This window comes from Petromyzon marinus, chromosome 34 (genome assembly GCF_048934315.1).
Source record: "Petromyzon marinus isolate PM22_M1 ecotype Great Lakes invasive population chromosome 34, UKy_Petmar_22M1.pri1.0, whole genome shotgun sequence".
Classification (NCBI taxonomy): domain Eukaryota; kingdom Metazoa; phylum Chordata; class Hyperoartia; order Petromyzontiformes; family Petromyzontidae; genus Petromyzon; species Petromyzon marinus.
The window spans coordinates 9979029-10050595 of record NC_133700.1 but is presented as its reverse complement, the minus strand read 5'-3'; the positions used below and the strand labels follow the sequence as shown (position 1 = coordinate 10050595).

The 71567-nt window shown below is 42.4% G+C and overlaps 4 protein-coding genes across 7 annotated transcripts in view; 1 reads left to right on the top strand and 3 right to left on the bottom strand.

Annotated features, from left to right (window-relative positions):
* Nucleotides 1-4574, bottom strand: part of LOC116948691 (sentrin-specific protease 1-like) — a 15395-nt gene extending 10821 nt beyond the window's left edge. For both annotated transcript variants that reach the window (XM_032965637.2, XM_032965638.2), the window contains exons 1-3: nt 4318-4574; nt 2277-2335; nt 17-375 (exon numbers count right to left, since the gene is read on the bottom strand). In XM_032965637.2, the coding sequence (XP_032821528.2) occupies nt 17-375; nt 2277-2335; nt 4318-4370 (471 nt within the window). In that variant the 5' untranslated portion in view covers nt 4371-4574. The remainder of the gene's footprint in view (nt 1-16; nt 376-2276; nt 2336-4317) is intronic.
* A 6343-nt stretch (nt 4575-10917) lies between these two features.
* LOC116948689 (transmembrane protein 106B-like) lies at nt 10918-30482 on the bottom strand. 3 transcript variants are annotated; one of them, XM_032965634.2, is made up of 8 exons: nt 30338-30482; nt 23774-24109; nt 21453-21516; nt 18152-18311; nt 17085-17225; nt 14782-14831; nt 14610-14663; nt 10918-12799 (listed from the first exon to the last, which is right to left on the bottom strand). In XM_032965634.2, the coding sequence occupies exons 2-8, from the start codon at nt 24015-24017 to the stop codon at nt 12655-12657; spliced, it is 858 nt and encodes a 285-aa protein (XP_032821525.1). In that variant the 5' UTR covers nt 24018-24109; nt 30338-30482; the 3' UTR covers nt 10918-12654. The 3 variants fall into 3 exon arrangements, with proteins under 3 accessions (XP_032821525.1, XP_032821526.1, XP_032821527.1); XM_032965635.2 differs by having other exon boundaries at nt 30282-30448; XM_032965636.2 differs by lacking the exon at nt 30338-30482 and adding an exon at nt 26295-26443.
* Nucleotides 30483-33786: 3304 nt separating this feature from the next.
* Nucleotides 33787-45830, bottom strand: ODAD4 (outer dynein arm docking complex subunit 4). The gene is made up of 13 exons (XM_032965633.2): nt 45565-45830; nt 43696-43827; nt 42650-42803; nt 41874-41935; nt 41299-41458; nt 40842-41069; nt 39779-39879; nt 38320-38426; nt 37584-37670; nt 36975-37171; nt 36054-36154; nt 35281-35365; nt 33787-34580 (listed from the first exon to the last, which is right to left on the bottom strand). Exons 1-13 carry the CDS (start codon nt 45685-45687, stop codon nt 34222-34224), a joined length of 1896 nt encoding a protein of 631 aa, XP_032821524.2. The 5' UTR covers nt 45688-45830; the 3' UTR covers nt 33787-34221.
* A 2115-nt stretch (nt 45831-47945) lies between these two features.
* Nucleotides 47946-71030, top strand: CUL2 (cullin 2). The gene is made up of 21 exons (XM_032965632.2): nt 47946-48125; nt 51224-51373; nt 52136-52238; nt 52813-52907; nt 54630-54732; nt 56664-56746; nt 56878-56974; nt 57840-57950; nt 58499-58661; nt 59621-59745; nt 60895-61002; nt 61146-61205; nt 62041-62169; nt 63039-63125; nt 64442-64594; nt 65023-65100; nt 65218-65284; nt 66330-66532; nt 67382-67483; nt 68070-68189; nt 68751-71030. The coding sequence occupies exons 2-21, from the start codon at nt 51255-51257 to the stop codon at nt 68880-68882; spliced, it is 2238 nt and encodes a 745-aa protein (XP_032821523.1). The 5' UTR covers nt 47946-48125; nt 51224-51254; the 3' UTR covers nt 68883-71030.
* The last annotated feature ends 537 nt before the right edge of the window (nt 71031-71567 follow it).

Here is a 71567-nt window from a genome sequence, read left to right as displayed (position 1 = left end):
ACATCATTTCTTTTACCTTATGCAAAACAGTCTTGCAATCGCTGTTTAAGAAATCCCCTTTCTGCCGCCGTCCATCTGCGGCAAGGCCCCTTGACGTGGTGCCTCCACCCGTAGCAACCGATGCGAGTGCCGCCCCGTCCTCCCTCGTGCCGGACTGTGCCGCCACCGAACTGCTCCCCGCATCGCTCTCCACTCTCCCAGGGAACGACGACAACCCGACAGGGCGGCGCGCCATCAGCGCCGACGACTGCAGCCACAGGTAACTGCCGAAGGCTGGGAGACGTGCCGACATCCAGCTCACGGCACCTGACACAAGACGTTTGGCGCTATCCGTCACCGAGGTGCCGGTCAAGCGCACGCCCTCTAGGATTTTGTCTGTGGAGGTACAAAGATAAGATGCTGTTCAGTGCCCAAGTCATACTTACTTTATTTCACGATAACAAGGTTTTTGCGCACACAGGGTAATTTGGCCATGACTTAAGCCGTGAAAATGTAACTTTACACGTATGTACATTACATTATAAGCCGAGCACACCTAATATAAGCACAGTTCTCATAAAAGCAACATCAACACATCCTTACATTACACTGGTGGGGGAAGGCAATGTTAAGACTTCTGTTACAAGCAAACGTCGGATATTAGCACACATGGCCTTATTTCCCAGGGGTGTGCTTGTATCTAACGTCTGCTGTACTTCTTTGTCTATGATCAAACCAAACGGAATGCACCTGATCTCGTCGTATGCCCAGAGAAAAGAAGGGTTGGGCCCGCATAATGCTCGACAGCAGCATGTATGACCACCATGCAATTTTTATTTGTCAAAAACAATTTGTATTGTGCCCTAACATAAAAAGTCATGACAAGGGCTCTGGAGAAATAACAAAAAAAAGTTGCACGAGTTATTAGATCACTTTAATGAGAAACGAATGTCGTGTCACTCGTGGATTTTGAAAATGTTTGCTTTGAGTGCGTCTTTGAATGACAGCACCGACTCAGCAAACTCTACAGTGGCTGGTTAAGGGCAGTCTACCAAAATCTACTGTTGTTATGCACCTCTGTGGATCCACATACATGCTCCCCACCTTCACAAACACACATTTACGAGCATGAAGTATGGCCAAATAACTACCACGACCTGCACGGCATGCGGAGGGCCTCATCTAGCAGTGGCTTGATAAAAGGTGCTGAACATGTCTACACACATTACTTATGGAACACCCTGAAGCAGATAAAGTTACCCGTGAACGTGAACAATGTCGCACATGCGTATAAAGTTAGCACTGGTAACTGATCCCACTAATTTGCTATTCCAGATGGGCACTGCTTGTTTCAAACGTCTTATTTTGTAAGGATTAATAATAGCACATTAAAGATGTAATTTTGGATTTGTTATCCAAAGGGGGTGTTTATGAATAAACACTACAACAGTTAAATTTTGATTTAAAGCTTTCGTGACTGCAGTAATTCATATTCTTAGCTCTTTCGGTAAAGTCACGTTGAAGGGAAACAACAAAACATATATAAAACAATAAAAATTCTCACGACGTTTCGACCATAACACAAACGGTCATCATCAGGTGTGAAAAACCAACGGCAAGGAACATTTGAAAGAAGTGGCGGTTTGCATTAATTTATTTAAAAAACGTCAGCGCCACGCGCAGCGACTTGGCAGTTTATTTAGAAGGACGAGTCCATCTATGTTCTGAAAAGAGGAGGGGGGAGACGAAAAATGTATGCTGTCTGAAAGCCACCATAATCGTTAACAATCAATTAAGACCTGAAATGGTTTCTCAAATGCTTCCAATGATTGCTAAGCCAGAATCCATCTTCTCGGTTGAAATTGTCTCTGTGCTTGTATATGTGGATGGCCTCATGAACGAATCTCTCATGGTAGCCAGATGGCTTACAAAGAACCCCTGTTATAGGCTACAGGGTATTGCAGAAAATGCATATGCAATAAGTTCACAGCTTCGTCTGAGTGTACGTGCGGCTGTTACATTATACAACAAAAAAACCTCATTTAATAAACCTGTTATGAAACGTAAATTCACTCAACATATTTGAGCATGAAGCAAATATATTACAACTCAAATAAAAGAATCAGCATGACGTGCATAGCAGCAGAAATTCAACAATTGCGTCTGAAAATGTTACAACACTGAGTTTCCTCCGCTCACTCCGTAGGGTAACACCGTTGCAAAAAAACTTCAACCAAGTATCCCTGATCTTTCTTAAACCTCCAGGCATCCCATCTGCCCGTATGGAAAGACATTACCTTGTCTGAATATTTTTGCTTTGCCTTGTCGAGACTGCTCGTCCTCTTCACCGTCAATGCTGCAGACATTCATCAGAACAGCAAATTAAACAAATCGGACAGCTGTGAGCTGTAACCCGCACAAGTCTTCAGGTTTGACTGAAATAAAGGCTTTCACCAGATTAATGAACACTAAACTGCAAGAGATCTCAATGAGGCTTTAACACAGTTCTCCTTTTTAAACGGCCCGCATACGGTGCAAGGACTAAAAGACATCGGGAATCTTAATGCATCTCTCACATCGGGGATCGGCAACCATAATAAGAGCCATTTTTCATATATATATTTTTAAGAGCCTCAATGCACGTGAATACGAGACAGTCCTGAATAAACATCGTCACGGAGCCGCAAGTTAGTTCATTTATTTGGTATAGCCATGTGAGCCATTCGGCTCTTGAATCGGGTGCAACCGCAACAAACAAAAAACATGAACAAGAAAACATCTTAAAGCGATTATGTGACTGTGCAAACAGAAAATACAGGAAAAAAATATCAAAATATTCCTGAAATAGCACCGTACACCAACGCTGTGTGCAAAAATCCCAGTGGGATGCAAGTCAAATAACAACAACCACAAGACAACTAAGATTAAGGCCATCAGTCTAACTCCGTACTACAATAAACAAAAACATGGCCAAAACAAAAAAACGTTTTCGAAATCACCTAAATAAAAGCCATGAATGCAATGTAACAGTGATCATAGGGACTGTGACCGAATTTTTAACAATAAACTACATAAATAAATTATAACACCAAAATCTAGAGCCATATTTTAGGCCACTGAATAGCAGTGGCAGCTAGGGTTGTACAACTCCTCTAGAGCAGTTTTGAGTGAAGATCTCATAGGTAGTGATTCAAGTTGCAGTTTATTGGCAATAGCATTCCAGACCCTGGGGGCATCAATAGCAAAGGCCCTTCCTCCAGTTTTTGTACGGCAATAGGGAATGTGAAGCTGGTAAATGAGCGAAGACCTGAGGTCAAATTTGTTCTTTGAAACAGAGGGGAGATCCAGTAGGTAGTCTGCGGAATTTTTTGTAAGTAAATCGTGAATAAATAAGTTGCCAACCCCTGCGCTTGACGTGGTAAAATACACGACAAAGTTGCTAAATGAAATGGAATATGAATCTCAATGAACCACGCACATTGTTTACTAAGAGACAACGATCAGTGGACAGCGGCTTTACGAACGGCAGGGTATCTAAACAAAGGAGAATATTCAAATGAATGCCTCGGCGCTTAAAGCAGTAGCTATATAAAGGATGCACGTTTTAAATCAGTTACAGTCGTAAAAGAGGCAAAATATGATAAATAAAGAACATGGTCAAGGGGCGCATCGGTTAAAGAACATAAAATATACGTTGGTTAAACTCTGGATATGGGGCACATTGGTCATAAAAAATGTGGTATGAGACTGGTTAAATAAGAAACGTAATTTAATCACGGAAAATGTGCTAAAGGGAAAAAAAACGGTAAAATTAACGACATGCTATTTTAATTAGTTACGTACTAGACACTTGACAGATTTGTTAAATATATTATACAATGGTTATGGGACGAAGTGGTTAGATAAAAGGAGCCACTCTCTGCTGCCACTCCACTCACTCATTTGAACTTTACGCGCGAAAATGCGAAATCTTCATTCTGCGTTCACAGAAAGCTGCACGACGTTCCGTAAGCCACCCGCCCTTAATCCCTTGCGCGAATGACGGCGGCGATAATGTAAAGGCGTTAAGCAACAACGTGGAAAGTAAATTTGTACTGCTGACTTTTGTTTAAACGTTAGGACGCGACAAGCGAAACTCAACTCCAGTCACTCGGGGCTGGCGACAAACGTCTACCACGTGCGCGCACGAAGCGACTCGCCGAGCAGTCGTTGATAGATTTGTTAAAAGAACAAACAAACCTAGTAAATAGCGATATGTTTAATTAGATGTCGTTCTTATTATGAGGGAAGCGCGCCGAATGATTAAACGGGAGCCGCTCAGACGCCCGCCCGCCTTACCTCACGAACGCTCTCTTGCGCGACTTCGCAATAACGGACTGCTTCTCCGTCATCTCCAAATAAAAAGCAAAGTAAAGGTGTAAAAAAAAACACGGGGACCTGCTGCACAAACGCCTAAATGTGTGTTAATAGGAGCAAGGTAAATGTAAAAAAACAAATCATTTCTTAAAGTTAAGGCCTAGCGCTAGACAACAAATATGGCGGGGAAATGCCGATTTCCGTGTCGCACGCTCCCATTGGTCAATTTCACTCGGGGTCGCGAGGATGTAACGCGCGATGTGATTGGCTGTCGAGGTGATTTCCGGAAGATCTGCGCGCGTTTTTTTGGCGTCACCTGCTGGTATTAAACTACGGAGGTTTGAGCGACTGGTGCTTCTGGAAGACGGCTGCCGCTTCTGGAAGATAACTTTGGTTCTTTAGGTAAAGTCACGCAGAAGGGAAACAATAAATAATGTTTTTTAAATTATTTTATTGTTTCCCTTCGACGTGACTTTGCCGAAAGAACCAAGAATATGACTTTGGAAGACTCAAACTTTCACCTCCATCATGGGACCTCCTTTGCCAGGACCAAAATATTAGAATAGGGTTTCCCCTTTTTTCCGGCAACAAAACAGGTAGAAGGGAAACAATAAAGTAATAAAAATATAAAATAATAAAACAATAAAATAATTATAAAATGTATATATATTATTATTTTAATAATAATAAATCTATTTTTATTATTTAATGAAAAACTTGGTTCACTATATAGTACTGTGAATAGCTCAGATGTGTAGGCCTTGACTTCAACATAGTCATTTCTGTGACCAGTCACTAGCTAATCACTCAGTTATTTCAATGCTAAATTCGCCTAGTTATTTCAATGCTAAATTCTCCTGTTTGATTTGTACTAAGTGCCTCGGTGAATGTGTATGCTCTGACTTTAACGTAGCTATTTCTGTGACCAGTTACAAGCTAATCACTCAGCTATTTCAATGCTAAATTATATGCTAATTTTCGATTTAAAGCTTTCGTGACTGCAATGATTCATCTTCTTTGGTTCTTTCGGTAAAGTCCTTTGTCAAGGGGTGCCTCTGCGGATGTGTATGCTTTAACTTACTATTTCAATGCTAAATTATATGCTAATTCCTTTGTCAAGGGGTGCCTCTGCGGATGTTTATGCTTTCTGTGACCAGTCACAAGCTAATCACTCAGCCAATTCAATGCTAAATTATATGCTAATTCCTTTGTCAAGGTGCTTTGTTTCCTCTCACACAGCTTAAAGGTCGTGATCTGAACGTGGCTCTTTCACTCCAGCGCTGTCCTACCAGACAGTCTCGTCCCTTCACCTGATGAAGGCCGCTTGTGTTGTGGCCAAAACGTGAGAATTTTATTGTTATTTTATTTTTTCAATTTATTATTTTATTCTCATTCTACGTGACTTTACCGAAAGAACCAAAGAAGATTAATCATTGCAGTCACGAAAGCTTTAAATCGGAGGTGTTAAGATGTTAAAACACCAAACTGAAACCTTTTACATGGAATCATGTCTGCATTAACCACAATACTTGTGGTCAGAATGCAAACAAAAAACATACTCTGATAAGCATCTACAATCCCTACATCATTAGACCTCCTTTGCCAGTACCAAAATATAATAATAGGTACTCTTTGGTTTTATTCGGTAAAGTCACGTAGATAAAATAAAACAAAATAAAAGAAAAAAAATAAATCACGACGTTTCGGAGGCAACACAAGCTTCCGTCTTCAGGTGGAATAGTCACAGAAGAATGTGTCAAGTGCACAGCTCTGAGACGATCGGGTTTATATTTAGGTTAGGGGGGGGCAGAAAGGAAAGTGGGTGGGTGGGAGGGCTGATTTAAGCCGTTTTGAAAACGATTTAGAAAACGAAGCAGTTTATATATAGGTTAAGGGGGAGGAGCCAGAAAGGAAAGTGGGTGGGTGGGCTGAGTTAAGCCGTTTTTGAAAACAAAGAAGCAGTTTATATATAGGTTAAGGGGGGGAGGCTTAACTCAGCACTCCCACCCACTTTCCGAGTGTAAATTTCCACACGGGCATGAATATTAATGAAGGGGGGGGCTCTTTTGCAGTGATGTCACGCACGCATGTAGCTCTGTGTTGCGTATATTTATTTTTTATCGTCACTTTCTGTCAAGAAACGTCATATTTGAAGCGACTTTGCATAATCAAATATTTCGGAAGACCACCGCCAACTTTGAATGTCTACCGCTCCCGGAAAACCCACTGACATCTTTGCATGTCTACCGCTTCCGCAAGAATTCTGCCAACTTTGGATGGCTACAACTTCTGGAAGATCTCCACTGCCATGCTTTCAGAATGAGAAAATGTATCTTGACTTAAAGCTGCAGGAATACATATTATATGGGTCTTTCGGTAAAGCCACGTAGATAGAAAAATAATAAAAAAATATCACGACGTTTCGATCGCAACACAAGCAATCGTCTTCAGGTGAGAGAGAAAGCTGCTGAGACAAGGTCTTATATACGCCTGAGATGGGTGCATCAAGGTGGAGCTAGAGATGGTCCAACCACAGGCTGGGGCAGTGGGCTTTGTATATTTTTTCAACGGGCTGAATGTCTCACTAGCACATCCACCTTTGCGGTGGTTCTCTTACATTGACATGCTAATCGCTCGCAATACAATGGCCACCTCCACAGCCTCAGGGCGCCCTCCGATCTTACATTTACATGCAAATACCATATCTAGCCCCGCCCACTTACCCTTGGGCTACACATAATACAATGGCCACCTCGACAGCTTTGGTGGTGCCCTACAGGCTAACCTCTCACAATACAAAGGCCACTGCCCCAGCCTCTGTGATTGGACCATCTCTAGCTCCACCCACCTACCTTGATGCACCCATCTCAGGCCTATATAAGACCTTGTCTCAGCAGCTTTCTCTCGCTCACCTGAAGACGATTGCTGGTGTTGCGATCGAAATGTCTTGATATTATTTTTCTATCTACGTGGCTTTACCGAAAGACCCATAGAATTAGAAAATGTATGCTCGATGGAATCTGATGAGCTATGAAGCTTTTTTCACAGATGTCCAGCAGGTGCGGGTTCCGCAGGTTACAACAAATACAAAAAATTACACGAGTGCAAAGCCAAAAAAAGGTGTCTCGTTCTTTCCTAGCGATGATCATGATCGAGGACACAGGGCAGTCATCAATAAATGATGAAACAAAAGTTTTGTAGCACTCCTGCATTCTTTCCTTAATTCCACGGCGCGATCCTTCTTGTCAACTTCTAGGGATAGTGAAAAAGTTAGATGGACGTGTTAGGTTTCTTGGGTTTGACAATGGGGCTAAGTTTAGCGCAGATTTGCTAATCAGGATTTTATGGATGAACAGGCCCCAATGTAGATTTGGATTTAAGTAAAGTCACAATTGTGCGCCCTGTCTGGTACACCCAGCGCAAATCGAAGAGTAGAATTATGAAGCGGGTTTAAAATCCGTGATCTGGTTCCATCTGTAAAATATGTGATTCCGGACATACAGTACCCTGGTGTCTACAAACTAAGTTGCCTCTGTGGTAGTAGTTACATTGGAGAAACCAAACGCCATGTCTCAGACCGCATTCGTGAACACAAAGCAGACCTTAAACACGGTAGGACCAACACCTCGGCCGTGGCAGATCATTGTTATAATTCAGTAGGCTCACATGACATTGACTTCTCCAAGGCAGAGGTTCTTTGTAAGCCATCTGGCTACCATGAGAGATTCGTTCATGAGGTTATCCACATATACAAGCACAGAGACAATTTCAACCGAGAAGATGGATTCTGGCTTAGCAATCATTGGAAGGATTTGATAAACCATTTCAGGTCTTAATTGATTGTTCACGCTTACGGTGGCTTTCAGACAGCATACATTAATTTTTCGTCTCCCCCTCCTCTTTTCAGAACATAAATGAACTCGTCCTTCTAAACAAACTGCCAAATCGCTGCCCGTGGTGCTAACGTTTTTTTTTTAAATAAATACAAACACCGTTAAAAAATAAATAAATGCAAACCGCCACTTCTTTCAAATGTCTTGCCGTTGGTTTTTCACACCTGATGATGGCCGTTTGTGTTATGATCGAAACGTCGTGAGAATTTTTATTGTTTTATATATATTTTATTCTTTCCCTTCAACGTGACTTTACCGAAAGAGCTAAGAATACGGGTTTAGTCTGTTTAGTGTTTCATTTGTAGATAATCTGTAAGCAGCATCACAGTAGTCAAAACAACGATTTGCAGGTACAATCGGATGGGAAAAGAGTGTATAAAAAACCCCTATTCTTTATTTTACTTCCTTTGAGAAGAATTCATTATGGGGTTGTAATGTAAGTTTAGAATCAAGCACTCTGTTTGTTCAATTGTGTTGTTTCCAATATCTGTAACAGGGGAAGGGAATTAAACTGGATGTTTGAAAAGCATGAGCTTCGTTTTTGGGATTTAGGAGCAATTTTAGTGATAAATTACATTCAATTTAGTCGAAATCATGTTGGAGATAGTTTGACTTCGTTTGGAGATTTACTTGCTACTAGCATGACAATGTCATTAGCAAATAGATTTAATTCGAGTGATTTAAGTTTAGTCCAAGATAGTGTAAATATAAGACCCAGCATGGAACCCTGGGGAACACTATTCAAATATTTGTGGACGAAATGTTGTTTCCTTTTGAGAGCCTGAGAGGGAACTCTTAAATTATATTGCAGTGAAAATTGTAGTTGACCAAGTCTTGAGTAGAATACCATGGTCAACATCAAAGGCGTTTGACAAGTCGAGGAATAGTGCACAGAAGTCATGGCTTTTATTCAGGTTACTGAAAAGAAAATTGAATACATCCATAATTTTTGTGGTGATGCAGTAATTCTCTCGAAAACCAGACTGTTTACTATGAAGGACACTGACTTTTTAAGTAGTTTGTCTGTGATGTATTCTTTCAAATATTTTAGTGACTAGTGAAAGAATAAAGATGAGTCTCTATTAGCCTTCTTGAGCTATTTTTATATACTGCACAAATAAGAGCGAATCTCCACTCATGGATATGTACCTTTGAGGCTGAAATGTGTGCGAGGGGTTTTACAGATGAGATCTGCGACAGCCACAAGCGCAAACGCAGGTAACTCGTCTTATCCTGTGACGTCTTGCTTATGCAGCTTATGCAGTACATCCAGTTCAATTGCAGCCGATCACGTATGCAACCCCCTGTAACTGTTGTTAGATATGACACTTCTGGTATAATGCTACATCCAAGGAATATTTCGGCATCACCATCAGACATGCCACAATCATACACAAATTATCTCATTGCTCGATCTCGGCAGTGGTCACACCCTTGGCCATGTTGCTCCTTTGCATGCCATTCCGACAAGTCTCTACCATCGCCCATCATCCCTTTGAGTGATGCGCTGCCCAAGTTCGGTTCTCTTCAATGACTAGTTTTCACTTGTTCTCCAATCCATGTACAGTATTCATCATTGACAATTAATATCTATAAGCCTCATTAAATGCCTTCTCGCATGGCTTGTAGGGAGTTTCCAACGTTCAAGAGCCAGGATGTGGGGGGTGGCCAACATTTTAAAAGCTCAAGTGATCAACTACAAAATTCGTGGGTTTTTTTATTGACCAATCATCTCAGCTCTACAGAGACGAAAAATATAGACCATTTCGAGACCAACTAAGTATTTGCACTCAGTGGGATTTAGCAAAAGGGGTTTCTACCATTTTGGGTAAACTCAGGACCTTGTCCACCAAAGGCTACCCATGGAAAACCCAGTGTGTCGCACTGGGTAGAGCGCTCGGCAATTTCATAAGTTCAGAATACGCCGGTGTGCGGTGCAGTTGTCATTCGCAGCAGAGCTCCATATGAAATGTGACACCCACTCACTTGTGTCCCCACCAAACACTACAGTATATGCCTCCACCATCTTTAGTCCTGGCATGGGAAGTCCCCAATCATGGGCACGATGCCGTTGTGTCTGTTTAACACGTTGGCTTTCGCGACCAATATCCATAACAGGTTTTTTTCTAGTTAGATCGCGTAATTGTGTCGTTAAAACCGCCACTACCCGACACAGCCAATTAGTAAGGTTTGTCACGTAAACAGAACATGGCAATTCATTACTAGTACAGCACACCGGTGTGTAAGAGAGCCAAGTCACGATATTTACAATGCGAGTATGCCGTATCGCCAGTAATAACGAGCTTCATCAGGCGACAGGCAGATGTTTTGTCTGCCGGTGTAATATGGGAGTCCATATTATACAATTAATAAAATATTTTCTTTTATATACACCACACACACCATTATCAATCAAACATTCTCAGAGCTGGGTTTTTTTGCATATTAAGAGAATAACCAAAATGTCTTGCGTGTGCATGTAGTCATAGGTATCTATTCTGGTACAATCAAATTGGTACATTTGAGAACCCATAAGCACAGATAGCTCCGTATTCGAATCGAGAATCTCAGTGATGCTGGCTCATTGCTCAAATCCCTCAGCCACCCAGCCATCTCTAAAACACAAAATATTCAATATTTTATCCTGGGCAATGATACAATATAGGAAATGAAATGGCAAAAAACCACATTGAGAACAAGTATTTGTATGCTTTATACTTAGCTTAATAAACTAGTCAGCAGCATCCAGCAAATCAACGGTACAAGCATTCACTACAAACGACGGTGCATCATAGGTTCTAGGTTCCACAGGTTTCTCATGTTATCCAACGAATGAAGATCACAAGGATTAAAATACAGAGAAGATACCAAGAACATTTTTCACCAAGTTGTGCTGTTTTTTAATTGTTATATTTTTATACAACAAAGCAGTGTGCTGCTATAGTATAACACGTACGCTTTCGTGACCAATATCATCCACAGGTTTTTTTTTGGCTAGATCGCCTAAATGTGTTGTTAAACCCGCCACTAGCCGACACAGACAATTAGTAAGGTTTGTCACGTAAACAAAAGCAGCCAAATTTGGCTGCCGTCTGATGCCAGTTATAATTACTGGCGAGACTGGCAAAACATCGTACTCTGATTGTAAATGTTGTAATAAATCGGCATGTTATGTTTACGTGACAAACCTTACAAATTGGCTGTGTCGGGTGGTGGCAGGTTAAACAAACACATTAATATTCACGTGACCTAACCCAAAAAAACCTATATTAGTGTGCTATCGTTCGAAAAGTATATATTTTAATTACAGTACAAAAGTTATGTTAAGAAGTTAGTAACTTCCAATAATATCCACTAGGCACTGCTCTTGAATCAAGACTTGGGGGTGCAAGTTGGTGTATTTTTTTCTGTGTATTCAAATAATGGTGTAATTTCCATTGCCTCATCTTGGCACTAATCCCTGGACATACCAACAATAGTAGTTACGATTTACGTTATATTTGTAATCATTACATGTACATTTTATTTATTGGAAATACAAATGTCAACATGTTTGGTAATACTGTACATCGTGTTTACTCTACACTTATTAAATGTCTAATATACAACAAATATAACAAAGCATGTTGAATTACCCCAATCCAGCATTGTCAACTCTCAATTTTACCCTAACTTATTCTTAAAAAATGCTTCCTAAACATTTATTTAGCATTACAACGATAGCGGTAACAATGTGCAAACACCATGTACAGAGTGTTCAACAATAGGACAATGCAAAAACACTGACTTGCTAAATTAATGTGTGCGTAAGGATGTGATTTACGATGCAGGAAAAATATTGGTGTCCAAAACAGGGTTTTAGGGAGGGGTGGTAACATGAAGTGTGTAGAGTAAATTAATTATGCTCACAAACGCACTCAAAACATGAGTAAACCATTCCTAAGGGTGTCTTCATTTTACTTACAATACATTGGGACAATGCTTAGCCTTCCACACTGCTGAAGCAAAATTTCTTCGGAGCAACAAAATAAATTAAGTGGAAAATATCACCCCACCAACACAGCAGTAATAATGCACAAATGGAGGAATGAGACAAACACATCCATGCAAAACACAGTGAAAAGACACTTGGGTCATTCCAAGCCCTGACAGATGGCTCTGCGGGACAACGTCCAGACTGCACTCGCATGGTTAAGACACATCTGGGCGTACTGGCACGCTCCGTTCCACCACAGAATCTCGCTGTGGCACATTTCAGGTTTGCGCATGGCCCTAAAAAGAAACTCGGCACCTCTTCATGCATGCCCCCCCCCCCGCCCCTACAAGCTGCAGGAATGGCCGTACCTTCCCGTAACGATGCCTATGCTGAAGGGATTGTGCAATACGTCACAGCATCTTAACCCTACGGTGGGTGGGGGAGGCGCTTTCAGACGAGATGGCCGGAGCCCCCAGCGGGGGCCACACCGAAGCGGCCGTGGTGATATGTTGTGTTGGAGCCACAATCCACGTACTCGTAGCTCTCAATGGAGTCCTGCTCGGCATGGCACACGTAAGAAGTCGTCACCGTTGACCTGCGTGGGTAAAGAAAGGTCATTATCATCTTCGCTTAGTGGTGGCAATGGTGATATAACCGTACACCAACATTCTGTTCCATTTAGCCAATCCAATGTTCATTGTTGTGCAAGCCTCCAAATCAGTTTTGAAATAGAATCACTGATCCAATTTGAACATGGATATCTTTTTAACACGCACTACGACAGAATGGCTACAATAATGCTCAAATTAACAGAGCACTGAATGCCAAATCACGATCGCAAAGCAATACTGCTGAAAGCGACCAGATTGTTAAAACAATAAAAATTCCATATATCTCAGGAGTAACTGACAAATTAGCCCGTGTTTTGCAAAAGCAAAACTTTACAGTAAGATTTGGTACAGTACACAAAATTCAAAAACTAGTATCTTGCACTAAAGACGCATTACCTAAACTATCAACAGAAGGTGTATATCGGATTAATTGTTCATGTGGCAGCTGCTACATTGGGCAGACGGGACGTAACATCAGCGTAAGACTAAAAGAACATCAGAGAAATATTAAATTATCTCAAACACAACTGTCGGCAGTGGCAGAACATGCTTGTCAACAAGGACACTCAATTGATTTTGACAATGTTGCAGTGGTGTGTAAAAACTAATTATTACTGGCAAAGACTAATTAGAGAATCCATTGAAATTGAGAGGAACAAGAATAACTTTAATCGCTCTGACAGCTACAGGCTTAGTGCGGCCTGGAAGCGTATTATTAAATAATACACATTACATTTTGATTTAAAGAATTACTAATCTACAACTCATTACTAATCATAACCAATGACTGATTACTAATCGATTATATAATTACAATACCCCCCCCTCCGCCTCTAATCACTGCACCTGATATGAGTTAAGTGATGACGTCACCCTGCTGCTCTATATAAAACCGGGAGCAAGCGAGGGCTTTACCATTCTGGCGAATTGCCCGATGATGCTGGATGTATTTACCAGCGAAACGTCGTACTCAAACTGTAAATGTGGATTCACTCTTCAACACACCGGTGGGCTAAAGTAGTGAATTATTTGTCTTTTGTCAACGCGACACTTTTTTTGCTGATTGGCCATGTCGGGTGGTGGAGGGTTAAGACACATTTATAAATAAACGCGATCTAACCCAAAAACCTTTATTTATGAATGGATATCTTTAAAAATTAAGTGCATCACTCTCAGAAACTATTCCCATAAGGTGACGTTACTCAACTACTTCAGGCTCAAATGTAATCACACTCAAGGCATCCCTTTTATATACTAAACAAAGTGTTTATCCCTTTCAAATAAAACCACATTTCATAATTCTCGGTCACATTTTGCCAAATTAGGTCTAAATATAACACAATGTTCTTTTTTCAATCTTCATTGACTCGGATGAGATTAACTGGCTATACTTCAGATACAATTTTAATCAAGGATGGCTGCCTGGACTCTTAACCCAGAATATCAGAGGTGCTGGCTCAGTTCTGTGACACTGAATTAAGTCCCCTGGGCCACTCAGATACCAATTTGTTACAATGTAATTATGGTAATTTTTCATACCTCTTTAAGCTTTGACACTGCCGAACAATAGCCTAATTTTTATAATAATGTCGCAGGACCTTTAACATCAAGATTTCTCAATATCCACTTTGTGAACCTTGAGATCTAACCAACATGACCTCAACGTCAAGAGAACACGACCCCGTCAAAAAGGAGGACAAATAACGAAAGGAAAACAGAATATTTCTGAAACATTTTGTGCATGGGCAAAGAGTATAAGTGCATTTGCATAAAGGTAAAAGTAATTGCACTTACTGTATGAGCACTACTATGTTGTGGACCTTGATTGTTGGCAAGGTGCAGTAGTAGCTGCAGGGGATAAATAAAAAAAACACATTAAAATAAATAAAGAGCAAATATTCGATGCAAAAACTTAACCTATGCAACATTTGCAGAAATCAAGATGGTGGGGCAAAATCAAACTTACTAGACGTAAGATAAACCATTGCTGATCTCTGTATTGATGGTGAAGTCGATCTGAAGCAGGAGACACACCCAGGTCAACATTGCTCATCAACAGAACAAACAAGACATTGCAATGCAGGATGAAGAAACATTGATATTAATGTGTTTACTTTAAAATTCTTCTCAGATGAGGTGGCTGGTGAAGAAGTGTAGCAGCCTATGCCAAGATAGGGCTTATTGGCATCCTTCTGCACCAATTTCTCTCGGGTCCCTCTCGAAAGCGCCCATAAGCAAGCTTCCTCCCTTCATCCTCCAAGCAGCTTTTGGCTGGCCATCGAACAAAGATAGTCAGTGTATCGCGCGCTTTCGGATGCACTTCTGCGGCCATCTGGAATGTTCTTCCTTCTAATAACACATTCCTGCGGAGGGAGCTGGTAGGAACGTTGGGTTGCTCGGTCAATGGCCAGGGTCAACGGCGGCGTGGTGTATTCCGCAAATATGCCAGACTGTGAAGGCGGGCAAAAGCCGGCGTGAATAGGTTAAACGTTGAGTTTTATAAGGGCACCACGGGGTAACCAGCCCCTCTCCACCCAGCCCCACCCCTCCCACCCCCCACCCCCAGCCCCTCCCCCACCCCTCCCATTTTATCCGGGTGTCCGGATACACGTCGACAGACATCCACAATTAATCCCCTGCCTCCTGTGAATAAATCCCGGTTGGGCTTCCAGTCCACTACGTTTCCTACCAGTATTATAGAGCCACTGGAGATGTGCAATTTTAAATCTAGATTGAAAACCCATTTCTTTAGAATTTATTTTGCTCCCTAACCCCAAGTTGCCAGCCACAGCCAATCTTTAGCAGCCTCGATGCCTGTGCCTGTTCCCTCAGCTACCCACAAGGTTCCCTAGCAGAGAAGCTGGTGGACAGCAGCTTATCTGCTCGAGAACCTTGAGTTAAAGTGTCATAGGATGACGTTCTTGTATTGTGCCGGGAGCAAGGCTCATGTTAAATGAATTTTAAAAATCTAAATTTTCTCCAGTATAGCGAGACAGATTGGCTTTTCATTAACTGGCGTTCACAACTCACTTGCATGAGCATTTAAGTTGGTAGTTCACTCAAATTGCACATATTAACATGCCGTTTAAACCTAGGCAATGAATCATCACCTTGCAGGCAGTATATCGAGAGCTTACATGTGTGCAAGTATAAGTATATGTTGGAATTTTTTTAATAAGTTCATATTTGCAAGCTGTGCAGTCAACAAAAGCACTAGGAAGACCAAGGCAGTCCAGTACGGTTATAATCAACCCGCTTCTTAAAAGACCAATGTGCTTCAATAGAGGTCCCCTACAGTACCTGTGTAGTGACTGTGAATGTCACTGTGTGGTGCCGGGCTTACGAAGCCACGGCGGATAATGCGTTGGCATTATGTGTAGCCCGCTTACTGGGTGTAGTACCAGCCCTAGCGGGGCTTGGGTGAGCGCTGGTCAGCATGGAGGCACCACGTACAGTGTGCGGTGCGGGCTCCCGGTGAGGGAGCGAGAGGGAGTGTCAGCTAGCCAGGGTTACGTTGGGGCATGATACGCTGGTTGATCTGCCGACACGTGACCGGATGATATTGGAGGGGGGCCACCGGTGGACGGGGGCCGCTGGGCGGTCACGTGGTATAAAAGAGCTCTTGGGGAGCCTTCGGGAAAGAGCTCGAGAGATCTAGAAGGTGGGCGGGGCGAGGGACAGAGCCAGCCCCAGCCCAGGCCGATATAACGGGGGGGGGGGGGGGGGGGGGCCCGTGAGGGGCTCGGGGTTCTTCGTGTTGCTGGCGATGAAGATCCATGTCGGGTAAAAGAAGCTTCTAGCCACGCGGTCCGGGACCCAGCTTGTGGTCCGGGCCAGGATAGTGAACCGTGTCTAGTTCTGCCGTAGCGTGGCTAGATGGGCATTCAACACCCAAGTGTACGTTGTTATGTTGAGCTACTGAAATAAATAGTGTTGCTCCCAAGACAATGTCTGCGACTCAGTTGGACTCACTACACCTGTACAGCCCTTAATCAATCCACCATTTAATAAGGGCTTTTCCATGCCATGTAGGTCATGGGAGTTGTTTATACCATACTTGACGACACTGGTCAATGTGGGTTGAAGGTGGGAAGCATAGGCGTGGTAGCATATAAACACAGTACAACAATGGAATATCCTGCACTACTCCTCTGCTGCCCACCATATAGCCCCACTCCCTACGGTACTTCTAAAATTATACAGGGAATATAAGGGGAGTATATCTTCACAAGCAAACAGATGTGCATGTTGGCGTGTGTATTTTCTTACCTGGCTCTGGCTGAGTGGGGCAATGTGGGTGACATTGGTGAAGCGTGCCGTGCCTATGACGGTCTTGAGGTGCTGCACTTGCGATGTGATGTTCATCACGTACACAGAGTAGAAGTTGTTGTTCGTAATGTTCAGGGAGCTCTGTGGAAGAAAGGCAGCTGAGTGAACCACTGTACACCACAATGCAGCAACTGTTGAATAACCTGTCATGATTCACAGTTACGTATGCTGCTTTTAAAAGAAACCTCCAAACAAACGGACATAAAAAAAACAAGAGCTACAATAATGAAAATTTAGCACACCAAAGAAAGATCAATTTAAAAAAGGGGTTCGTCAGGCCTCAGCCTACATTGTAATGTTGTCGTGTTGCATGTCCAGTTTAGCAAATGAACCTTACGGCAGAACCCTAGGGTCCCGAATAACCGGAAGGCAAAAGCGTGATTAATTTATTTATTTTTGGCGACTCCATTCCACCGCGAACATAAACGCCACGTCCCACCTGGGACCGATCATTCTGTTGTCATGTCGTACAGGCGCAGCGAGGACGAATGCGCAGAAGAAAGAAAACTTTGATCAACGCATCGTGTAGAGCTCCTCGAGAGGAATAGATTGCCGTATCGTTCGCTTTCAACAGACATAAAATGACGTCGCAACACAGTTTATGCGAGAGCCGGGGAATTATGGGACCCCGGGGTCCAGCCATTAGGTTCAATTACACAAAAAAGATACGACATTTTATAACTTTTGCAAATATAAATATGATAAACCGTAAGTTACATGACTAAGGTTGTCATTATTCACAGTAAAGTTGTAGATACACATTTAAATCTGTCAATTTTAAGCTATGACCTGGCACACAAGCATATCCTTGAACATGTTATTGTGGCAAATTTATTAACAACCATATAACAGATGGCATGCTTTGCCAGAACTGCATCAGCAGCCCGTTTTAAGCCGAGGCAGCGGCCAAGTGAGACGACCGCCAGGCTGTTCCTGTCCGGCCACTTGGCAAAACCGCATTTGGCACATCAAGAGTGAACTCATGTCGGTCATCCGGCACCGCGTACCGTGATGTTTATGTAGACCGTGCTGGTGTTGGCGTTGAATGTGACCAGCGCCGACTTGATGCCTCCGTTGGTGACGTCCACCGAGCGTGGAAACAGGAAGTAGACGATGAGCCCCGACACAAGCAGGCAGGAAAAGACCGACAGCAGCACGTACAGCTTGCTGCGTGCGACACATGGCGTCAAAGTCGTGCAATATTAGGCTGCATCAACATGCGGTGCGTAATATGTGGCCCCGCACACTAGACTGGACTAGAGCGCTGCAATAATAGCAAGGGACAGGCTCTTATAATGAAAAACACATCAGCCGTATCTAAACAGTCAATTACAAGTCTCAAACTTGTGTTGAGAAATATAAGGGTGCTTGGGCAGGACACGCCGCAACAAGGGATGACAGCTGGTCGTCGAGACTCAAGAGTGGCACCCAGAGCAGTGAACACAGCCAAGATAGCAAGGGCTGGAGACATGGAGTGATGAAGTTAACTTGTGCGATTGTTACAGAGAGATGTGGAGTGAGATGACATGAATAGCAAGTCTGCTGTCGAGATGAAAATTAAGCCTAGATTAAAATTGTCTTAATCTTTACATGAATTTAAACTTCCACAGACTAAGAGCCACTTAAGGAAAACCCAAAATGCACTAAACAATTTGGGCATATAATTGAGTTTGCAAATGTATCCTCGAAGTGTGATGTACTTAATTTATAAAGAGCAAATAATTGCAGTAAACAAGTGCTCCAAAGGCATAGAAATAATAAAATGTAAAGTTGCAAATAGTTGGCAGAGAGGGAGCACAACAAGCACATAATTGTACTATGAACCTGCTGGGTAGGTTTCGATCACGCACACACATACTGTACACTTAATTTGAGTCAATTTGTTCCATGCTCAATTTGAATGCAAATGTCATTTCATTTTGTGTTCGATGCATTTTTTGTGTTGCATTAACTTTGGAAAACTGTTCAGTTTACAGCGAAAGAGAACAGCGACTGAATTCGCACGCATTAATCACATCAGAATATTACATCACATTTAAACAAGGTCAGATGGAGCATATGCAGGTTGTAAAAAACTATACTGTAAATCGTATTACATCATGACTTAACCACCACATAATTATGTCAGATTTCATAGTCTGCCCATTTATAACTTTCATTGTGGCTAAACAATGTCAAAAGCCTTTTTTTCACTTTACACGAAGCCTATTATTAAGCTCACCACAGGATTTTTTTTATGGATTATTGAACGAATGCCGCGGGTATAAAAAATGGCAATACAGAGTACCACACCTCTGTGCTGTATCATAGCACGTGTGCACGCTACTTCTTCTTGCAATTTATATAAAGGTATTCACCCAAATTGTACTGGCTGTATTATCATTCTGGTTTCTCTCATTTCACTGTTCAGGCACTTATATTATAAAAATTTAACCAATATCTGGAACAATTATTTCATAACTACCAGCGGCTTGGTCTGCTGGGTTTTAAACATTAATATATTCTAGATTTGAAGCTTTCGTGTCTGCAAGGATTCATACTCTTTGGTTTTTTCGGTAAAGTCATGTAGGTAAAATAAAAGAAAACTAAATTAAATTACGACGTTTCAGAGGCAACACAGACACAGCAAAATTCGCTGTATCCATAAATGAGCAGCTCTGGAATACCCGAGATTATATACAGGTTAAGGGGGGGGGGGAGGATCCAGGAAGGGACGTGGGTGGGGAGGGGAGGGCTAAGTTAAGCCGCCTTTTGTTATGCTGCAGAGGGTTCGGGGGGAGCGGTGGTGCACTGCAAGAAAGCGGGTAAAACCCACCTTTTGTTATGCTGCATGGGGTTCGGGGGGAGCGGTGGTGCACTGCAACAAAGCGAGTACAACACCCTTTTTGCTGCAGGGGGTTCGGGGGGAGGGAGATGGCGTGCTGCACAAGCGCAGGCACCATCCTGGTATAAACGGAAACGGCTGTACCATTATAACCCAGCTAACGTTTAACTTGGTGATGACATCTTTCTAAAAGTTGCCAAGCTGTGTCTCCCACCATACAGAAACAACCTCCTGATACTCCGATCAAAACCATCACACTGCCATACATAGCAGGTGTTACCAAAAAGATTTCCAAAATTCTAAACAAACACAAGATCCAGGTCCGGTTCAATACAGTACACAAAATCCGTGATCTGATCCCATCCGTAAAGGATGTCATTCCTGACTTAGAGTACCCCGGTGTTTACAAATTGAGTTGTACCTGCGGCGACTGCTATATCGGGGAGCCGAAACGACACATTTGACCGAATTTGCGAGCACAAATCAGATTTGAAACACGGTAGAACTAATTCTTCGGCCGTAGCTGATCATTGTTTCAACACAGCAGGTTATCATGACATTATTTTCTCTAATACCAAAGTACTATGCAAACCTCCCAGTTATTACCAAAGATTTGTCCATGAAGCCATCCAAATATACAAACAGACAACTTCAACCGAGAGGATGGTTTCAAATTGAGCAACTTTTGGAAAGATGTCATCAACCAAGTTAAACGTTAGCTGGGTTATAATTGTACAGCCGTTTCCGTTTATACCAGGATGGTGCCTGCGCTCGTGCAGCACGCCATCTCCCTCCCCCCGAACCCCCTGCAGCAAAAAGGGTGTTGTACTCGCTTTGTTGCAGTGCACCACCGCTCCCCCTGAACCCGATGCAGCATAACAAAAGGTGGGTTTTACCCGCTTTCTTGCAGTGCACCACCGCTCCCCCCGAACCCCTTGCAGCATAACAAAAGGCAGCTTAACTTAGCCCTCCCCACCTACGTCCCTTCCTGGCTCCTCCCCCCCCCTTAACCTGTATATAATCTCGGGTATTCCAGAGCTGTTTATTTGTGGATACAGCGAATTTTGCTGTGTCTGTGCCACCTGAAGACGGAAGCTTGTGTTGCCTCCGAAACGTCGTGATTTAATTTAGTTGTTTTCTTTTATTTTACCTACGTAACTTAACCGAAAAAACCAAAGAGTAACATTAATACAGTAGACTACTATCTGCATGGCTAGGAGTGCGATTAGCTGCAATCGCCACATTTCCTCTCGCACAGCTTCTTATTATCTGTAAATTTATTGTGGATAAGTAGAGTCTCACGGCAATGACAATAGGAGTACATTAATGATTACCATGGGTGATAATAGGATCAACAATGTTCATCCCCCACATGACTGCAATAAAGACTAGTTGTATCGTAACATATCTCTGGATGGAGGTGTGTTATAACCAGACAATCCTTGCCAGTCACTGCTAATCACAAGACGAGACAAACCACGTACGTCCTTCGGGGCTTCAGCCGCTGATCGCTGTATGGGATCAGTGCCACCAGCTGATTTTCTTGCTCTGCCAAGAAAAACACAAGCTGTCGTGGGCATGTTTTCACCGTCTGTGTTATACCACTCAATGATAATTATTATGGCACAAACAGCAGCATGGAATGCGCCACCAGAATACAATTAAAGCACCACAAGACTAGTGATTTCTAATGGTTGCTTGTTTCCTTTGTCATTTATATTGGATGGGTCACTGCAGTTTCTGTTGGTAGTCTGAACATCATTTTCATTGTAAACTGTTGACAACCAACTACAGCAATCATATAAGATTATAATTTTGTGATTTAAACCCTCTAATACACAAGCCGTTACTGAATTTCCAATATGATCACGGTTTCACCATGGGCAAAACGCTTGATGCTTCCACGCCTCACCAACGCATTCTGCCAGATCCCACATCTGCTGCAAAGTAGACTAGCGACCTCCAAGATTTGCCCTTACAGTATGCTTCCACCCGCTCTTCCCCTTGGTCGCCGGACTTGTGGAGACCATAACGAAATAGGAGAAATGGCAGCTAATTTGAATCAATTTCCAAATTTTTAATTTGTGCAAATTTTGCAGCTTTCCATAATCCAAAAACAAATAGTTATTTCTTAACATCTCAATGTCGGTAACGAGCTGTTTCCCATTGAGCAGTGTGTCGTTTGGTAGAATGTGTCAAATACAGGTTGTTTATCCTTTTTTCTTAATCAGTACTCTAATGTATGAAAAAAAAGGTTTTACCCTTTCGAGCAATAAAAACAGGTGTTAAGATGTTCAAACAACAAATAGAAAACTTTTGCAATGATTCATGTGTGCATTAACCACACGTACTTGTGGCGAACATGCAAATAAAACATGCTCTGATAATATGCGCATTGTCTTTGAAACCGATTGGTCTACACTAGAAACAGCCTTCGTTAGGGCCTAATTTCACCAGCGTAAACCAGAGGACGCCAAAAGGTAAACAGTACAAAGACAATGCACTATCCAGGCATTTATAGCGCGGGATGAGCGGCTACAAAATGGCACCTTACTCTAATGTATTCACACAAAATATGAAATGTTATCCTAGTTGCGAACAGGTATGTTTTTTGAAGAACCAAACCACCCTGGATTCAACCAACCTCATCAGATCTCAGAATCAAAACCGGGTTAGTCTGGTTAGTACTTGAATGGCAGGGAGTTGTGTTAAGTCTTAATGCGTGGATTATTTCCTCCAAGTATGTTATGTATGTTGTGCTGCCACATGCCAAGCCCTAAATTCTTGGAACTCACCCTCGTGAAAAGTTATTTTTAAGACTGAGACTTTTAATTGAAAATGACAATTATTACTATTCATACCACTACCTTAACAAACTAAACGAATAAACAGCACGAATTCAAACAAAAACACATAAATAGAAAAATGCAATTAGGCAGCCCTAATAGTGTATGTTAGCACTTGTTATGTAAAAATGTAAATGTAAAGCCTGTTCAGCGAACCCACTCACAAAACTAGGACTTGTGGATGATTGTTAAGCATTAAGTATTGAATTGTTACATTAAAACTTTTGACAATTATTTAAAACTACTAGCCCCGAGTTTAGTAAAATGTGTTGCTCCCAAGACGTCTGCGACTCAGTTGGACTCACACCACCGTGACCAAATTGTATCACTAAAGATATTTGTCGTGCAACCACACGCAACAAGACCGCATGTAAAAAACAGCTTTTGCACAACTACCAAGGATTATTGTAAACCTGCAGCATGTTAAAAACGACTTTCGTAGAGGCATTACTTTTTAAAATTTTCAGTTTAAGTTGCATTTTATTTCAAGGAAAGTGGTCCTTTTTAATCTAAAAATCACTGTCCGCATAATTGGTCAATTTGCATTAAACACCTTCAGTAAAAATTTGTTGGACACAGAATGTAACAGGAAATATGAATTTCGGTGTTTAATGCATTCAGATTTACGGTGAGAAACAGAAAGCAGAGGGCATGCATCGGTGAACAATTACAAATCAGAAACAATGAATTTATAAAGTGGGCTTGAGAAGCACACATTGCCAGGAAGGCCAATGGACAAGGCTAGAGACAGAATGGCAACCAAGGGAGAGCACGTGCCCAAGCATGATGCTTCCGTTCAAGCACACGACTGAGACTGCTGAATCTCAGGCCTACGAGGGATGGCAATGGCGTGCATACGCCTCGAACCTGACAGTGAATTGACAAAGGCCGACAGTAATTATAATTGCAGCCGTGCGCGCTCAATGGAACCTCACGTGACGACGCACTGTTACCCGTACCTCTGGGTATACGTCCTGTGCCCTGGCAAGTGGGGCACGTCACGCTGTCTCTGCCCGTGAACTCTACGTAGGGGAACTGCGAGATGTCAGCAGGCGCCACAGCCGTCCCCTCCCCGATGTCCTCATCTCGAGACGGCAGCACCCCCAAGTTCCCGTTGGGACTCCCGGACGCGAGAGGTCCCGAGCTGTCATTGCCACCGCCGCCACCGCCGAAAGTCTTGTACCGTGACGCCGTAGAGCCCATTGTTAAGGAATGAAAATCTCCTGCTCGCCCCCACCGAGCTGCCTTTCAAAGATGCGCAGACTCTTTGTTGCGAAGCTCACCGCCAAAAGGTTCTGCGAGACAAACATCACCGTCGTTAACATGATTTTGGATTTTTGTCTGACTGCCATAACATCAGTGCCAAGCTTGATGTATATATCATGTATATATGAAGCTATTTTCTAAAGTCCCTGAAGGCCTCCTCGTGCGGTACAGGTCATGGAGGTTTATTTATCCATACTTCGCTTCACTGGTCAGTGCGGGTTAGTAAGGGCAGGCAGCATAAACGTGGGCGCAGAGCACAGCTCAACAACGGATCTTGGTGCACGGACCTCTGTTGCAAATAGCCCCACAGCCTACATACAGCTCACTATGCAAGGTTGTCACCTATTCAATCACTGTTCAGACTCAAACCTGCTTAGCTTACGGGATCTGATAAGATCACGTGCATTCTGAATGATTTAGTCATACTAATCCTGGTACTGTGTGAATTCATTTCACTTAAGCATCAACTGCACACTATAAAAGTGCGATTATGAAGTATTGGACCCTTCATGGGCCAGTATAGATCAGGAGAATCCACTCACAAAATTAAGTGCAGGGGGACATTTAAAACAGCTAGCGTAAATTAAGTAAACAGAAAATGTCTCAATTCAGTTATGGTAGCACAAAAACAGAAAATTATTGCATTGTAATTTCTTCTCGATGACCTATGCACATTTCATAGACGCTGGGTTTGTTGGTGGCGTTTCCGAGGTGAAATAAAAAGGAGTGTTTGATTAAGCGGACCACGCGGAGGCACTGTACATTCGGCAACCGCTAGAGCACACTGCTTATCATAAACGTTACCAAGAGATCGGTTTGTTTAGTTCCTCCAAGCTAACCAGAAAAAGCTGACAACGCGACTGAACTCAAAGCCAGTGTGATTATATAACTGTTAATTTATGGCACGTGCACAGCTCTCCACGGGAGCCTGTAAAAACAGTCCAAACAGTTCACCCACAGGCGAAAAATAAAAGACAAACACCATTTTAATGTGATATTATGTACTTGTCAATGTCTCAAACCATTACTGAACAATGATGCTCAAAGTTACACAGCTGTGCATTCAGCTCAAGTATGCAGGCTTGTTCTGCGCATTTCCCAATACATGTGTCGTCACCAGTTATGAGTCACAATGCGTGACAGGTAATGTTTACACGTTTTCTTATACACCCCTTGCTGAATGGGACCAAAGACAAATTAATCAGATGACGTGCGAGTTGAACACACCATCCAAATGGCGTAATGCACAGCCAGTTAGATCCAACTGCTGTTTTATTTGTTGGGTCCCCCCATTGGCTACGTACGGTGCGAAAGAAGTTCAACATAGTATATACGCTTCAGTAGCGATGACAGTGTACGTATAGTTCATGTCAACCACCAAGAGGTACATACAATACTTGTTTAATGTTTTTTTCCACTATAACAAGAACGTCAATTGTAATATATAACGGCACAAAAATAACATTGACAAGGGTTTGACCCTGTGCAGGTGGATTATTGCATCAGAGGAGCGTAGCGGTTAGCGTGTTGTACAATTCGTGTTCGATTCCAGCTCACGGCCAACACCAGTGACGATTATCCGAACCGGTCCTTGGTCCGACTCGGCTTCAAATAAGTACCTGGTGCGGTGTGTAAATATCGGGGATTCAAAGGCAGTCAGGAGTGGTGCTAGCCACCCACCCTCTCGCGTCCCGTGCTCGCTAGCAGCACTTGCCAGGTGTGTTAAGGCTATACGGGGACCTTTGTGTGCGTGCGTGTGTGCATGCGTGCAAGCGCGAGTGCCCCCGTGTGTGTGTGTTTGTGTGCGGGTGCATTATTGTATCAGAGGAGAACGAGGAGTGGATTACCATGGGACCATTATGCCGGCACAAAATAGCCTACTCTTCCCATAGACGTCACAGGATATTTAACATCCAATGAAAAACAGACACGTGTCGTCACGGTTAATAACACCCGCAGTATTAATTAGGACTGTTGGCACTGGATTCGAACCGTGAAACTCTGCAACTACTGGTGAACGTGTTGCCGCTGGGCCATACTTACACGCCTGTATAGAACTGCGACCCACGCTGTTTTTGATTCTCTCCAATTGGGAGGAAAAGTCAAAGGTGTACTGCGTTTTAAATTGTAACGTCAGTAATTCAACAAGGAATACTCAAGGCCAATAAGAATCCGTTAACTGCGTCAGCAGTTCTCCTGCTGTGTATGTCTCACCTGATGACGGTTGCTTGCGTTGCGATCGAAACGTCGTGATCTATTAATTTTCTATCTACATGACTTTACAGAAAGAACCAAAGAGTATGGATTCCTGCAGTCACAAAAGCTTCAAATCAAGATTTTCAATAGCATTTGCCCGTCGTTATCAAACGCCGTAAAAACCACAAGCGTGTTGTAAAAACCACTGTTGATCCCTGTTTTGTGAGATGTGGTGAAAGAGGGCACAGTGATGGGGAAAGGAGGGCAAAGGGAAAGAGAGTAAACAAGGATTACAAACACATTCGGGGTGCTAAAAATCAGCTGATTGTTTGTCTTGAGATGTCTAAAAAAACGCGTGGAAGCATTAATTAATTCTTACATTTGGTTACCTTTAAAAGTAAAATGACAAGCCAAAAATCCATATCTCTGGTAGCATAGCTCTATAGTAGGGTTAATGTTGCGTTCTAGCAGTGTTGTGAAATAGATTGCTGAAATTGATGGTTGGCAAAAGCGGTGGGGGGGGGGGCAAAGAAGCCCGCTTCTGATATCATTCTCCATTGATGCTAGCTATGGCCAGGTATCCACCGACTTCATGGCACAGTGCACTAATCGCTGCCCCATCACTCCCACGTATTGAGAGTAGTTATATCATCACGCTCTAAACGATGCAGACAGCATGGATCGCATAAGACGACTGGCACCTCCACGCAGGTCCAACGATAATTTGTTACACCATATTACCCATGGAGTGCATATACATACTCTTTGGTTCTATTCGGTAAAGTCACGTCAAAGTATAAAACTAAAAATAAAAAAATCACGACGTTTCGGCCACAACACAAGTGGCCTTCATCAGGTGAAGGGACCAGACTGTCTCGAGGACAGCGCTAGAGTGAACACAGCCAAGCTCAGACCGCGACCTTTAATCTTGTTTGAGAGGAATTAAGGTGCCTTGACAAAGGAATTAGCATAACAATCAGCATTTAATTGGCGGACTTAGCATGAACGGTGTAGAGGGGGTGAACATGTGCAGACCGGCGAGGGGGGGAGGGGGAGTTTACATATTGATGGTGTGAAAAGGGAATTTAAGCAGCTGCAAAAGTTTGGGATACCACTACTTGAAAAAATATACTGTACCATTGAAAATTAGTTTAATGTTTGGTTCGATTTAGAACATATTTCCAATGGTTGCTTAATTTGAAACCATCTTCTCGGTTGAAATTGTGTCTGTGTTTGTAAATCTGAATTGCCTCGTGAACAAATCTCTGATAAAAACCCGTGGGTTTACAAAGAACCTTGGTATCAGAGAAAATTATATCGTGATCACCCACAGCGTTTTAACAGTGATCAGCTACGGCAGAGGAATTCGTTCTGCCGTTTCAAATCTGATTTGTGCTCGCGAATTCGGTCAGACATGTCGTTTCGTCTCCCCGATATAGCAGTCACCACAGGTGCAGATCAATCTGTAAACTCCGGGGTACTGTAAGTCAGGAATGACATCCTTCACGGAAGGGATCAGGTCACGGATTTTGTGTACTGTATTGAACCGGACCAGGATCTTGTGTTTGTTTAGAATTTTGGAGATCTTTTAAGTAACGCCTGCTATATATGGCAGTGTGATGGTTTTGATCGGAGTATCAAGTGGTTATTTCTGTATGGAGGGAGAAACAATATGAACGCTCTGAACTCGCGAATTTAAAAAAACAGACGTGACATAGTCATCCTCTCAGCCGATAAAGGCAAGGACGTAATTATAATTATAAAAGACCTGCGATTACCAAGGTACATCATGGTTTAAGTCAACGCTGCAGTTATTTAGATCACCGTATGTAGGTCGTGTGAACACAGCCAACATAAGCCTGCAAGCTATAACAAGTCGTACAATTACTTAGTAAATAATTAAATCCACCCTGTTATTTTTTTTTTAAATGAGAGGCTCTACTTTTTTATGATCAGTAAAAGCACCTTACCTAAGGAGGGTTTCAAAGTCCAATTGTGCACGTGACTCAAAAATTGACTGTTGTATAACACACATTATTGCACCACGTGAATAGATGTCAGAGCCACTTGAGTAGTTTTAATGTAACGCATCATGTTTTGACACGTGTTCACCGCAATGTCGTCTCTCATACTTTCAAATTTAAGGCACAAAAAGTCCCATGCATAGTTTAAAAACGTATTAACAATGAGGTCGAATCGCACAAAATGTGTCAGAAAGAGCCAAAATTTTAAAATGGTGCCGACCAATTGCATTATGGGTGGAACTGTTGCAGCGAGGTAAACGCAAACACATAACGAGCATGATAAAGTTAGTAATCTATTACTTAGCCAAACTGTTATTTAAATAAGATTACATAAGCCCTCGAAACTGCACCTTTAATGAAAATATATAACTCGTTTTATTACGGTAATTACACTATGTCATATCTCATTTTCTACAAGTGAATTTCTAGCATTTGCTGTACATTGTTTTGAGAAATAAGATGGTTTACGTAAACAAATGTGTTCCAATTGGAGATGCACCATATAACATACAAAGGGATGAGGTTTGTCTAGCGCTTAACATTGAAACCGTTTAAGTTAAGGCGAGGCATTAATTCATTCCTCTAGGTGAAGGGTATTCACTTTGAATGAGATAAATAGGTCCACTATTTAACCATCCATATAAAATATCACTTTACTTAAACGTCTTTAAGGGGCCGCCTCTAATAAATTAACTGACCATTTTCTAAATCATTACAGGGCTAACCCGCAATAATTCATGTAACCATCTCGTTTCCATTTAACAATGGAACCCATTCCACTTAAGGTTAACCATAAAATAACCAGAGGTAAAAAAAAATATTTAATCCGAGGTTAAAGACCAGCGTGTGACTAACTGTAAAAGGCACCACCTCTAACGCACGATAAAGCTGACAAATGTGGCATCGTGGATAAAGCTGACAAACGTTCCACCAATTTTTAAAACACAAGAACCACGTGATTCTAGATTTAAAGCTTTCGTGACTGCTAGGATCCACTCAATGGTTCTATTGGGTAAAGTCACGTAGGTAAAATGATTGTTATTTTATTTTTTAACCACCTGATTCACAAAACCACAATTTTGGGAACCACGTCTTTACACAGCGGCACTCGATGCAGCGGACTCTAAAACCAAAACAAACACAAGTTATCGCCGACTACACTCACCATTACAACATTGCGCTATTTATCCACACATTTTATACGTGCACGTGTATAATAATAATGATTATAACAATCAACACAGCATGGCAGACGACGTTTACACCTCGTAATGTATTTTGAAACCAAGCATTTGGCGATGCTGCCGCGTTGGTGGAGGCTGCACAGGGGACAAATAACAACCAGCAAAAAACGAAACATTGGTCAATAACACCCGCTGCCTTAGCACACCTTGAACGTGCGTTATGAATAAGGGCCACTGCCCGAAACGTCGCCTATTACCGTATATATGTTGCCGTTTAAGGCCTCAGGCCCCGTCTCCCGTGATGCGTAACACAGCGAGCGGCCTAACGCGGGCTTCTCCACACAATTCACCATGAGCGATGGTCTATAAACCGGTGAATCGAGGGCTGGCGTGGCAGTCGCCTCCCCACATCACCACTACGGTTCCCGCGGATTAAAGATCCGATCTAGATCCCGATTTACATCGCTCCATCTCCTTCGGCGGAGGTTCCCATTCTCGGGCTGCCGCCCTTTTAAAAAAAATCCCTTCGGCTATGTGAGCGAATTAACATTGTTGACATTTTTTTCTTCCGATTTGAAGACACCTTACCGTGAACATCTCATCACAACAAAAAGACACGGACACACAATAAAGTAACAATAGCAACAAGGGCCGCGAAATAACCACGACCGTAACGCGGCACCGTCTCCTCCTCCTCCTCAGCCGCGCCCGATACCTCAGCGACTGATGATTTTTTTAAAAAATGCAACCCCGTACAAACATGAAACAATAAACCACACGCACGCGGTAATACCGACCAAAGATAAGTAAAGCAAGTGGTGATGCTGAGAAGAAATGTAGAGGAACAACTGACCGAGAACACAGCGACAGCAGAGTGCTCCGCTCGCGTCTGCCGCAATTTTAACACCTGAGCCAGAATCGCGGTGCCCGCGCGAATTTCCACAGCGAATCGATTCACCCGCGTCGATTTGCGATTCCGCGTCTCAAACGTTTATAGCGATTCTAGAATCGATTCTATATTGTTGTTGTTTGGGACTGACTTACTAAGGGGGGGGGACCCTCCCCCCACCCCTCCGCCCTTTAACACATCCGTCAATAGCACCTGCCGAATAAGTAACACATCTGTCGTATATTTACGGAGTACATTTGTTTTTAAATGTTCCTTTTCAGTACTTACTCGTCGACGAATGCGTTGAGTTCTGTTGTTAATTGGGATTGTGCCACCATCACTGCCAATTCGGCGGCATGACCAGATAATTTGTGGTGGTGTGGGGGGGATATAGGGGTTTTTTTTAGTTGTACAAAATAAATAAGCACGCAATAACATCGTCGTGTATCTGGACTCAACAAATAAAGACACCCGTGTATTATTTTTTTGACACCACCCATCAGCCCCCACCGCCTTCTGTGAGTGCATCATTTTGGGCAGCAATGTTTCGGTGGCTGGACAATGCAACGCTCTGGCAGCGGTTTCAACATTCAGTGGCTCATCGGCAGAACCACGCTTGCTTCAGTCAATGCTGGTGAACTATCGGGTGTTTTCGGCAAGGGCCCTCTCTTAAACGCGTGGCGTTTTATTTTAATTATTACACGCTTTTTTATTTAACTCACTCTGTCTGTTGTCGTTGTATCGTCAAATCTTGTAACTCAATTGTAACCCGCTTCCCAATGTGGTATCGACTGCAAACTTGGTATGCTTATGTCATAATGATGACAATACTATATTCTATCATAAAAAAATAAAATATATGTTTTTAAACATTATTTTGTATGTGTTATGGTTCGGCTTGGGTCTAATTGTCCACTGTCAACTCAAGTTGGCTGTAAATCACCACGGTCACCTTAACGTCGTGGCAAGCTTCGGGGTCACTTCCTGGAGTCGTGGAGTTCTTACATTACTAGTACGGTACATTTCATTAAAGCGTGATTTTTAAAAAAATATTACTTATTTAGAATGTCTTCTATGTGCTCTGATTTGTACTCCTGTGTTTGTACTGTGACTAGTTTGTCGTATGTCGCATTTGTACTGTCTGTATGGTTCGTACTGTATCTCATTTGTGCAGTCCCATTTATATTTTGTACTTAGTTATTGTCTCATTTGTATTGTTTGAGTTGTCTATTTTGTATTGTTTGAGTTGTCTATTTTGTTCTTTCTCTCATTTGTACAATTTGTATGGTCTTAATCAGCACGGCCCATCTCGTTTCTGCCAAAGTATTTTGAGTCTCGTTTCAAGTTTATCTTCTTTGCCCTGTCTCGATTCGCCTGCCGTATTTGCTCTCTCTCTCGTACTGTCTGTCTCGTAAGCTTATGAAACGTTAAGTCCTTGTACGCGAATACCTATACCGACTTAAAACACGAGGACCGGCGTGCCAATGATCTGTCCTGGGTTTATAATGGCAGGATTGGTTGCATGGGAATTGCAGTGTATCTCGGTCTTTCTGGCTCTCTTTCGATGTATTATTATTTCTTCTGGAAGGTGTGTTGTTTAATGTTTCATTTGCTCAAAAGGAAGCATTTGCCATACATTTGTCGAGAGCAGAATTATTTTAATTGAATCATTAATGTGCATTCCTATCATGCATCATTACTCGGAAACAATTCAGTACGATTCAGAGTTGGAAATGAATGAAGAGGATTTTCCTCTAGGTTTGCGTTTTACGAGTATTTTTCATGTAGCAGGCCATTTGTTTTTGGAAAACGTGAAGCAATATGCTTCCAAAAAATCCACTCAATTCATATTAATCTACACACCAGGGGGTTGTTATTACCTACTATAATCACCCAGAAATGTCTGTCCGTCCTGCGCGTGACGTCACTCCACATGAGGCCCACCCCCGCGTGACGTCACTCCACATGGAACACCCCCCCCCCCCCTCATTAATAATCATGAGCTGAACAATTTTTCTTTTGAATATTTCAGATTTACTGCAATATAAGCTAGTTCGACTATATTTGCTTGCGGGCCACACAATAAAACTGGCCTACAGGCGGCTCATGTGACACCGATGTTTTATGACAGCGAATGGGCATTGTGACATAGTAAAGTCTGTACATAGGATCACTAATTTGTATCTCTAGTCTTTACCCGTCTCATCTTTCTTATGTACTTTCTTTTACCTCATTATCTTTATCGCCTGGTACACGAGGTCATGGGTTCGATCTCGACCCTGACGCCTGCTGCATATTTGGAGTTTGCGTGTTTCTCTCCCCGTGGTCGCGTGGATTTTTCTCCGGGTCCTCCGGTTTTCACCTCCACATTTAGAATCATGCGAACACATTCCTGCGGAGGGAGCTGGTAGGAACGTTGAGTTGCTCGGTCAATGGCCAGGGTCAACGGCGGCACGTGGTGTATTCCGCAAATATGCCCGACTGTGAGGGCGGGCACAAGCCGGCGTGAGTAGGTTAAACGTTGAGTTTTATAAGGGCACCACGGGGTGACCAGCCCCTCCCCACCCAGCCCCACCCCTCCCACCCCCCACCCAGCCCCAACCCTCCTACCCCCCACCTAGCCCCACCCCTCCCACCCCCCACCCAGCCCCACCCTCCCCACCCTCCCCTCTCCACCCAGCCCCACCCCTCCCATTTTTGGATGCACGACGGACACAATAATCCCCTGTGGGCTGGTGAAACCAGGAGGTTCCTACCAGTATTAAAGTATTTGGCTCCCATACATTTACACATGAGAAGCCACTTGGTTGAGCCGTCATTTGTGACCAGGTCGCTTCTGAAAAAGAAGCTATATAGCTCAGTGGACCTTACCTGATAAAATTAAACAAAATATATCGTAAAAATCTGTCGGTGAGCCAATGCAAGAACCTTCGCGGACGACATCTGGCTCATGGCTGCCAATTGAAAAACCTTGACATACCAGACCAAACCATCTTGTGTGTCTTTTATATGGTCTTAAATGAATGTTCACAATTACCACGTGTTAAAATGAAGCAGCCATATGTCTTCAACGTGTTATCTAGCATTCTTAAAGTTTTAAATAGAGTACGGTAGAAAATCGTGTTTTTGTTAATATTACCTCGATGCAGTTTCAGATATCTGCCAACTGATGTATTCTGCAAATATCTGCTGTGACCTCACTCCGACCATGTGTGCAGTTAATTGCCGATTCGTCACATGGTTTACAGCCGTATAAGTGGGTTCTTGTGTTGAGTCTAATTTCCGTTGTACATATACACACACAATTGGTTTTAAATAGAGTGCTGTATTTTTACTGTGTTGGCCTGAACCTATCAATCCAAAACATTGTACAGTATACAGTACTTTGTGTTTATTTACTTATTTGTACGTGCTTACAATTCGTGTACTTTATTCAAACTTGATGCGTTCGCCATTGCACATTTCAAGTGACTTTGCAATATACTATGCGGTTAAATATTAGCACGCAAAAAAACACAACGGGGGCAATTCCTTTTTCGGTGTTACACTCCTGTGCTGTATAGTAATTACACCACTATTTTATTTATAGAGAACATCCATCCGGGGCTAGAATAATAGTATTACCTTAGTGTCACTAACTAACAATGAACGGATGTGTTACACAAGTTTTTTTCATAAAATAAGGCACTGCCAAGAACAAGTAGGTCTTGCTTAAAATCTTTGTACCAGTCACTAAATAAAATTTGACATTTCCTGTACAGGCCCAGGACTCTAGATACCAATGTTTAATGCCTGGATAAATAAAGGAAGTCTCTACACGTCATCATCATATCATCCTTCTGTTTAACCTAACTTCTGCCACTTTCTTTCACTGTCTCGTCTTCAGATGAACTGCCCGCCCCAGCTCCACATTTCTCTTTGTTGTGACCTTTCGCATGATCATCGTCATGTCTCCCTCTATCTCTGCCTTCTTGCTTAGCCTTGGCACTCTTCGGCTTCTGCAACTCATCGGCATCAGAATCATCACTCCTAGTGCCTTTCTTCTTTTTGTCTCTCTCCTCGTCTGTGTTTTTGTCATCATTGTCGCTCGAACCCTTGTCACTGCCTTTCTTGCCACCAAAAAAGGCATTGCCTTTCCCTCGCGTTATCTCTCCCGTTTCCTTCTCCATGTCTTCAGCGTCCCTTTTCTCTTCTTCTTCCTCCTCCTCTGCAAAGGCAAGTCACAACCAGAGCCAACCAAGCACGTCAGCAACACCGTGTGGCATTACTTTTGATACTATACAGCAGCCAGGTTAGTTCTTTGGTTTGAATCATTTAAGCACAAATGTAGGGTTTCTTAGTTTGATTCAAAATACTTCCAATTAAAACAGCTAAAATTACTAATTTATAACATTAAGTTTTGTCAGATGCAGAGGTGTGGGCAACTACACATGAGCGGGAAGGTAGCCAGAACCGGTGCCAACAATTGCCCAAGCTCTGTGACCAAAGTTGGGATGTTTGACCAACTCTATTAATGAGTGATTATTCATGTGGGAGCAAACAGTACCCCAAGAAAGCTCACGCATGCAAGGGGGCGTAACACTTTATCGCCGTACCAATGGAAACTGATGGAGATTAATATTAATCCACCTGCTGTACCTTCTCCTGGTGAGCCAGGATATGGCGGCCTCGATGCACGGTAAGGGAGCTTCATTGTGTAATCCACAAACCCTCGCCTATGGTAATGATTTACAGGGGTGCTCACTACCGTCAGGCATTGATTGCAGAAAAAAAGTTTATTGACCACTTAGAACTTTGCCAAAGAGCAACACCATTGCACACAGAGGAACAGATTCACGTTTTTTAAATTTATACTCTATGTACAATATCTAATGGCTTGAGAAAAAAAGTGTGAACTCGAGGGTTACCATCTATGATGGACTGTTTTTTTGTCTCTTCTGATGGGCTCTCTTTGGGTTGCTTGTTCAACAAGGACTTTGCTTCCTCAAGAGCCTGCAAAATAAAATCGCATCAAAGCCAAACACACATTCCGCAGGCACCAACACTCACCGAGGCAAGCGTTTTTGTTATTTGATTTCACAATACAGTATATTATTGAAAGCATTACAAATCCATGACTGAATCAAATAAAGTGGATGTTTTCGGCTCATGTCTGCTGGCTCCATGATGACAGACGTGTGTGTGGTAATGTTTTAGAGTGATGGCATACTGCCCGAGTTCGATTCACAGGCACTGCTAACATCAATGGAAGTGATATCATAACTGGTTCTAGACCTCCCCTAGGTTGACTTAGCCTTTAATGAGTATCTGTGTAGCATGTGGAGAAACAAAGGTTGCCAGACGTCGTCCTCGCCACACCACACAATTGTGGGCTATACTGGCCTCAATAGGTGCTCACAAACAACTCTTACTCCAAGAGTCTAGATAGGCCATACAGGGGATCTTTGTATATACCAATACATGCAGACAACTTGGTATGGAAAATATATCTTTGTACACACCCAATGTTTGCAACAGATTATGCTGACAGAGGGTATTCATACGGTCAATTGTACTGTTTGGCCAGAAAGTGGCTGAATTGTCCAAGCATGTAAATAAATCAGCCAAGCTGTGTTACAGGAAGGGATACAGTCCGCTTCATGTAACTCCCATAGCTGGAAACGGCATTGTGGATGCCTACCACTGCAATGGCTCTTTCAGCAGCAGTATCCTTAATCAAGGTTGCTTTGTCCAATGCATCTTCAAAATACTTGACTGCAGACTTGTAATCACGCAGATTCACTGTACAAAAATCACAATTACAATGCAAGCAGAATATTGTAACGTCTCTCAAAATAGATGTCATATGTTATATTTACATTCAAACTCCCCAGATATGCATACAGCCATGTTACGGACGGATTAAAAAACTAGTTTATATAAATATGCAAGCTGTCATACAGATTGAATGAATCTTATTTCTGAAGTGCAATCCGTCGTACAAATGCATTGCATTTTTGACTTGAGGTATGGATCGTGTTATCCGGAATTTTGTTTATTTTACAAAACTGTTCCCAGCTCTTAACTCCTAAAATTATAGGAATTGGAAGAACATTTGAAATGTCTAAAATCCAATGAGATTCGCAATAGTATAGAAAGCCATGATTTTTTTGACCTAGGTTCTTTCCAGTCAGGGATGAGTCATCCCTCACCTCTGAGTTGGAAAACACTGGAGAGCAATATATACGTTATTACTGCATTTTAGATCTCGATGTCCTTTGATTATGTAATATCTTTTATTTTACTGGTAAGGCCCACTGAGCTTTATAGCTCTTTTTCAGAAGCAACCTGGCCACAAATGATAGCTCAACAAAGTGGATTATCACGTGGAAATTTATACCAGCCAAATACTCTAAACGCATTTTTATGAATATGGAGCGAAACACTGGAGGACCCGGAGAAAAATCCACGCGGCCACAGGAAGAGAGACACGCAAACTTCAAATATACAGGCGTCAGGGTCGGGAACGATTCTATGGCCTCTGGCTTACCAGGCGAGGTAGTTAATAGCTCGCCATCGTAATCACAAACGGGTCTGCATATACACGAGCTGATCAGCTTACTTTGCGCTTGTGCTACCAGGACGAATGCGTTGAGCTGCCACTCGTCGTCACCGGAGGCGCGCGCAGCTGTCAGGGCCGTATGGCCGTGTCCTCGCGCCTCTCGGAAGTGGCTCAGCTCTAGGTGACAGCGGCCAATCTCATGGAAGAGCCAGGCCCGTTCCAACTCGGTCTGCACTAACGGGATCTTCTCCTCCCAGCTGCTCGCACGCAAACACAGGACAAGTCCGGCCATTTGCTGTTGCATTTTTTTACGCATTCCAACTAAGATTAAAAAGAGTAATGCATAAGCATTCTCCGTCATTCCGTAATGGAGGGACGCTATAACTCGAGTAAAAGATGATACAATATGAACGAACCTGTGGTATAAAGATGTGTTCCTATTTGTGACTTTCCCTCTTGAAAACTGGCCAAATTAACCTAAAGATTGTCCAAAAATTAGAGACACAAGCCAGGGAAAAAAAACTCCAGTATTTGCAAATATGTTCATTGTAAAATTTTCCTAAAGACAAAGACATGTTGGAAAACATTACACAATCTATGCGTATGTATGCTTTTATACAGATTCCAGCAGAGGGCATGAATAGTAAACGCACAGAAACATTCACTTACGCCTTGACGGCCTGCTTGAAGTTACCAAATCGGGCATACACACGCCCAATGTTGTCCAGCGCCCTCGATTTCGATTCCACGAGGTTACTGTTCAAAAGGAAGCACGTGTGCAGTTGGAAATATTCAAAATTCAAGCAAAGTGAACCACAGGGATACCATTTGCTCTGGTACTTGAAGATAATTCGAAATCAACTGTTGAGAGACTATATATTTTTGGACACATTCGGCATGACGAATACATTCCATTCACATTCCTAGAGGCCATGGTGATTGTACTCAATGCAACACCAATTCTATTTTAAAATGTATTCTAGAGTTTGTTCGTATTTTTTTAAGTATGCACTTTCGAAGTGAGCACATTAATGAGCACAGTTTATGTTTGCCCTCTCGTGGGAAATTATTTTTCATAGATTCTATGATTTCATATAAATCATGGAAAAATTGTCTATAATGGGTGTACAATCAACTTAGGTCCTCAAGAAATAGGCTAGATGGACATATGTAAAAGCAGGGTTTTAATTTCAGCGGGTTCTATCTGTCTCAGTGATCTGTAAAATGTTTCCGCACCTATTACACCACATCATATATAGCTCCACGGCTGTGGCTGGTTGTGGCTACTAGTTGTATGCCTCCTACTCTAATCTATTTGCGACCTGGTACACATTCAGTGACAAATTAAACCTTGATTGAAACGTTCACTGAGGCTGGCTATTGTTGGTCGTGTGCAACATCGTACTGCTCCTTTGCGATCTTGAGGTCCTTCTGGTGGCTGGAGAGGGCAGCCTCCATCAGACCAAGCTCGAGCTGAGCATTACCCATGCTGCTGTGCAGGTTACCTAGCACCTGAACGAAAGCACACACACACAATGATCAGCATTTAGTATATAGACTGTTAGGCAAATACTGTTAGATACAATGAGCATTGCTAAAAAATTTAGTTTACAAAATATTGAAATATATTTTTCACCTGGGCAACGCCGGGTACTTCCCGCTAGTACATCTATATTTAAATAATGATCAGCCATAGCATTAAAGTAATGATCAGCCATAGCTATAGCTATCAGCCATAGCTGATCATTACTTTAATGCGGCTGGCTCACATTAAATTGATGTGTCTAAGACGATGGTACTTTGCAAGCCAACTGGCTATCAACAAAGATTCGTTCACGAAGCCATCCATATATACAGACACAAACACGATTTCAACTGAGACGACGGTTTTAAACTCAACAATCATTGGAAAGATGTCATCAACCACTTTGGGTCATGATTTGAATTTGTGTTTCCTTGTCAACCTCTACCGTCAGCAGTGTGGATGGGCGTAGCGAGGTGCAATTTCCCCCCCTCCCATCTCTACCCGTCCCCCCTATCTCTGCTCCACACCCTCTCTCTCCCCCTGTCTCTGCCTCATTTCCCCCCCCCCCATATTCTGATGGGTGTACCAAGGTGCAATCCCTCCCTCCTCCCATCTCTACCCCTCTCTCCTTCCCCCCCATCTCTGCCCCACCCCCTCTCTCTCCCCCTGTCTCTCGCGCAGCCCTTTCACCTGCCCACTCACTCTGGAGCCCTTATAAGCAGCTAGGTTTGCTCTCTTTTCTCTCCATCTGAAGAAGACTGCTTGTGTTGCGATGGAAACGTGGGTTTTTTTGCTTTTAATTTAGATTTTTTTTTCTATCTACGTGACTTTACCAAAAGAACCAAGAATATGAATTCCTGCAGTCACAAACGTTTAATGTCTAAATTTATATATATATTTGTTCATGAGAGAGATGTAGTTCAGTGGTGAGCACACTGCATTCTGAATGTAATGACCTAAGTTAACTTCACTGCCATGGTTAATGTCAACAGCGAGTGATATCTGAACCGGTCCTGTGCACCACTTCATCAACCCGCACTAACCAGTGTGGTGAAAAATGATCAAACAATCATCATGACAACCACAGTGCGGGGAAGCCTTTATCCAGCAGTGAACTGAAATAGGGCTGTAAATTATATTAAATTACTTTATTAAATCATTTTATTTTATACCTACGTGACATTACCGAAAGAACCAAAGAGTATGGATTCCTGCAGTCACGAAAGCTTCAAATCAAGATTATATTAAATCGTTTTGGTCATGCCAATGGTGGTAAAGTGATTTCTGCCGGTGCTTACAAAGCACTGCCAATGTATGAGGGCTGTGTCTCTCCACCCACCTGCATCTTGCTGGCAGCTTCCTTGCTGGACCATCCCTCCACCACCTTCAGCGTCTGCTGTGCCTTGCGTAGGCTGCCTTCTGCATTGCCATCAGCCAGCACTGTCCATCATACAAAGCATTGTGGACTCCTTCATTTTGCAATGGAGCAGTATTAGCAAATACCCAGGGTTGCCACATCCGAGGTAAAAAAAAAATGGAACGAAGAATATCTCACAAGACTAGAAGAGGGTTGAACTAAATGTAAATGCATTGTCTCGAGATGTGTATTATGTAAATGATGACAAAAAAACAGGGGTTTTAATGTCCCAGGAAGACTTACAGATTTCCTAGGATGGCCACCTCAAAAAGAGGATGATTCCTAAACAGTACTGCACTTAAATTGTCCATGCACTTTTTAACATTTGTAAGTATAATTTCCACCTTCACGATTGTTAATTTTATTCATATTTATGTAGAAACGGAGTGATGTTTACAAATGTGCCAAAATCTAACTAATTTTATTTAACTGATTAATCAAGATGGCAGTGTTTTGACACTTTATGCAGCAAAATAAAATAGTAAAGTAATTCAACATTATGCACCTGCATCATGGACCAGACACCACATTTCATAATTTTCCATGAGAAAGCTTTTGAAATCAATACAGTAATAGCCCTCCTTATATTAATATGATGTACATTCCCATTGTGGAATAAATGGCACAGATTAAATAACCGACAGAATGACTGTGCTGGTGTATATAGTTTTGTTCCACTAAAGATCACACAGGGGGTGGAGTGATGGTACAGCAGTTAGCCCACTGCACTCTGAAGCGGTCGATACGAGTTCCATTCAAGCCAAGAATAATGACAGTGGCAAGTAATATCTGAACCGGTACTTGGCCTCTCCCTCCACCCACCCATACTGAGACCAGTGTGGTGAGGTATGGTTAAACAATCCCCATAACCAACACAGCATGTATAAGCAATCCCCATGACCGACACAGGGTGGATTGACAAGGTGCCATTAGTAAAACAATTAAAGACTGCAAAGAGCCCTCTCGCATGTACAAGGCTACGTACTCTGATCAGTTTCCTCCAGGCTGACCAGGACACTGCGCATGGAGTCACTGGGGGATAGGCCATCGCGGCCACGGTTCCACTTCTGCCGCATGAGCTTGCGGTCGCGCACACGTGCGTAGATGGGTTTCTGCTGCCGCCAGAAATCAGTGCGTGTGTCCAGGTACTCCAGGCCCTCGCGGATCAGCTCCTCGACACGCATCCCACCACCCACGCTGCCCTTGATCAGGTCTGCAGCAATGGTAAAACACATGCCCAGTGTTTGTGCAAAGTTACTCTGTACAGTGACAAAGTGTTTGCGTCTTCTGCACGTAATGATCAATATGCACATGAAGCATCAGCTTCCTTAAATAGTTTGGGATTAGAGCTCAAAAAATGTGGTTTAGGTATGGATAAACGGTACTTGTCTCCCTGCACAATGTGCGCAGTGCAGTGGTTCTTAGACCAGTGGGCAGCATACTCTGATCCTGCATGAGCCTCTGCAGATATTGACGATCATTGTACAGCTCCCCCAGCAGCTGCCTCTGGGTCTTGCTACTTTGTGACCGGTTCTCCCGCTCGCTTGCTTGCTTCTGCTGCTGGGTCTTGCCTGCTCGTGTCGGTCCCTTGCCCTTCTTGCCCTGTACATGTGACATAGCAGTTAGGGGAAGGGGTGTGAGAGCAGAACAATGTGGTTACAGTAATAGCTCTCTGATGTACTGTTGGTTTGTACCGTGTTGTCCGACATGGTGTCCAACGTTTTGGCTCCACGTGCAGGGAGCTTCTTCAGGAACGTCGAACATTATGCCGAACAATACAAGATAGAACCCAAAAACACATTGGACAGCTAAACAGCACAACTGGGAAAATCTACGCAGTTATACAGCGAATATTATACCTTCATAAAACCACAATAATATTATTATTTTCGTGGGAGAAAAATTGTATACACCCTGCTGTGACTGATGTGTTACATGATGGAGCCATTAATATAAAAACGCTTCTCGGGCAAGGAGCGGTTCCTGTGTTGATTTACCATTAATAATTTTACAGTACCTCCTCTGGTTTGTAGAAGAATGACAAATCTCCTTTGTTTTCAAGCTTTACTGAAGAAGGACCTGTGTATACAGACAGTAATGGGTTTCGTTATTGTAACCATGGGTTCATACATTAATATGCTAAATATTTGATTCACAATAACCTATGTTGCACAAGTGAAACATGCCCTTAATATACGTATATAGAATGGAACTTAAAGAACATTTTAACTTAACTTTTATGGAGCCAACTTCTAACACAATATGATATACATTTTAAGAATCATATAGATGTCATTCATAGCCGATGTTTTTAAAATATAGCTTTGGAACGTAGACCCAAAGGTCTATAATGCAAAGTGGCCAACAATTAACAGCACAAATGATAGTATTGCAGGTAAGCGCGAATAGCTTTCTTGAATTGAACACAGTTATAGTAATGTATACCAATAATGTAGATTAGGGCATGTTTTCTCATACACATTCAGGCGTTACTCATCAAATATGGTCTTTAAATCCAAATGTTTTCCTCATAATGAATAAATGTGAGTAACTTTTTCCAAGTGAATCCTATTAAACAAATGCGTAATATTCAAACCAAAAAGGATGTAAACACACTCTTTAATAGTAAGAGACAGCGCTGTAGCAAGAGCGGGGCACTAAGCAAGCAATGGAGGCTGGTAGCTCAAATTCGTGTTGGGGTGGTCGCAGCTCTGATCACGCAGATTCCATTTGACCTGAGGAGATGGCTGCTAAGGCTGGTACCGAGAGCGACCACACACAGTGGGTGCGTACTTCCGACGGAGTTGTCGATGGCCTCCTGCGCCTTTTGGATTCCGAGGCGGAACTCCTCCAGCTCGGGTCTCAGCCGGTTGCCACGGTGATAAAAGACAAGTGCAAATTCAAAGTCGCCCATAACATACAGTGCCTCCGCCTTCCACAACAGACCCTGCCACAAAGCACAAATGGGCGACGCAATTCATCAGCTGTCCACATAATAACAAATGTAAAAGGTAGAGGTGTAGCACTGCAACGGCTTCTCATGCCACTGCTGGCAGAAGGCCCTCCAATACAGAGCAGTCTAGCCTACTGTTTCACACTGGCCTTAACTTAATAAGACTGAGAGAGAGGCAAGCCCTGAAAGGTGTTTCAAAGTGGTAACCCAGGATATGAAGAAATGTGGTGTGGACATGGAGGAGCTCAGAACATGAAAGCATGGAGCAAGAGCACCAGGGGAAATTCCATGAATGAGTGTCATTGTGGGAGAATACAGGTGCATGTTTTTTCTTTAGTGAACTTGTGGTACCTGACTTTTGTTTTATTCATATTTATAGTCCCACTTTGCATGTTTCCTTATTAGATTCCTCAATAATGTCCTTCAGTTCATTAGCGTTGGTTATTTTCATGACGATGTCAGCAAATCGGACATGGTTAATACTTTTCCGATTAAAATTTTGAAGAAAATAATATATCAAGGGATGAAAATGCCAACCGAAACATAGAATACCAAGAACTCTGGAAACCATTATGAATAGAAAGAGGCAAGAGAGTGAAGAAAGCCACACAAAAGTGACTGAGGATGTCATAATAAGCAACTGAGCACGAAAGAATAAAAAAGGAAATTGATATTTGGTAAATTGCAAATAGTAGCCCTTACAAAAATGGAAACATAATACATGATATAGTATGGTAATTCAATGCAGATCTTTATCGAAAAATAAAGACAAATATTAACTTTGCATTAAATGCTTCAAAAGCCAGTTTTACTTGACTTTTTACAGCAATGCAGTGTTGGATCACAGTCATAATACACAGTTTGACGATGTGAGGTTTAGACTTACTTTAAAGAACTGATTGTCATCCTTTAGTGATGCTTCTGCGTCACGGAGAGCATACTGGGCATCACCCATTTTCAGATAACACTTGGATCGGGCCACCAGACAGTTCCTGTCATTTGGCTGTATATCGAGGGCCTGTACCAGCACACGGGGGAGGACGCGGGAAGAGGAAAACAACTTCAATACAGATGTCTCACCTGTTTATTTTCCATAAACACAGTTACCTGATCGGGTTGGTACAGTTAGTGCTGTCACATGACCAGTATGAACCACCTGGGATACTCAGCGGGACATCCAGCCTATGGATTAAACTTAAGATCTCAAAGGTTCTGTATCATTGGCTCTGACACCGCCATCGATCCCTTAGAAAGGGACTCCAAGGTTAGAACCCAGGATCTTAAAGATTTGTAAAACAAGCCTTATTTGCTCCGAGAAAGAGAAACCCAGGACTATAACTCTGACAGCCAATATGAACCATTTATTCCAACAAAGGCTGTAGCCATGGAGTCAACATTGGGGGGAGGGGACCAAATCTTCCAGGGTGTCTGGGGGTCCCTCCCCCCAGAAAAAAAATCTAAATTTGAAAACGAATTTCCTGCCTAAAATATTAAAAAATGCACTAACACATAGGATGGACTTGTTATTATTTTTTTACAATAAATGTCTAATAGTGTATTGTATTACATTGCTCTGTTTTTTCTTTTTTTACCTTTTCTTGTTTCATTGTATGTCATGGCAGAGATTAGGGATTAATAAAGTACAACCAAAACCACAATCATATAAACAGAAATCTATTTTATAGCAATATATTGGGGGGGGGACATTTTGAGCATATTTTAATATGGGGGGGATATGTCCCCCCTAATATATATTATAATTACGGCCTTCATTCCAACAGTCATTGAGCCTACAATTCTCTCTTTCTCAGAGGCTCATAATGGCCATGTCCGAGATAGATCCTGGGGTATAGCACTGGGTCTGAATCTCTCACGGTGTTCATAATGGCCATGTTTAGGACACTAAGACTCTGAGTACAAGCCCATACCCAGACTGAAGCTCTCCTCTCTCATTCTATCAGAGGCTCATAATGGCGATGCCAGCAAACTAAGATCTTGGGTTATAGCCCTGGGTCTGAGTCACAGTGCTCATAAAAGCCATGTCAGGCCACTGAGATATTTGGTCAAAGCGCTGTTTCTGCTTTTCTCATGGGTTGTCGCCTTGTTGGGGTAGAGAGAAGCTTGTATGCCTCCATGACTCAGAGAGCAAAGCCGGCGGAAGCCTGAGGCCCCAGTAGGTCCAACCATGCCGGACTGGTCAAAGGGTAGAGGGCAGACAAAATCGACAACCCCTGGGCCTCCAGGTTGGGGGTTGGGCGTCTGGCTAACAACCCCACCCCGGAAAAAAAACTGAATTGTTATGGGAACTGCAACAAGAACATATTTAGTACCGAACCACCAGGAGGCACCTAGCCACGAAACTGGCAGAATGACCCTCTCCAATCAAAGCCCTCAGAGCGACATTGGAAAAGCACAGCATCACGATTGGAGCCCGGAACGTACGTTCCATGTAACAGACGTCCAAGACGGCCCAAGTTGTGCATGAGATGAAACGACGCTCCATTCAAGACCAACTAACGACCATGGGCCTTGCCTTGGGGTGAAGCAGAGAAAGCTGCTCAAAGACCGTGCGGCATGGCGTGGCCTTGTTGCGGCCTTGTGCTCCACAGGGAGCGAAGAGTAAGTACGTAAGCAGCGCTGGTTCTGAGTCGCAGTGTTCAAAATAGCCATGCCAGGGCACTGCGATCCTGGGTTATAGCCCAGACTGAGGCTCTCTGCTCTGTGTGTGTGTATGTGTGTATGTCGGAGACGTTACCGTGCTGTAGCTCTCTATGGCCCGGGTGTAGTCCCCCTTCTGGAAGAGCTTGTCTCCCTCAGCCAGGTACGTGGCGAACGAGCTCTTGGGCCCTTCTTGAGTCTCTTCTTCATCGCTGTTCATCTCGTGAAGCTGAAGTGACTTATATGGTTAGAAAATAAACGGGGAGTTTTTTGTTTGTTTGTTTAAACACAAAATATTAATAATAAAAACAAGGGACTCACAACAACGCAGACGCCGCCACGACCGTTGTTAAGCGGCGGCTGAGCGGCCGGCAGGTTGTGTACTAGCGTATCCTAGCAACGGGGTCCCCGCGCCAAGAATGCTTCTGTTAACGACAAGAGTTTGTGTTTTTAATGTTGCGCATCGTTATCACCCGTCTTCAATCAGCAGCCATGGTCAATTGACTACGGGATGAAGGCGTCCCAAAGCAGCCCCCAACACCACCACGTGAATAGTTTTTAGTTAATTTGGTGGCGTGTGTGTGTATGGTGGAGCAAGCAAGCATGGGCACGGATGGCTCCGTAATAATACGGTAATATTTTGATTATTTAGCCAGGAAAGCCGCACGCGTTGTCGCAGGAATCGTGTTCAAGAGGGTCATTTAAATTTTTTTTTTAAAGATATCTTCAAACAATTAATGATGAGTCTTTATACAAGTGGGAGGAAACCGGAGCACACACACACGCGCGCGCGAGGGAGCAACACTGTATCCCCGTGCAGATGGAAACAGATGGCGATTAGAGCACTTGCTTTACTGCCTTCTCCTGACAAGCCGGGGTATGGCTACCTCGATGTACACGGCGAAGGGAGTTTCACGACATTTGTGCAATCCACCAAACCCTTGCCTTCACAGTGCTGCATTACAGGTCATGTGCTCCATCAGAATCAGTCTTTATTGACTGTAATTATTGACCGATATTTAGCTGACTGAAATGTACTTTGCAAATGATTATCTGGCGTGCTGATGAGTGCCACGTGGAGGAAACTGCTCCAAGTAATTTTCACTGCAGAATTGTGAATTACAATTATTGTACAATAATTACACTTACGTACCCTGTATTTGTATGACCTATTTTGAATTAATGTTACCTTTTTCGTTACACAGTGCACTAATGTGAATGTACATACGTAACAACCATTGGTAAATATGTATAATTGAGAGGAGTAAATTGGAATACTGTTTAAAATAAATACATTACAAAACCCAATATGGGCAGTTGCCGAGATGCGAACGTCCGACTCACAAACATCTGTAAATACGAACGAACCTCCACGAGACATTATTTGTGATCACCCGACTTGCGAACTTTCGGTCCTACTTACGAACCGAAACATTATTTTGTTCGCCACAGCGATCCTCCAAGAGATGTAATAAGTCCCAGATATCCTGCGTGATACATGACAGTGAAATGCCCCATTCCGACAAACAAGCCAGCATCAAGGTCTTAAGGTAAGTGAAAATATGTTTTTCATGTTACTTTATTTTTATTTATTTAAAGCTTTCGTAAAGTCACGTAGAAGGGAAACAATAAAATAATAAAAATATAAAAGATTAAAGTCTCACGTTTCGACTGCAACACAAGCAATCATCATCAGGTGTGAAAACCTGATGATTGCTTGTGTTGCAGTCGAAACGTCGTGAGAATTTAATTGTTTTATATTTTTATTATTTTATTGTTTCTCTTCTACGTGACTTTACTTTATTTTGTTTTGTTGTATTTACTATGCAGCATTTATTACAGTATTGCGTGCAAATGTACAATATATTTTCTTATTATTCATGAGTTTAAAAGTGCTTCCCTTTGTTGAAACATAACACATTTTTAATACTGACCGATGTACTATACAATTAAACATGAAATTCCGAGATACAAACAAATCGACTTAAGAACGGGTTTCAGGAACATACCGCGCTTGTAAGTCAAGGACTACCGTAGTTAATACTTTACACAGCTATAACTGTTAATCATTTCACCTATAGAGTGAATTTCCTAAAAAAACTATTTACATTTTGTTGATGAACAATTGCAGTAAATAAAAATAGACAGTGCTGTAGTCAAGTTAAACATGAAAATGTATCCCAAATCAAATGAAGTGATTTTTATAAAGTTGCGAACTGATTTGGACCGTGCCAACATAAACCACCGCCACAAACCCCCCCCCCCCCAAAAAAAAAAAACTCACACCGTGCACCCCTTCCGACCCCCCACAAACTAAACAACTCGTAAAAAAAACAAACAAACCACACAGTTGCAAACGTACCTAACGAAGCAACCTACACACGTTTGAAAAAGAATCGCAGTAAATAATAGACAATTCCCGCAAAATAAACAAGCGAAATCATCACCCCTCGCCTCACCCACCACCCCTCTCGTTCGAGTGGAGTTGGTATCGCCCCATGGCCGCGCTCAGTTGGGGTTGAAGGCGCGCACTCGCCGTCACTCGCAATCTCGCCTTTCTTGTTGGGGGGGGGAGGGCTTTTCTCTTTCTCAAGTGTCGCCGTATCAGCACGTCGTAGTTATCCGGGAGTCGTCGTCGTCGCCGCCGCCGCCGCAAAGGTGCTCGGTTTTTTTTTTGCCCTCGAATCGCGACTGCGAAGGCGCCTTCGACGCTTCTTTGCGGCGCGGACCTGCGATGCCGAGGCCTGTTCTATCCGAGAGCAGGCCTCTGCAGCAGCACTTGCGCGTTTAAACGTCGCCAACGTTTGCACTCGTTTTGTGGTGTCATTTTGCGAGGTCGTTCAAACGATTTGGTTTGCGTGTGTCCGTGTGTCCGTCCATGTTTGATGTTTACCCAAAGGGGATGTAATGTCGTGCGAGGTTGTGAAGGCTTTCAGGGTCGCGGTGTTAGTAGAGGTTGTTTTCTGTTGCTGCGGCCCGAATCCCAGGCTTCGTGAACTCCCAGGGCGCAGGGCAGTGTTGTTCATCGCTAATATAGTTTCTGTCATTGTTGCAATTTATATTGTTGTCTTGTTATTGTCATCTCGAAGTTGCTTGCGAATCAAGTGGCCATCGCCAAATCGGTTGTGAATGTTTTTTTTGTCATCGTTAACAATTTGCATCGCTGTGGTGATTGTTTTTGATAATGTGTTGCCATTTGTCGCTATCGTCATGTTTGTGGTTGATGGCGTCTCATCATTTGTTATCGTGGTGTTTATTGTTATCGACGTCTTTATGGTTATCGGCAGCATTGTCGTTATCGGTAAAGTTGTCTGGTATCGTGATATTGTCGTTTTTGTTCGTGTTGTGATTGTTTACCCCGTCTCGGTTGTGATCGATGTCACAGTTATTGCCATTATCGTGGTTGTAGTTATCTGTGGTATAATCATCCATCGTAATTATAGTTGTGATACCCTTGCAGTTATTGTCATTCTAGTGCTTGTTCTGTTTGGTGTAGTTTTTATCGTTGTAATTATCATTGTGTGTCCAAGTTTACTATGTTTGTTTGTACCTGATGATGGTTGCTTGTGTTGCAATCGAAACGTCGTATTCTATTATTTAATTAAATTTATTTCTACGTGACTTTACCGAAAGAACCAAAGATGTTTTTGTTCGTGTTGTGATTGTTTATCCCGTCTCGGTTGTGATCGATGTCACACTTATTGCCATTATCGTGGTTGTAGTTATCTGTGGTATAATCATCCATCGTAATTATAGTTGTGATACCCTTGCAGTTATTGTCATTCTAGTGCTTGTTCTATTTGGTGTAGTTTTTATCGTTGTAATTATCATTGTGTGTCCAAGTTTACTATGTTTGTTTGTGCCTGATGATGGTTGCTTGTGTTGCAATCGAAACGTCGTATTCTATTATTTAATTACATTTATTTCTACGTGACTTTTCCGAAAGAACCAAAGAGTAATTGTGTATAGGTGTTGTCTTTTTCTTTTAGTTGACGTTATTGAGTCGGCTCTCTTTACAATTGTGGTCACTAATTATCGAGGCTTCAGGTGTTGTAGTTCTATTTCTAGTTGCTGTTGATTCGTGGTTTTCACTTGTGGTTGTTTTCGTTGTTGCCATAATGTTGCTACTTGTTGATCCCATTATTGTTTTTGATGTTAGACTTGTCACTGTCATCCATCGAGCCATCACTGCGGTTGTTTCTAAGTTGGCATTGTTATATGGTTGTCTTCGTCTTTCTTGTTGAGTTGTCATCATGTTTGTCCGGCTTGTAATTGACATTATTGCAGTAGTAGATGTTGTGCTCGTCAGTGTCGTAGAACCTTTATAGCCCTTGTCATATTGATTGTTGAGTTGTGATTGTCACTGGTTATCTTCACCTTAGTTGTTGAGTTGTCGTTGCTCTGGTCACTGTTGTTGGGTCTCGGTTGGATTAGTTACTGTTACAGTTTCGCTCAGCCAGAGTTGAACCAAAGGAAGTAAAACCTGAAGTGATTGTTTAGATTATGTAGGGTGCTTCAATGGAGCTTTCCCGCGAAGTGTACCTCAATACGAACATGATTACTGTATAATGATAAATTATATTTGCAGAGTAAATCCGTAATTGTCCAGACTGAATTTGCACATTAACAGAACGTACGTATATAGTGCATTATATTATGCTCAGCAGCAGCGCCGTGATCGTTATCACATGCATGCAGAAACAGAGAGCACGTGCGTTGGAGAAGGTCTCATTTAGCAAAAAGGAAAAGAGAGATGCAATATTTGACAGTACAGTATTTATTCTCAAGACATCACCTTTCCTTTTTTGTAATTTGTGACTGAGCACTTTGGATTACCTACACGAGTGTGCACCACGTATTCCCAGTTCTAAAATAGTGTTTGGGGGTTCGTTGTGTCTGTGACTTAACGCACGTGGAACGTTGAGGGAAAAGCTGACATTGCAGCAGCTATAATGACCTGGTCGCTTGTCGACTTGGCAGAGCCAATTCAAGTGCCTGACATTATTTCCCTTGTGTAGGAAATAACCCCAAAGTGGATGTCGATCGTAAATATAAATACAGATACTGTAACATGTTGTTGACACAATGCACTTTGTACAGCTTTCTGAAAAGAAAGTATTATTTTAGCTCAAACTAATTTGGAATGTATTTGTTGTAAATATATCTGGAAACTATAAATTAAGCTTCGGATTATAGGTGTCATGTAAACGTTTAAAAAATGTAAACAAAGAGTAAGCAACTTAGACTTTAAAAAAAAATCTACAAAAATAAATTGTAGTCGTATTTCAATCGGTGGCAGATGTGTGCAGGATGGCAGAGTAAATATTACCAAGACAGACATTGGAGTCTTACCCAAGGCTTGGCAACCGAGGGAAAAAGACATTAAGCTGTACTATGGATGCTGACCTGAATATCAAGAAGGCAGTGATGGTGAGATGTGGTGGCCATCAAGAACAATGAGTGTGATGATTTTTTCATCTTGACCATGCCTTATGCTATACTGTTATTCTCATTTGTTGTGTTTATTTTGTATTTGGTCTGAAATCACTTCCCGAATAATAATCTTAAATTCCCCTTTGTTCTGGTGCCTTGCGATGTACTGCATGAGAGGCGTATAAATAATTATGAAAATTATTAATTCAGATACCATGCACAAGCCCCTGTCAGACATTATTGCGATCAATGAATTCATGATGATACGAAGAAATATCTTCAGTCGCCCTTACATCATCCTGAGACATGTTTCCTCCCTCCAGACGTCCCTCTTGCACGGTGCACCTCTTTGCGATGTCCCTGAAGCCACGAGCCGTAGACTTCACCGAGACGTGGAACAAGCTGCTGACCACCATCCGCGGCGTCATCACCCTTGGCCATGTCGAGCGTATCACATGGAACGACAGATTTTCGTATCCTTGGCTTAAGAGAGCTCTGTTCTGGTTGTACCTTCTCTCTATCGTGCTCCCGTTTGTTGGTTAACCTGGGTATATGAGCCAGACTGCTCATTGAAGACAGGTGGTGGCCCACTTTAGGATATGGGTTAAGATAGCTTAAAAAAAAACACTTTCAAAAGGTTAAGTTGATATTTGGTAATTGCCAGCTGAATTTAGTTTTATATTTGGAACCCATTAATGGTTAATTCTTGAGCCAACGTCTGATTTATATATCAGATTCTCAAGAATTACACAATGTATTTACATATATAAAAGTATGATTTACATATACTGTACTGCAGCGGAATTGATGAATGATCATAGACAATTCTATTCTAATTTGTTACAAAATCAGCTCATGTGTAGTTGCCAGAGAGATGATTAACATTGAAGGATTGTGACGGCTTGGGGAGAACCTCATCCAACAGTGGAATGTTCATGGCCGATGATCATGATGATTTCACAAGTGTTAAGTACATCAGCACAGTAGCCTTGCTTACATATTGTCACCTAATTGAGGTAATCGTATAGAACCATTTTGTATTATCATTAAACAAAATCGGACAACAGTGTGCCTCCGCAGTGGGGTAGCCGCACTCTGAATGAAAAATAAAACCACATACAGAACCTGCAGAAAGTATCATGAAATTGAGTGGGACACACTTGAGCAGCATGTGTCTTCCCAGCGGCCTCTCACTTTAATTGCATGCTGCGTTTTTCTTTGACGGCCACTGCCAGCGATGTGTATGCCCTGTGTGTGGCATACCCGGAGCCCCTGGGAGATCGGCTCTACTCTGAAACCAGGGCCTTCCTGGAGGAGCACGTGCAAATACTCCACAAGGTAATCTCCGTGACAGAACAAAGACTAATCCCAGCCTTGTTACATGATTCCTACTTGGAATGTCCTCTGTGCCAACATACTAATGGTATGAGTTGAGTTCCCCTCCCCCTTCATTATTTTAGTAATAGATGACCCTGGGCAAAGGCATTTTATGGCAAATGTATCAGTGAAACTCTAGTCTCAAGCACAGTTTCATTTTTCAGTTATTCTTGTATTGAATATAGTCTGTACTGTATTGTCTTTGAATATTGTATTTGCTCTGTAATCACTCTCTTACTGAGTAATTCTCGCAAAAAAAACCCTCGTTTTGGTTCTTTGAGATGCACTGCATCGCCAGTTGTTACATATCATGTTAAGGGCAACTCAAGCGCAAATCTAATATTAGCGTGGCTTATTTTTATAGTTACTGATTACTTCAGACCATTTAATTTGTATTTATATTATTGGATGAACAAGTGATTTGTTATTTAGTTCTGGTAAATGAGTCTAGATGGTTTGTTTTAATGTTATTTTATTGTTTACGTTTGTTATTAACCACTTAAGTGTTTCCATCATCTCTGCTTGCTGTTGACAGAAAGTGGTGGAGTCAGAGGAGAGGATACTTATCATGTACCATGGATATTGGGAGGAATACAGCAAGGGCTCGGATTACATGGACTGCTTATACAGGTCGGAATTATGAGGTTTTCTTGACAACACTGATGCAGCTTGTGATGCAGTGTAATGCTTGAATACCATAAATACCACTTTTCACAACTCGGTAATTCCCTATTAACTGTACAGTGACACATATCCAACTGTCATATATTCGCCTTGACCAACTAATCACCCACACCCAGTGTAATATTTGTGCATGGTGTGACATTATATCAGATGTCCACAAATCTGACCTTTTCCCATAGAGATGTGTATAATTAATCTTGCCTTTTTCCCCAAAGAGATGTATACTTAATCTTGCCGATGTTCATTTTCTTCTAAAGTACATTAAAGCATGTTCCCATGTTTAAATCATATTACATAAATACAATGTATACAGTTACATATGTGTGTATAGTGTAATGATCTTTAAAATGTTGACATACCCAACATTTTCACATATTTGCCTGTACCATCCGTGGAGAGTCAGATTCTGGACATACTGCATTATGCTTATTATATTTAACCAAGATAAGAGACCTTAGCATGTTTCTTTTTAGAAGGTTGTCTGGCTCAAATAAATAATTATTCTGAACAAACTGAGCGGTATTTAAAACTATTTTCAGTTTATTATGCAGAGAATGTGGTAGTGTAACTTTAAGTTTGAAGAGCAAGCCAATTTTGAAGACTTGCTTACGAAAATACTCTCCATTCATATTTTATGATATTTCACTGGCATCGCTTACTACTTGCAAAATAAGAAGCCTCTTACAGCAACCATGTGTACACTGCAGCCTATGCTATAATTGAAGCCCACACTGCAGTTATTAATTGGCAATGTCATCACATAATTGAGCCATTCTTGGGAATCTGGTGAACATGTTCTTGCATCTCGGCTCTGTTATTGAAACGATGTCTCCAGTTTTGCTAATCCCTGCTGGTTAATTCTCGTGCACTAGCTCTCAAAAGCAAACATGGAGTAGTGCAAACTGCCACTCGTCACTAATGGTTCCTCCATAGTTACCTTTGAGATCCATAAGAGCCCACATTAAAACCCAGATTTCTTGATGATTATGATTTGACTGAACTGACCAGCCCATAACCAAATCACATGGTGTGCGTATGATCTTTGTCAGATCTTGGAAGCTCAGCTCGGTTGAGCCTGGGTAGTGGTTGGATTGGCAACTACAATTCAAAGCAAAAACATGTTTATAATTGCAGGGTTACTATTGTCTGTACTATGCGCCCACATACTTCTTTACGAAGCTACTACATCTATTCTCCATACCTTCGCCAGCCTGTATTGAGAAGGGTGGTGGAGAATGGTCAATAACTCCCACAACCTGCACTGCTTTGGGAGATCCTCATCCAGCAGTAGATTAACCAAACAGCTGTACATGCAATGGCCACAATTCCATCAGAGCCAAACCTAATTGCCGAAATAAGGCAAAAGTTAGTGGCAGGTCATTAAGCATGCACTTATCAATACAGTAAAACCCCAACCAGCCAGATGTCGCACTTAGCTGGACCAGATTGCCTATATACAAAAAGCATCTAATATGTATAATAAATGCAATTTTTTTAAATAAAAATAATAGTTATACTATATACTGTGGAATAAGCTATTTAATATATAACGTAACATTAATTATCTAGAACGTGTTTGTAGTGTGTATAATGTGTAAAATATTTAGTTAATTGTGTTCCTAATGTATTTACGGCGATACACACCTGCTCTTGCACTGGCTCATGCAGGTACCTGAACACGCAGTTCATCAAGAAGAGTAAGCTGAGCGAGGCCGATATCCAGTATGGGTACGGCATGGACAGCAGCGAGCAGCTCATGGAGATTGGAGAGGTCAGTGACCACTGGGCGACGTCTTTGTGGGCATTTACACATGTGCCTTGTCACACGAGCTGGTGATGGCACGGTGGGCAGTGGTGCACGCAATTGTGGTCAGATGAGCTGGTGGTGTCTCAGTGGCAGTCATGCATGTGTGTGGTTGGATGAGCTTGTACAAGTGCACCAGATAAGGTTTTGGATCTTTTGAATAATTTTAGCCTCCGATTGTGATGCTACGTGAATAATATGTGTTTTCTGGTTTTAAAATGCAAGAATGATGTGACAACTGCACGTTGTAGTTTAGCAGTATCAGAATCTTTATTTAGACTTGAGGAATACGATGAGCTATGAAGCTCTTTTTCACGGATGTATGTCCAGTATGGGTGGGTCAGTACATATTACCAAACACCCACTCCCTTGCCCCAGAGTACCACAGTACTATACTCTTTGGTTCTATTGGGTAAAGTCACGTAGGTAAAAAAAAAAAAAATAACAAAAATTACGACGTTTCGGCCACAACACAAGTGGCCTTCATCAGGTGAAGGGACGAGACTGTCTGGAGGACAGCGCTGGAGTGAAAAAGCCACGCTCAGATCACGACCTTTAAGCTGTGTGAGAAGAAACAAAGCGCCTTGACAAAGGAATTAGCATATAATTTAGCATTGAAATGGCTCATTGAAATAGCTAAGTTAAAGTATACACATCCACAGAGGCACCCCTTGACAAAGGAATTAGCGTAGAATTTAGCATTGAAATAGCTGAGTGATTAGCTTGTAACTGGTCACAGAAATAGCTATGTTAAAGTCAGAGCATATACATTCACCGAGGCACCTAGTACAAATCAAACAGGAGAATTTAGCGAAACACAACCACGCTCAGACCGCGGACCTTTAAACTGTGTGCGAGCAAACAAGGTGTCCTGACAAAGAAATTAGCATAAAAATAGCATTTGATTGGCCGATTTTAGAAAAGAGGTGGTGTACGTGCCGGTGGACTTGCCGTTTGGCGCGGGGGGGGGGGGGAGTTTACCTATTGATGGTGTGAAAAGGGCATTTATAAGAGCAGTACCACAGTACTGCTCCTTCACCCCCCATCTGTTAGTATTTGTTGTCATGCTAATACAAGAGTGCAGCACGATTGTTTGTATTGTTATGTCTTAAATTTAAGTGTCATACCTAATTCATATTTGATCTAATGTGTAAAACGCCCAGTATATAGATTGTCTTGAGCACTGTGTATACCTAAAGAAATTATTCAAGGCAGATAAGGATCAAAGTGATGAAATAAAGGCGCAAATGAGAAAATGAAAACTCAATTTAGGAATGGAAACTAAAATAGTAATGTTCTTAAAGAAGAAATATTTCATTTTGTGTATATTTGTAGGACCAATCAGTTATAATCAATGTGTGTATATTAGGGAACCAATTAATGAACATGTTGGAGGCCAGGCAACCACATGAGTAAGTGGAATTTATATAAAAATTATCATGGAAATTATATAAAGCTTTTATAAAGATGGAACCACAACACTGGAATTGCGCCAAGAAAGTAACAACGCAACTATACATATGTAGGTTTAGAGGGCTTGAACGGCGATGCAATGGATAGGGCATTACATTTTGACCCTGGCGACCAGTTTCACGGTAGAATCCCAGCCATGGCTAACATCTGGCAAGTGTTTTTTTGCGGAAACATTCGGTACTCTTTCATCAACCTGCATTGACTAGCACGGCGAAATATGATCAAATAACTCTGGTGACATCCAGCAGTATATTAACACAGGTCTGTAAAATATAGTTTTTGAAATAAAATTTAAGGTGCTGTCTTTTTATAAATAAGTGTCGTTGCCTTGCTGGTGGATGTGTCGCACAGGTTCCATCATTGGGTGATCTAGCCCCTTCATGTCTGGGTTGTTTCATTTGTTTCTCTTGGTTTTTTATTAATAGTTGGCGCTGGACATCTGGCGGAGATTGATGATCGAGCCACTGGAGGGAAGTCTGGTCAGGGTACTGCTGAAAGAAATAAAAAAGTATGTGTTCATTGTTTTCGTAATGTTTAATGTATATGTGAAACATGCATCATCCTTATATTCGATTGCAAGTTTTTACTTTGAATGGTCACTGCTTATATAGTTCTCAATACGCTCTTTTTTTATTCCAGTGATCGATCTGGAGAAAATCCCAATCAGAAAGTAATCCACGGGGTTATCAACTCTTTTGTTCATGTTGAACAATACAAGAAGAAGTTTCCGCTAAAAGTAAGAACATTAATCACACCGTCTCTGGTTTGTGTGGCATTAGCACTGATTAGCACACATGCGTTTCCTTGACAAAGAATCCCTGTATTGCATGGGACACGTCACTCCCCATTGCCTTTGGGTCATCTTGGCCCGGCCTCCTTCGCAAAAGAGGTTTTGCATCTCAAAGGCACATGCTGGTGAAACAGGGCTCTGTTTTGATTTATTGTTTGTTTCGCAGAATTTGTGAATAATTTGGCCAACAAAGCAGAACATCATTGCTTGCTTTCGTGCATCATATATAACTCTTATTTCCTAAGGCCTCCTCGGATTTAAGTGAAAGGTAAATATATAAAAAAAACTTGACACATTAGTCAATACCACTGCCTAAAAAAGGAACCTGATATAATAGGTGCCGTTTCGGGAAATAATAGGATAAATGTTTGCCTATTATATAGGTTTTCTTTCAAGGCAGAGTATTGGGCGAATGTTTTATTTTCTATTTGTGCATGTGCACCACTGCCAATGCTCTATTACCTCATAATTTGGTAAATACTACAGGTCCAATTGCTACAATATATGTAATGTAATGACCAACACGTTTGTATTTTAGACATTCGTTGTAGCACTTAATTCACTCTTAACGATCACATCTGTTAAAGCAGTTTTACCATTGGAGCAGACTAACTTGGCATAGGGCACTTTATACACTGATGAACAATCCTTTCCATGTGACAGCGCAAATGACATGGCGAAGCCTTCATCCTGCAGTGGATTGACAAAAGGGCTCTACGTGCACAAGTCCTTTTGAGCATGCAGACACTTAAGTATGAGATATGCATTGATGTTTGTACTTGGGGTCTGTGCGTGTTGGTCACCCTTCCAGTTTTACCAGGACGTGTTTGAGAGCGCGTTTTTGGTGGAGACTGGAGAGTATTTTAAGCAAGAGGCATCCCGACTGCTCCAGACCTGCAACTGCTCACAGTACATGCAGCAGGTACGGCATGCATAGGGAGAAAAAGTACAGGTCGGCGCTGCATGCAAAAATGTGTTCACTTGACGAATCTTGCACCTTGCTTTTATTAAATACTCATGGGGATTGTTTGACCATACTTCATCATGCTGGTCAGTGCCAGTTGGTGAACTGGGTGGAGGGAGGGTGAGGTGACTGGGACCAGTTCAGATAGCACTCTTCACGATTAGCTGTGGCCAGGAATCTTAACTCGTCAGGTACATAGTGAGGTCCATGAGCCACAGCACCGCAACTCCCCTTCGCATTGTACTAAATCGTAGTGTATTGATTGCATTTGGTTGATTGACACATGGGGATTGTTTTGCATATGAAGGGTGTCTGTATTAGCCTTATTGATTCATTAATTCTCTCAATTAAACCTCTGCTAATTCCCTCCATAAATTCCCCCAGCAGCAACATTGGGATTCCAAGTTATCATACCCATCCAAACTGTCGTCACACGCAACCATCGTCCGTACGTCTCACCTCGTCAGCCGTGCATTGCATGTGTGTTTATCGGTGGCCCCGTGTAGGTGCTGGGTAGGCTGAAGGACGAGGAGGTGCGATGCCGCAAGTACCTGCACCCTAGCTCCTACAGCAAGGTGATCAGCGAGTGCCAGCAGCGCATGGTGGCCGACCACCTGCAGTTCCTGCACAGCGAGTGCCAGACCATCGTGCGGCAGGAGCTCCGTGACGGTGAGGGCCATTTTTAAGATGGTGTCGACTGACGCCCATCGGTTGTCACGTAAACTTTTGATTTAAACAATTATTTGGTGGCACAAGTGACTATCAATGGTCACAAGCACATACATAAAAAATAAACACATTCATCAATCACCACTCCCTTAAGAAAAAGTATATGATGACCCTTTAGGCAATGGCCCTGCTTGACAGCACATAGAGAGTCCGCTCTGCCTCTGGCCTCTCTATGTGTTGCGATGAAGAGACATTGCTCGAAACATTGCCTATTATCTGATTTTTTGTTTTGTTTAAGGCCACAGTGTTATTGACAAATGTGTTTAAAAAAATGATTAGGTGGCTGTGCAAGCGGTTATTGTGGTCAGAGCACCGTGCCAGCAACACTGAGATTCTGGGATACAATTTTGGTTTCAATCACCTATGATTAGATCTGGTTCTCAAGTGTATTAATTAATTGGCTTAAAACATCTTACAGTAGTTACACCCCCTTGTTGGATTGTGCAGAGTTTTGATATGCAGTTTGTTCGATTAACACTATCTTTTTTTAAAAAATGTATTATTATGGTTTCAGCCTGGTCACCAATGAATGCACAACATATCCGTAATAATAACTGTGCTTTCCCTCATGCCCTGCTATACACAAGCTGGAATCTTAACAAATTAAGTAAAAAAAAAACATAGTGAAACCATAAACTGATGATACTTAAGAACCTGCGTTTAATCATTGCTACCTGGATTCGGTTTCAACAATGCCTGCTCAGTGCCCTAAACCCCTGAGCCACGCAGCCACCTCTTGCCATTACATCCTGCAACATGAACGTCATGCGTAGTTAACATGCTATGTACAGCGCTTCGTTTAGAAAAAAAGTAGTCTGGTGTGGCGTGACTGCTCTCGGAGGTGTCTGGTTGACTTGTCCCATTGTCGGTACGCGCTGTCCGTGTGTTGCTCGGCACAGACATGGCGAACATGTACACGCTGCTACGGACGGTGCCGCAGGCGCTTCAGCACATGGTAACAGAGCAGCAGGAGCACATCCGCCAGGAAGGACTCAAGGCCATCAGCAACCTCTCCCACGAGAACGTGAGTGGTGTCACTATACTATACACCACCCTGATAAGGCAACGATTCCCTATAGCCACATAGACTGTTGTTACAAGTGGTGTTAGCTAGCACCTTTAAAGGCCATCATGGCAAGCGAGGGAGCAGTGTGGGCAGCACCACACCTGGCCGTCTCCTGTGACACCATTACTGATGTTTACACACTGCACCTGGTACTTATTTAAGGCTGAGTCCACCTTTCGGAGGCGCAGGATTGAGATATTCGCCACTGATATTGGCCGCTACTGGGAAATAAATTTGAGTTTCTGGGTTTGTAGCAAAGCATGCTAACCACTACACCACTACTTCCCATATCTTCTAATAAATCCTCCACACTGATAGACCCTATAACACCTGTAATGCAAGTTACACTCCCCAAGACGGTTATCATTTGCAAACTGGATCCTTGGACTGAGAATTATCCTAGGTAATTGACCTAAACCATTTTATTTGCCTAGTATTTGGCTGTAACCAATTTTGTGTCCTTATGTATTAGGACATCTGTAACAATAGACATGTAGCCATAGCCTGAACCCAATCTCATACTTCATTAACCACATGTTTAAATCTTTGGTACATTAGGAGTGTGAATGGTTATCTCTTATGGCGTGCAAGTTGGACGATTACAAATTATCTTCTCTACACACTTGACCTCATTTTACTCCCTTTGTAGCTTGCAACTTGTTTCCAAGGACAAACCATAAAAGACAGTTTCATGGTTACCCATTTTATACATGTATATATATATCCTTGAGACTAATTTATCTCTATCCACTATATGTGTACATGTTCAGCCATTTGCCAATCGACTACTGTATGATGGGCGCCACATGCTGTGCAGGGCATGAGGGTTATTTGACCATACTTCACTACACTGGTCAGTGTGGGTCAGTGATCACAGGGTGCATAGATATGGGAGCATAGCAGTACAACACAATAATTAAATTTGATGGATTGCCGTCTGCTGCCCATCGTGTATCCACTACAAATGACCTTCACGAGGTTACATGACAAGTTATCGCTTTGCAGCTCCGATTTTAAAATATCCCAGCGTTGTTTTCTATGGAAATGAACGTGGCCTTGCACTGTGACCAAACCTTCTCTCTGCTCACTCTCACTCGGCCCGCACAGATGCCAACACAGTTTGTCGAGTCTGTTCTGGAAGTGCACAGCAAGTATGTGCAGCTCATCACGAGTGTCCTCAGCGGAGATCAGCAGTTCATGAGTGCACTCGACAAGGTGAGTTTCAACAGTGTGCCGTGTGCAACGCGTTCATTCATACATTGCCACGGAGAGCAAACGTTCCTTGTCTGACCGACCGAATTAATTGATTGTGTAATATCACAAAGCTCGACACAGGCGTGTGTGCTGTATTCACACAGGCCTGCTCGGCTGTCGTAAACTACAGAGAACCGAAATCGCTTTGCAAGTCACCAGAACTGGTATGTGGTCTGTGTGTAATATTCCTCTTGTTATTCTTATTTGCAATTGATGCTGGTATTTACATAAACTTGGGACCTATGATCAAATGACCCGGAATGCGCCAATCCCGTCAGATCTTTGAAGCCAAAAGCATCGTTGAAAGTAGGTAGTCCTAGGATGGGCCATCGCCATGCACAAATAGGTTGTTGTAGACTACTGCGGGGCTATGTGGTGGGCGGCAGAGGACAGTGCATACAAATATATTGTACTTTATTCTATGTGCTTCCATTTCCATGCTGCCCACCTACACAAACCTGCTCTGACCAGCATGGTGAAGCATGGTCAAAAGAACCTTCACGATCCACACGACATGAGGATGCGCCCATCCAGCAATGGATTGACCAAAAGGCTCTATATGGACATGATACAGTTACACTTAATGACTCTTTAACCTCTCACACCTCAGTAGCATAATTAACTAGTGGGAAACTGCCTACAATCATCAATCTCAAAGCATGCTACTTATACTCTTTGGTCCTTTCGGTAAAGTCACGTAGGTATAAAATAAAATATTTTTTACGAAAGCTTTAAATCAACATGCTACTCACGCTACCGGGAGACATTAATGTTGAAGGCATGTTAATTGGGCGATTATATGTGATATAATTCTGATAATTAAACAAGCCTTCCTATATGTTGATTAATGTACGGTGTTATTACCAGTAATTTGTCATGACGTGTACATCAATACTAGGCTGTAAGCCAATGCTGATAATTGGAGGCACGTGTGGGTGTAATGAGTGCCGGTGGTGGAATGTTCACTCTTGTCTACCAATATGAATCGTGTCTGTGCAGTTGGCGAAGTACTGCGACGGAATGCTGAAGAAGACAGCCAAGGGCATGACCGAGAACGAGGTGGATGACAAACTCTCCAACTCCATCGTCGTCTTTAAGTACATTGACGACAAGGACGTCTTCCAGAAGGCAAGTACCTTCAGATGCCTGCTCCTCATTTCACAGAAGGCTGAATTCTCGCCATCGTGAGACCTCTGACACATTTGTTATTCAGTGAAAAGTAAATAATTGGAAATCCCCAACCCTGGGAAGCCTAAGAGTCTGTAGAATATTACAGGAGTATATCTCTTTGAATACTTTGGCAATTTGTATTGATTTGTTTTTATCTTATTCTTAGTTTTTTCGGTAAAGTCACGTTGAAGGGAAACAACAAAATAATAAAAAATATATAAAACAATAAAAAATTCTCACGACGTTTCGACCATAACTCAAACGGTCGTCTTCAGGTGTGTTGGTTTGCATAAATGTATTTTAAAACGTCGCATTTATTTATTTATTTAAAAATTAGTCTCCCTCTTTTCAGAATATAGATGGACTAGTCCTAAATAAACTGCCAAATCGTTGCGCGTGCCGCAAACGGTTTTTAAATAAATAAATAAATGCGCCGTTTTAAAATAAATGTATGCAAACCAACACACCTGAAGACGACCGTTTGAGTTATGGTCGAAACGTCGTGAGAATTTTTTATTGTTTTATATATTTTTTATTATTTTTGTTGTTTCCCTTCAACGTGACTTTACCGAAAAAACTAAGAATATGAATTACCGCAGTCACGAAAGCTTTAAATCAACATTTGTTTTTATCTTGCTGGAGAAAATTGGAGTGACCGAAGAAATTTACATATAAGAGAGGGGAGCATTCAAATGCCAAAGGTTTCAAAACCTGTTTGTTGTACTACCTTCTGTAAGCACCACCTCATCATGCAGATGTGTATTCTGAATATAAGCTTTATTTAATGTGGATGAGGAATGTTCATGGAGATGTTTTTTTCTCATTAGTTTTATGCCAGAATGTTGGCCAAGAGGTTAATCCACGGGCTTTCCATGTCGATGGATTCAGAAGAGTCCATGATCAACAAACTGAAGGTAAAAAATGTGCATGGTTCTCTCATATCACAATCCATATTTCCTACCACGATAGTGTTTCAAATGTGGATTGCATGAAGGTATTGATCTTAGAGAAGGTTATGAGAACTGTCAAGGCAGTCACCAGAAACCACTTGGGAGGCTTGGGTCTGAGGATTGAGTGACGTTTTAATGGGGGAATCTCAATCAGTGAGTGGGATTTTTTTTCTTTGCCAGCATTGCTTTGAGATAGAGTATTAAAGGCACTTTCTTAACTGTGAGAAAACGACTTGACTGGCTGACAATGTTCTTTTATTAATTCATTACAGCAGCATTATTCCCTGCAGGATTGACTACCATATTCAGAGAAGGGCAATGCTAAAATAAAAACTTTCAACCTATAGCAAAACTTGGTTATGTGACCACCCATAACACCTCAAATTTCTCTGCACTGTTCACTGCAGAAGAGCTCTGCTTCTACTGGTTTCAGAACTTCTTTTGAATTTTCTGCAGAAGTACAATTTTTCAAATCTTTAATATTTTAGATTTTTTTCTGAAGATGGTTGAGACTAATAAAGTCGAGCAATTACTGTGGCTGTGGGGCTGCGTGGTGGCGAGATGTTATCTCCCTTGCCTGATATGCAGGAGGTTGTGGGTTCGATCCGGACCCTGATGCCTGTATATTTGGAGTTTGCATGTTCTCCCCGTGGTCGTGTGGATTTTACCTCCGCGCTCCCTGGTTTTTCACTCCACATTTAGAAACATGCGATTAGATTATTTGGCTGCTGTAAAGTCCCACAAATAAGCCACTTTGTTGAGCTTTCATTTGTGTCCAAGTCGCTTCTGAAAAAGAGCTCAGTGGGCTTTACTTGGTAGCTAAACTAGTTTTAGTATTTAGATACATTTGTGAATTGTTTGCTTTCCTGGGGCCAAGCCACAATTTTGAAAGCTGATTTGAGGGTTCAAAGCTCCTAACAAAGTAGAGTGAGGTGAGAGGGAAGAGGTGGGAGAGTACGTGGAGGAGAGATGAGAGGTGATAATAATAAGAGCGTGTTGAACGGAGTAGAATACAAGATGGGAGACGTCACAGTGCATTTAGAGGGGAGTCGATTTATGTGAGATGGTGCAGGTAGGAGAGCATTTTGGAGGTGAGTTAGAAGTTTAAAGGGAGAAGTAGGGGAGAGCAATGAGGGGAATAGAGTACATTGAGATGGGAAAGGTGAGTTAGTGTGAAGGAGAGGAGTAGTGACCTGAGAGGGGGGGGGGGGATGAGGGAGAAGAGTTTGAGGAGGGGAGTAGGGAGATGTATGAGAATGTCGGGCTGTGTGCGTGAGCAGCAGGCATGTGGATACGAGTTCACAAGCAAGCTGCACCGCATGTACACAGACATGAGTCTGAGCGCCGACCTCAACAACAAATTCGGCAACTTCATCAAGGAGCAGGAGACGCCCATCGATCTTGGCGTCGGCTTCCAGATATACGTGCTGCAGGTGGCTGCCTTTTCATATGTATCTTTATTTATTCGTTACTAGCATTATTATTCGAGGTGTAGCGATGCATCAATTGTTCAGTTAGTGTTGATTGTAAACCTCACATTACGTGCATAGAGTTGCATGTATAAGAGTTGATATGTTTTAATTCCTCAAATGTTCTATGCAAAGGGTTAATATGACACCTGCAACTATGAGTGCCCGCTCTATTCATCACAATGTAAAAAAAAGTAACCGATTCTTCAATCAAATTGCAATGCTAAAATGGGGCAATTAATTGCAAATCATTACGCCTATTATTATGCAAAGATAGTTACTTCCCCAAAGAAAGTCAATGGGTCGAGATTGAATGTTAGCGATGCCTCCCAGCTTTTGACTTCATGCTTGCAACAGCTTGACATTGCAATGCGGTGTGTGTGGTGTCACAGGCGGGCGCATGGCCATTGTCCCAGCTTCCTTCCACGCCGTTCGTCATCCCCCAGGAGCTGGAGAAGTGCGTGCGGATGGTGCGTAGACACACACCCGTCAAATTACCCACGCTGAAACATAAATCTGCATGATAAATGTAAAGCATAAAAGGTACGAAGTAATAAATCGTGCAAAAATACCTGTCTTTTTCGCAGTTTGAAATTTTCTACAACGATAGCTTCAATGGCAGGAAACTGACCTGGCTGCATTACCTTTGCACAGGTGAGTGTGCTGCATCATGACCATCAAATTTCAACCTCTTTCATGTGTTTTATTCATCACAGTTGAACTCTCCGCATTTAGTGACTGATTACTAATCGATTGTATAATTACAATACCCCCCCCCTCCGCCTCTAATCACTGCACCTGATATGAGTTAAATGATGGCGTCACCCTGCTGCTCTATATAAAACCGGGAGCAAGCGAGGGCTTTACCATTCTGGTGAATTGCCCGATGATGCTGGATGTATTTACCAGCGAAACGTCGTACTCAAAACTGTAAATGCTGTGGATTCACTCTTCAACACACCGGTTGGCTAAAGTAGTGAATTATTTGTCTTTTGTCAACGTGACACTTTTTTTGCTGATTGGCCGTGTCGGGTGGTAGAGGGTTACGACACATTTATAAATAACGCGATCTAACCCAAAAACCTTTATTATGAATAATATTGGTCGCGAAAGCCTACATGTTAAACTGCATAATGCTGTTTTCTTTTCTTTTAGAACACTGCACACCATCGTAATAAAAATGTGACACTAACATCGTCGGTGTTTATCTGACATCTTTTATTACACTACACTTTTTTATTACACTACACTTTTTTAAGGTGGTTGAGAGGTTTATTGTCACTAAATTGCCAAAGGTCAAATAACCAGATTAGGCAAAATGACCACAAAAAATAATTGCGCATTCTTTGGAACCATCAAACTTGCTTGACTCTCAACCCAGTTTAATCTCAGGTTGTCGTCTGGATTTAAAACCGGGAGTTCAGCATTCACAGCTCAGCAAGATCCCTTCAGGTTATCTTTTTTTATCACCAGTCATTGTTGATTAGGCTGGGATCATTGAACGTGGACTAATCACGGATGGCTAAAACTCAGATTAGAACCCAGAACATCAGCAGTGCAAGCTCTGACCTCTGAGCCACCCAGCCACCTTCAGCGACATCCCAAGCTGCCCTTAGCGCAGCAGTGATGATCCACCGCCTAACCTGGCTGAACGTGCATTTGCTGGAGGCCCCACACTTAAGTGGTTGTCCACCTGCAGGTGAAATGAAGATGAACTACCTTCCCAAGCCGTACGTGGCGACGGTCACCACCTACCAGATGGGCGTGCTGCTGGCATTCAACGGTGCCGAGCAGGTGACGTACCGAGAGCTTGAGTACAGCACGCAACTCAACGAGCGCGAGCTGGTCAAGACCATCCGCTCGCTCATCGACGTAAAGCTTGTCAACAGCAGCGGCAAGGAGGTGAGCACATTTGCTCGTATCTGCCAGTCCCTTACACCAGTTGTTGCTGAGACCCTCATCCATGCCACCGTCACATCCAGACTTCACTACCGCAGTTCTCACTTCTGTGGTTTCCCAAAATTCTCCAAACTCCAGATGATCCAAAATGTCCCAGCCAGACTTGTGGTTTAAAACAAATCCACTTGGCTACTCCTGAAGCAGTCGAATGGATATCACATCTCAACATCAGTTTGTTGGAATCTGCTGCAATCCCCAAATATTTCATCCGAAAGAAAAAGAAGATTAAATTTTGATTTAAAGCTTTCGTGACTGCAGGGATTCATATTCTTGGTTCTTTCGGTAAAGTCACGTAGAAGGGAAACGATAAAATAATAAAAATATAAGACATTTTTTTTATGAAAGAACCAATAATATAAAGAGAAGATTGTAAAATGATTCTACATCACCACAATACCCTGATCCCTCCACTGGCTTTCAATTAAGTGTACATAAATTAATTCCTTAAACACAATGACTGGAGCATGTGTAATGATATCCTGTTACTTATGCTTTAGTTTGTATGCACATATGTATGAACAATAATTTAACTTTTGTGGGCGGTGGTGCAGTGACGTTGTTCATAGTGCTATAAATCCAATAGCCCGAGTTCAATTTACAGCCACGGCTAACATCAGTGGCGAGTGATATCTGAACCGGTCCCGGACCACCCAGTTAACTAATCCGCACTGACCAACGTGGTGGAATGTGAGGCCCTCATCCAGCAGTGGATTGACAGATCTAAAGGTTATGTTACAAGTTTATGCCTGTGTTTGGATGCTCTTGTTTTGAAGACTTTCACTTTTCCAACAGGATGAGATAACACCAGAGTGCATATTCTCCCTAAACATGGAGTTCAGCAGCAAGAGGACAAAGTTTAAAATCACCTCGGCCATGCAGAAAGACACTCCCCAGGTAGGGCTTTTGCATTGCCATGTACATTTAGCATTCCCATTTTGAGTGCGGAAGTCTATTCACTCTAACACCACAGTAGGTTTGTATTTCGATGGGTCTGAGCCAGTGGTCTCTTCGCATACAGTATACATTTTTGCTACATATTTTTTACAACACCTTTAAGATAATAGGAATTTAACAATTCACCCCTCCAACAATTGAAAGAATTGTCATTATTCGGTATTGGGATTGACATTTTTTCGTCTTATTTTAACATGCCATTTGTATTCTACTTTGTTCTTTCTAACATCGTAAGTAAGCAATTATCACATACACTATGGTGCGATATACATATAATGAGCATAGTACGAGATATTGACCCGATGAGTCTGCATTGCTTAATGCCTACTGTTTGATATCCTATTAAATGTTAAAGCCCCGTTTTAAGAATTAAATTATGGTGATGGCTTTGACAGTGGTATTGATGTTATGTTTGCTTTTGTACGCTGGTGTGCGCACGTGTGCAAACACACACACGTGGACGCACGCATGTCCACTCCGTTGCGTGGATACCCCAACCCCCCGAAACCACACGTGACTCCCACAGCAGGAGGTGGAGCAGACCCGCAGTGCCGTGGACGAGGATCGTAAGATGTACCTGAAGGCGGCCATCGTCCGAATTATGAAGTCACGCAAAGTGCTCAAGCACAACGCCCTCATCCAGGAGGTGCGTGTTATATTGTTCATCATTATTATTTAAGTTATTGTGGTGGTGATATTATTATATCCCCATCCCAGAATGCACCCGATCTCATCAGAGCTCCACAGCTAAGCATGCTTGAGCCTGGATAGTGTTGGATAAGCGACTACCTTGCACTAGAGGTTGTCATAGTGCTGCCTTGGCTATGGAGTGGGTAGAATAGGGTAATGCAGCAAAATCCATTAATGTACTTTACTACGATGCTCCCACTTCTACGCTCGCCACCTTCAACCCAAACTCACCAGTATAAAGTGAGGCCAAAATAACTCCTGCTACCCGCAAAGCATGGGGAGTCCTTCATCCATCAGTGGATTGACAAAGGGCTGTAAAGTAAGTTGCTAATATCAGCACCGCTTGGACAAGCCTCGCATAACACCATAACATATAATATTGCACTGGCCTGATATCTTAAGCAGGACCCTCCTGAGAGTGTCTGAGACTCGCCTGGCAAAACGAAGTAACGGTGAACAGAGTCTTTTAAATTGTATCGTGCAATCGTGTGTCTTCTGTCTCCCTGCCTGTCTCCAGGTGATAAGTCAATCGAGAGCACGTTTCATACCCAGCGTGAGCATGATCAAGAAATGCATCGAAGACCTCATCGACAAGCAGTACATTGAGCGTAACCAGAATTCCACGGACGAGTACAACTACGTTGCCTAAGCGACAGGCTGGCCAGCTGGCCGAGGACGGACGGACAGACGGACAGGCAAGCAAGCAAGGAAGCGAGCGAGCAACACGCCATATACGAACGCACGCAACAGGCTGGGGAAGGTCCGGGGCTCGGACCCCCCCCCCCCCACTCTGCTCCTACATCCCATCCTCCCAGCTTGTTTTAAACGCAAGCCGATAACGCGCAAGCAATCACGCAGTCCACATCCTCCCAAGCCTAATTGAAAGTTAAGTGGATAAAATGTGCGCATCAAAAAGTATGCGAATGGATTGCTTTTGAGTAATACGCTCGCAAATATGGGGTGTTTTTTTCCAAAAGGAAGCATTGGTTTTCTTAATTCACAATTTCTACGTTTGCACTGGTTCTATTGAGAATTTGTGTTCATCTTACAGAGTGTCGTGTGTCCGGGTGTGTTGGGCCTGAGGTTTACTTTCGGGAGGTTCACCGTATTTGCTTTAATTCTGCCTGCTTGACCCACCGACTGGGGATTCTTGATACAGGAGTAAGTCTAAACTTTGCTGTGAGCATTGAGTTGCCTGTATCACCAGTGCAGGGCATTCCTTTTCATTAAGGTCATGATTTATAAAGCATTTTGACGTTGCCCTGCCAAAATCCCTGAAACACTGCTGACTGCTTTTCCTGCATTTCTATGAAAGCATTGAAATCACATCGATGTTTGAAGGTGTTGAAAGCACTTAAAACAAGTCCATTACTGTAATGCTATCAAAAACGTTTTAAAAGCGCATGGAATAAATACGTTATTTAAAATTTTTATTTGCTTCAATGCCTTTTGTTTGACGCTCCAGTGAATGCCACAATTTCAAATTGACATCTTGTTAGAATAACATTTTACTTTATCACCACCGTCGTTAGTTAGGTTACAAATCACTTTTGCAAGCATTTACAAAGATTGGTTTCATGCTGCAGTGACAAAACAAAGCACATGTTTAAACGAGTGTCTTGAAACTGCACAATGCTATTTCTAAAGGGTCCTTGTGGCTTCCATCTGACTCTAACATAAATGCTTTGGGTGTAAAAAAATAACTTGTTTATATTCCCGATCCAGCCTTAAACTATTCATGCAAGTGCATTCGACAAAAAGCAGCAATGTCCCACTAACCTTTCATTGTCAAGTCATGAGTCGTCTTTACACGTAAATGCGTTGATGTTAAAATGAAAATATCACTTGAACAGGGATGCACGGATTTTCAGTATCCACCTGGGTGTTAAATAGAGTTAGCGATCCTATAGTCCTTGCTTTGGCAGAAAATGTATTTGCACGTTTCCAGAAATTTAACTTACGAATGATCCAAGTTGGGAATATCATTTTTTTTTAAAGATCTTTGCCAGTTTAAAAGTGCCGAATTTGCGTTCACCTGTAAACGTTTGCTTCACCTGTACGCGCATCAACGCGGGCCACACTTTCACTCTTGTTGGTAAACGTTCAGTTTAACCGATGTGCACGTGGAAGTGTGTTTGAAGTGACAACATTTTTCCTTTCGTCGCTCAATAAACACACCGTGTAGGAATTTTACTCATGTACTTTTTCCCTTCTTTCAAAATGCTCATTAAATGTCCTTTGCTGTGTCTGATCAGTGGCGTAGCATTCAGATAAAAAAAAATTTCAGTCGTGCGTAATTGATTGGCAACTTGTACTTTCCAATTTTTTTGTAACTTCATGGTGTTTACTTTTGTACAAAACAAAAAAAACACGAAAAAAAATCTATAAATGTTTGTCTCAGGTTTTTCACTCATCCACCTAAAGCAGGCACGTGTTTTGCTTTTCTGGTATTACAGCAGTTACATTTTTAATTTGTTTCGGTTCTTTAGTTTTTGTTCCTGCCTGCGCACCCCTGACACATTGGGTGGCGTATGTTTGTGTAAAATAAAATTGTGTACAGACTCTCTACACACGAGCTCCTGTCATGAGCCTATGAATGCCTGCCCATGGTGTAAACTGCATGTGGGACGTTTCTTTGATGGGTTGACAGGCTTGAGTAGGTGGGTGGGTGCTTGGCCTAAAAAATGCGATTTCAGAAATGGGTGTGTTTTGCCGGATTATTATATTTGAAATGTATAATAACTCATGATAACCGTAATGTTAATAAAAACGAAAAATAAACATTTCGTGGATACCAGCCTTGCATATATTCACTGCTTGTGTTGTGCAATGTTTCCCATATCCTTTTTGCCTCCTCCCCCCCCATCATATCCTTTATGTGTGGATTGAGCAGTAGCATTGGTCTATAACCCCCTCCCCTCACTCCTAAATTGATCAACTCGCACTGAGAAGCATGGTGAAATATGGTCAAACAACCCCAATGGCCAACACTGCATTGGAGACCTTCAGCGAATTGTGGAAATGGTGAAGTGTCCACGGGTGTATACACATACATGATCTTTTGTGGGTGTGTCGCAAGACTTAGCACGTTTCATGTTGAGGTAAAATTGGGACTAACCTGTTTGTGATGAGAATGTTGGGACTGCATGGGCAAAAAGATCGTGTTTCAGCAGAAGCAGCAGAGCACGTGTCTGGGCGACAGGTGGACAAATTCGAAGCGTTCAACAAAGACGGACAGTGACGGCTCCATATGGTGTCGGCACACACCCTCCGTGTGTGGCACCTCCTGCTAATCTGACACTTGCTGTGCTCAATCAAACACTCTCAGGACCGT

What these genes read in the sequence shown, in the direction of transcription:
- LOC116948689 (XM_032965634.2), bottom strand. Translation starts at nt 24,017, where the DNA reads ATGGGCTCTACGGCGTCACGGTACAAGACTTTCGGCGGTGGCGGCGGT. An exon ending in AATGGTTTATCTTACGTCTA is followed by an intron (nt 14,664 to 14,781) that starts GTAAGTTTGATT and finishes TATCCCCTGCAG; the next exon opens with CTACTACTGCACCTTGCCAA. An exon ending in AACATAGTAGTGCTCATACA is followed by an intron (nt 12,800 to 14,609) that starts GTAAGTGCAATT and finishes TTACCCACGCAG; the next exon opens with GTCAACGGTGACGACTTCTT.
- ODAD4 (XM_032965633.2), bottom strand. Translation starts at nt 45,687, where the DNA reads ATGAACAGCGATGAAGAAGAGACTCAAGAAGGGCCCAAGAGCTCGTTC. An exon ending in CCTGGTAGCACAAGCGCAAA is followed by an intron (nt 36,155 to 36,974) that starts GTAAGCTGATCA and finishes ATTTTTGTACAG; the next exon opens with TGAATCTGCGTGATTACAAG. An exon ending in AAAACAGTCCATCATAGATG is followed by an intron (nt 34,581 to 35,280) that starts GTAACCCTCGAG and finishes TTGCCTTTGCAG; the next exon opens with AGGAGGAGGAAGAAGAAGAG.
- CUL2 (XM_032965632.2), top strand. Translation starts at nt 51,255, where the DNA reads ATGTCCCTGAAGCCACGAGCCGTAGACTTCACCGAGACGTGGAACAAG. An exon ending in CTGCTGAAAGAAATAAAAAA is followed by an intron (nt 56,747 to 56,877) that starts GTATGTGTTCAT and finishes TTTTTATTCCAG; the next exon opens with TGATCGATCTGGAGAAAATC. An exon ending in TCATGAGTGCACTCGACAAG is followed by an intron (nt 61,003 to 61,145) that starts GTGAGTTTCAAC and finishes GTATTCACACAG; the next exon opens with GCCTGCTCGGCTGTCGTAAA.